Here is a 72,089-nt window from a genome sequence, read left to right as displayed (position 1 = left end):
AGAAAGGTGAAGGAGGACTCCTAGAGCCCTGGCTGGCTTTGTCAGGCTTTTTTTGGGTTTACCAGGTACATGCCAGCAGGGGCGCCCCAGGGACCAGGTGGCTCTCAGGCCTCCTGGCCCCAGGCGAATCTTTCAGGGCTCTCTGGCATTCTCTGGTGGCCTCTGCTTCTCTGCTGCTCCTCTACCTATCTCTCACTTCTTGTTGTTCTGGTTGTTCTGTACTGCTCTCTGGCTTGCTTCTGGTTCGGTTCCTCTCTTAAAGTCTCAGCCCAGGTGTACCCACCTACGTATGCCCACACCCCACTCCAGATGCCCACCATCAGGCATGCATTCAGGACCCCAAGGGTCCATTATCAACCCTAATGGGGGGAGGGCAGAAAAGCCTAACAATCATCCACCCCACAGATGTTAACCAGATTTATACTGGTGAGCATTTTTAAACGTATACCAATACGAAATCCTTCTGCTGTATACCTAAAATTAATATGCCAGTCATAGCTAAAAAAAAATTGAAAATAGCACTTCAGTTAAAGTCTAGCCTTATTTTTACCTCAGGTCCATATATAATTCTGCTATATCTGAAGACAGATGTGCTTTCAGTCTTTGTTATGACATTAAAAGGAAGTATAAATGCCCATATATTCTGTATTATACAGATTATAATTTTGTCAATTACTCTTTTGAGTTAGTGATAATGTGAAAGATGTGTGCACAAGCAAATGAAGCATAAAGCTAACGAAGCCATGAATGCTGAGAGTTTCTTGTAGTGATAAAGTGGTCTCAAAAAAGGCATACTATGCTAGGAAACATTATTATTTGTCTCTCTGGTAAAATGCCACGAGAGGTTTCAGAAGAAAGGGACTAGTATTTCTATGTCTTTGGTAACCTGTTGTGACATTTTTTCTATTCTAAATACATATCCCTTTTTATACTTAAAACAATAAAAATTAAAAATGCATTTATTCTTGGAACAAAATTGCATTTCAAAAGCAATGTTATTTAAAATAGCAAAATTATAAAATGGAAACCAGATTAGTGAAGGAATAGGGTTGTGTCCTAAGGGATAGAAAAGTGAGTGCGTCTATAATATGGAAACATAAGTGGTACTTGTAGTGATAAAAATCTTCTGTATCTTGAATATACCAATGTTGATCTCTTGTTGATATCTGGTAAGGTATTATAAATTAAGCATATATGGTATGTGTTTTTTAGAACTACATGTACATCCCTATGATCTCAAAGATCAATTTCTAAGAAAAAAGGTGAGGGCCTCCACTGGTGGCACATCGGTTGAGCACTGTGCTGTGAAGCTGCCGCAGCCTCTGCGGCGCCAGTTCGATCCCCGGGTGGACTTCTGACTGTACCCAGTGCTTGTATAAATACATGAATAAATCTTTAAAAAGAAAGAAAGAAAGAAAGAGAGAGAGAGAGAGAAAAAAAGAGAAAGAGAAAGAGAGAAAGAGAAGAGAGAGAGAGAAAGAAAGAAAGAAAAGGAAGGAAGGAAGGAAGGAAGGAAGGAAGGAAGGAAGGAAGGAAGGAAGGAAGGAAGGAAGGAAGGAAGGAAGGAAGGAAGGAAGGAAGGAAGGAAGGAAGGAAGGAAGGAAGGAAGGAAGGAAAAGTGAATGGGAGGGCTATAAGGACATGCTACATATCTTGGTTGTGACAATTTTATTATCAAAGGCATTATGTTGTGCACTTAAATATGTGCTGCTTTTTGCATATCAATTATGCCTCAAGAAAGAAGGGTAGGAAGATTTCTCTTTTCCCTTTCTGAATAATTCAGGGTTATCCCTACTAGGTAAACCAAGGGAAAGAAGCATCCACATCTCAAAGAAATGTAGAAGAGCAGTTAGAGAGGTGATGCAGGGTCCTAGAACAGTGTGTCAGAGCCAAACCAGGGTGAAGAGGAGTTTGTCATAGAATGGTTACCTGGTGCAGGGTGTGGGTATCTACATGACACAGCTGCTTGGTCCACTGAGTCCAAGTGCAAGTGGGGAAAGAGGACACTGTACATGGAGGGGACAGTTGTGATGACATGTGGTTTTTATACAGATGGAGTAAATGAACAAGTAAATGTATTAAGAATAACGATATTCAGATTTCTCCTTAGAGGAGAAAGAAGTCACAAACATGGAGAGTGAAAAGAAGGAAACTAAAATGATCTCTGTGATAGCAGATTGCAGCTGAAGGTATTGGTGCGAACCCACAGCTGTCAAAATAGATAGACACGCAGAGAAATAAAGATGTACATGCATGCATATGTTGCGTTTCTGTCACACACACACATATATCCCTAACCTAGTCCACTGTGTGGGCTTAGAAGCAGCAACATCCTAACACTATGGAGCCCATCTAATACACTGACCCTGGCTTCCAAATGTCATTCTTCATTAACAGAACTGGGATTACTTGGACACATGGCCGAACCTACAGCTGATGTAGGAAAAGTATATGATAAGCCTGAAGCAAAACTTCCCTGAAATCAATATTCTAAAATAGTAAGCATTGTCATGCAAAGAAATGGCTATAACTTCTCAGCATATATGTAAACTTATCTAAATGATTTCAGGTATATGAGACTTCTTAAAACCTAATATATTCTGGAATAATATTATTGATCCAATTATAAAACAAGGGGACCACAAAATTGAGCAAGCATCCTTTGTTTATTGCTTTATGCTCAGTTTTTAAAAATGTTTATTTTTAAGCCTTTTGCTACATACAGGGATTACTTACTAAACTTTGTAATCAGAAAAATTCATTGAAAAATGAACTGACAGTATTCTGGAATAGAAGCTTGCCATCTTGTCTTGGAACTGAGAAAAACTGCAAAGCATAATGAAAAACTGAACTCCTAAAAATTACTAACAAAAGAGTGACACTTACTACATGGGACTGAATATTCTGAATAGAACTAATATAATCGATAGTGGATTTTTGCTAATACTGGTTTTCAATGTTTTGCCTTTTAGGTCCAGAAAGCTTCTATTTGAAAATTGCTATGATCTGCATCAATGGTAAGTTGCATGTTTTCATAAGTAAGCTGGGATATTTGCTTTTCTCTCTCTCTCACCCCAAATATAAAAACTTAAAGTATTGGTACTTACCATGGCAATTTGTTTATCTGAATAAATCCAATAAGACTCTCCTTTTTCCTCTATAGGAAAATGAATAAATCTTTGACTGAAAACCAGAATGCTCTTAGAAATCGACTGACTTCAGAACCTTTGAGGACAGCCTAATACCTTGCTTTCAGAGATCTATGTCTACCAGGAAGATTAAATAATGTCACTCTCTCTGGAGACCTGGAGAGCCAAGTGCGTTTTGGAACCGCAAGGACAGGAACTTACCCCAAAAGGCAGGTATTTACAGGAAAGATCTGGGGATGACACCATGGATGCTCTCTTACCCTGAGAAGCAAAGAAATAAGAGCTCAGTATGAGATTCCTTGTGGAGAGTCTAGTGCAGTCAAGCTTAAAAACAGTACAGTTATATTTTGTCCTGTTGTACTTACTCAAAAGAACTGACCATTTGTTTCTATGCAGGCATCACTCTTTTTCTCTTTTCCTTATCAACTTGACATGTGGCACTGAAAAAAAAAATTATAACATTTATTTGAAACTACAAAAGAAACCAAATAAGTAAAATATTCCTAAACAAACAAAAAAAAAACCCTAAAAAACAAAAATGGAGTAATCATACTCTCCAATTTCAGCTTACATCAGCAAGGTATTATACTCAAAATAGCAAGGCATTAGAATAAAAGTAGACACACCCATTAATGAAAAAGAAATGAGGACCAGAAATACCCATACACATATAGGGACAACAAATTTATGTCAAAAAAACTAAGTGCATAAATTAGAGTAAGGCAAGTCTCTTCAGTATATTATGTAGAGAGGCTAGAGTATTATATGCAAAAGAATAAAACAAGAACATTGCTGCATACCATGCGCAAAAGCACTTTATTTTTTTAATTAATGATTTATTTTATATAATTCTTATATCATTTTTCATTTTTGCATAATGTATGCATTATCATTTTGGTTATATTCCCCATACAATTGCACCCCCCCTTATATTGACCCAAGTCTTTCCTCTCCCCTGGGCCCCCCCCTCCCATGGTATGTCCTAGTTTGTAGTGCTTGTTGATTTTGATTTTTACTTTGTATTAATTTGTCTTTTTGCTGGTCCCTTATTGAGGTTTTCTAAATTCCTGCTATGAGTGAGACCATCCGGTGTTTTTCTTTTTCTTTCTGACTTATTTCGCTGAGCATGATCCCGTCTAGCTCCATCCATGTTGCTACAAACTGCACGTGTTTATCTTTTTTGATTGCTGAGTAATATTCCATGGTGTATATGTACCATGTTGATCCAGTCATCTATTTTTGGGCATTTGGGTTGCTTCCATTGACCTACTTCCATATGATCCCGCAATTCCACTCCCAGGTGTTTACCCAAAGACACAAAAACATTAATTCCAAAGGGCACCTGCATCCCTATGTTTATAGCAGCGCTATTTACAAAAGCTACTTCAAATGGATTAAAGACTAACACACTTAAGATCTGAAACCATAAAATAATAGAAGAAAACCTAAGAGATAAAAATCTAAAAGTTGTTTTTTAGTGATGGCTTTGTGGCTGTGTCTCCAACAGACAGGGAAATAAAGATAAACAACAGAGTTTTATCAAATTAAGAAGTTTCTATACAGCAAAAGAAACCATTATTAAAACAAAAACAAACTACTGAATGGGAAAAGATACCTGTAAAATGTCGATCTGAGAAGAGTTTAATATCCAAAATACAGAAGAACACACAAAAATCAACAACAACAAAGGCCAACCCAATTTTTAAAAATGACGAGAGGATATGAATAGACACTTCAACCAAAAAGACAAAAAGATGGCCAACAGGTCACATACCATGAAAACATGTTCACCATCTCTTAGTGTTAGGAAAACGCAAATCCAAACAATGATGTCATATTGTGCTCCTTCACACAGTGACATCTTGCTGAGAACGGCTATATCCAAATGACATCATACAAGTGTTAGTGAGGATGAGAAGAAAAGGACCCCTATACACTGTTGGCAGGAATGCTCTTTGCTGCTGCCAATATGGAACAGTATGAAGAACCCTCAAAATATTAAGGATAGAAATGTCCTATGATCCAGCTGTCCCACTTCTGGGTATTTTTGCAAAGTAGGAAAACACTAATCCAAAGAAATATGAAGCCCATATTCACACAACAGTGCACAATAACCAAGAGTTGGAAACATCCTGCCCAGAAGAGTGGATAAATGCGTGGTAACTATACCCAATGAAATACTACTCAGGTATTGGGGGAAATTATGAAATTCTGCCATTGACAATAACTTCAATAGAACCGGATGGTATTGAGCTAATTGAAATGAGTCATCAATAAAGACAAATAGTATATGACGTCACTCATATCTAGTTGATAAAGAAAACAAAATATAAGAGTATGCAACAAATTAGCAGCTGCCACAATGAAGGGGTAAGGGATCCAGTAAGTGAGACATGGAAATCACTTTTGGTGATGAACACAATGTAGTATATATAGATGTTGGGATATGTCTGTATATCTATATAATGTCATAAACCAAACTTAGCACAAATAAGACAAAAATGCCTACAGACAGATCTCTAGTAAACCTCACATCCTGCTGTCCTGGAAATTCAGAGCATGAAAAACAGCTCTGCCCCTTCCCGCAATCCACCAATGCCAGTGCCTTTATTGGCCTTCTCCTGCGGTTTCCACCAACAGTTCTTACTAGACTCACTGCCAGATCCACTGGAAGTTAAAGCTAATATTGGTGCTTCTGAAAACAGCCAGCACAGGGTCGGTATTAAATCAAAGATGAGGACTCTATGATTTAGTGCACGACTTGCACTTTGACTTGTCTAGGCACTGGCAGGGCCCCACGCAGTAACTGCAGTGGCGGCTACAGCCTCCAGACTTGTTCACTCCGATCCTCACAGTCACCATATTAGTAAATACCAGCATCTCTACATAGAATAGACGAGATGTGCTGCAATGCAAGCCATTGGCCACACAGCCAACACAAGGCGAAGCCTTCACAGGCCTCAATATTGTTACTCTATTGATTCCTATGATCACCTCTGGAATTGGGTGGGCTGCCCACGGCAGAGGGGGCTCAAGTACCAGCACTGCAGACACGGTCCAGACCCAAGGTCTCGCAGAGTGTCTTCGGAGGCTGCAGCCAGGCTTGGCAGGATGGGGGACAGCGAGGAGAGGCTGTGAACAGCCAGGACCCCAACCTGGGATGGAAATGGCAGACAACGGAGGACAGCATCAGGGCAGGGAGAGAGGCTCGGGCTTCCAGAAACCGCGCAGAATCTCATCTTGGAAGTTGGTGTCACCTCTTGCCACAGAAACGATGGACACAGAACCCAGAAGCCAAAAGCCAGGAAGCCACTAAGCTGCGGGGCCCCGCCAAGAAGCCAAACACGCCCCCGCGTCAGGCCCCGCCCCGCGTCAGGCCCCGCCCCCGGTGACCCCGCCCCGGGCGCGCTGGGCGGGGCCTCGCCTGCGCCTCCTTCCGTTGCTCCCGGCTCCTCGCAGCGCCTGCTGCGCGCCGGGCTCAGGGCCCTGGGCCTGGGCCTCACGGAAGGTAAATGGCTGCGCTACACTGCAAGGCGGTGTCCAAAGTCTGGGGTCTGGGAAGCCAGGACGGAGGCGGCGCGGGAGCTCTGGGCACCGCAGCCGAGGACACTTCTCCGTGCAACGGGAGGAAAGAGAAAGGACCGGAGGCCCCGCTGTGGTTTGGGTTTTGCTGTTGTTTTCCAGTCGCTTTGATGAGGCAGCCCCACGTGCCGTCTCCGTCCCTCTGGTTGTCCAGGACTCATGTGTTCAAATGAATAGAAGGAGTGTGACGAGCTGTGGCGTCGAACTGGTCCGCGGAAAAAGGGAATTCAACAAGAAACTAACAGCCGGACTCTCTCTGCCTCGGGGCAGGTGCCTGAGAGAGCCTGACATGCATGGGGGAGCCTCTGAGCAATTCCTCGCTCTCCCATGGCCCGTCCTGGGTGCCCTCCCACCGCTGTCCCCTCCGGGGCCCTCCCCCGAATGGGTGTTTCCTACAGCTCTAAGCTTCGGTCAACAGCCTGATTCTGGACGCGAACCAGAAATGGGAGCAAGCATTCATTCGGCTTCTGGAAATAGTCCCTCTGTTGTCCTTGAGCGCACTATTACCCCATTCTCAGTCCCTGCGCAGTGGTCCTCGTTCCCCAACACTCCCCTGAGAAGAGTAAGTATGTGACTCAGATGTGACAGAAAAATATCATATAATTAATTTGGCCAGGAATGGGCCCAATTAGGAATGGGCATGTGACTGAACTGGAGATTGTAAGACAAGAGGGGTCTTTTAGTGGGAGGGACACGTGTTGTAGCTGCATCTGAGCCTTGGGGGATCAGGCTATGAATCGACCAGACAGAATATCTTACAATGAAGTCAGCCCAGATCTTAGAGCCAGGATAGAGAGAAACTGAATCATGATGACATCAGCTGAACCCTAACATGAACCCTGAACCCTAATTGTGAACCCTCTACTTGATACCACCTTTAGTACCAGATTTTCTCAGATACCTGAGAGAAAAATCTCTTTCACGATTAAGACCATTGCATATGCTGTTATCCAAATATTACACACAATGTAAGGGAACTTTCCATCCCTGGCTTCCTCTTCCATGCAAGGACACTAAATCTATCTATAACCTTCTCTGTTGTTCACGTCACCCTTCTACAAGAGAAATAAAGAAACCTAGTGAGTGGAAAGCATTGGGAAGATTAAAAGAGGCTCAGAACCCCCATTTTGAAAGGGTAAAGAGATAGCCAATAATAGCCACTACTGGGCGCCTTTTTCTATTTAGTTCAGTCTTCAACGCCAACCAAATATGCAGACAGAGAGAAAGAGCCTCTGTTACTGAGTCCATTATGGCTGGACATCATGGGATGTTCATTACCCATGCCCACTGGGCACATTAAAAGACCAGTGACTGCATAGCCTCTTGCCACGTGTGAGGAAAATACTGTTTTCCTAAATCTCACCAAATAATGGAGGTCTATATTTGTTATGTGAGCAAACATCATTTCATCCCTCAAGAAGTTGTGCTGTCTCCCAGGTGCTTACACATATAAACCATCTACTACTTAAGAAAATCATCTTTACATCCTTTCTCAGATCAGTGGAGGCCCTGACCTCCACTTAAGCAACTCTCCCTCTTTCAATCTAACGTCTTCATCATCGCCCCGACTCTCTGCTTTCCTCGGAATATCCAGCTAAATATTCTCCCACTTGGGAGTCAGGGTAGAACTGTACCTCACAATTTCTTGGGGTTCAGGGCATGTGAAAGCCATTAATAACCCCATGGTACCAAAAGCCCAGAATATCCTATTAAAGAAAAGAGGAAAATTACCTTTCATTCCTTCTGAAGCCCCATTGGCAGGGAGTAGAAACAGCAATGTATAGCTTGATAACTTACACTGCTTCAGATGAAGTTTGCCTAAAGCAAGGCCAGAATTCCACAGAGGAAAAAATACCCATTCTTGTCGTTGTTATTACCCCAACCCCTCCCAGAGTGAAGCACCTGCTAAACTTACAGTGATCAATTCTTTCCCTGTATCTCACCTACGTGAAAGAAGGAAAAGAAGCCAAGTCTTCTGGGATAGTTAAGGGGACAACTTCTACAAGTCTGTGAACTGCCACTTGGCCTTCCTAATGAAGACCAAATGTGTCCTTTTGACCTCAGGAAACTAGCAGCCTAATTTTTACTTTGATTCAGGGTCAATAACGTTCTAGAAGAAAAGTCTCAAAAGAGAGTAGCCACTTACCATTGCCTGTGCCCCTTCTTTGCAATTGTGGGTTAGGCCAAAAATCTCATTATTAGCCCTTTGAAAACTGCCTCATGAAATCTGATACCCTTAGGCAGTGGAGAAATCCACAATGTGTGACAGTGGCATCTGGGGTGTACTCACCTAGTCTGCATCGAGGTAACAGTCAGTTCTTGCCTGACTGACATTAGGATCAGAGTGTGAGTTTGCAGTTGTATACATTCAGGTAGCCCTTTCCCATTACATCCTATGTGTGGGCCCTTGCCACAAAATTGCAGAGCACCGGACACTATCACCCATGGGTTTTGAGCATAAGGTACTTGTTTTTACAGGAAATGAACTTAATGATTCTAATAATTGTTTATCAGTACACTTTCCTGCTTTACATGACAGTTCTGTTTTTCTCATAGAAAAGCAGGACTCTGGGAGAAAGGAAAATATTCCTAGGAGGACAAAAATGTTTGGGATAAGTCTAGGCTGGTGCTGCTACCTGATTTCGACAGTTGACTTTCTAGAAGTTCTCAGGTTGCACATTCAGTATCTGAATTAGCTCTGAATCATTTTGCTCTGAATATACTGACCCCGGCTCAGTATCTTATCCCATTTATACTACCATATCTGTCTTGGTTACAAGTCCTCAGGTATATGGAAAACCTCCTGAAAGTGGGTTTCCTAGTTCTGCTTTTTCTATCTGTGGTTGACTGATTTACTACAAAATTCCAGTTGTGAGAATTAACTTTGAATTGATGAATGATCTATATGAAATGTATTAACTAGAGCAGAAATTAAGCCTTTGTATCCATAGATTTGTTTCCTTTTTATGTCCAGTTGTCTGTACAGGAGCTTCTTGAGGCCTGTCGTCTAGATTTCGGAGAGAGTGAAGAGTCTGTTGTGGAGCCAGGATCAGTCATTTTGTGGGGAGCTTTTCTTCCAAATAAATGTGACCACTAGCAGTGGGGAGTCAGGTGGGGCTCAGAGTTCTTTCTCATTACCATTCTTGGTAACTCCCCACTGCCTTTAACTCCATGCCACTTTTCTCTCCTTTGGATGCTACATACTTTTTGATGTTTTTTCTTACCAGCTGCACCTCCATGCAGCCCCAAAGAGTTTTCACTTGAAGACAGGGATATGGGTAAACCCAAGGATCTGCTTGTCACCTTAACTCTACTTTTACTCCTGTGTATTGAATGGAGGGACCTAAAAAAAGCCTTGCGTTAGGAAGACTTCAAAGTTTCAATAATCTCCACCTTTTATTACAAATATTCACCACCTCATGGAAATAACCTTTAGTGTAGGTCGAACTCATGATTTAGTTCTAAACTAAGGGAAAGGAGATGGGTGTCATTCCATTTATCCATTACTAAAGATTGTAACTTCTGTCTTACCAGCAGACTCCCAGCTTTCCGGAAGCAAGCTGCCATATTGGAGTGACCCATCTGACATGGACATGGAACTCTGGTCTGTAGCTCACTCTGGCCAATAGAAAACAAGGATTTGAGGGCCTCAGTCCATCATGTCTTGAGGAAATGAACCCTTCCAACAACGACAAGAGTGATCACAGAAGTGGATCCTTGATCCTTCCCCATTCAAAACTGCAGATGAGACCCAAGACCCAGCCGACATCTTGACAGCCTTGTAAGAGACCCTAAAGCTGAGAACCCAGGTAAGCTTTGCCTGGATTCCTGACCCACAAAAACTGAGATAAAAATATTTCTTTTAAGACACTAAATTTTGAGGTATTCATTCCACAGCAGTAGATTATGAATATACCCTAAATTACTGTTCCATTGGTGTAAGGTGTAGCATGGCTTTAGTACAGGACCCAAAGAGGGAAGCAAGCTCCTTGGCCAATTCCTGTACATGATATCTTCACACTCAAGACTTTCTCACACTTTCTTATTCTGGGATATATTGCTGTGTTCCACAAAGCCCTGAATAGTCTACAGCAGCAGGATCTAAGTCAGGTAGAGATATGGAGTGAGTGCCCAGTGTGGAGTCATGAGTAGGGATGATGGTGTCATTCTTGCCCTCTGATTTTCATCCTTTCCCACTTACTCCACTATTATAGTTTCCTTATTCTTTGATTCCTTTCCCCTACGTTCTGAGTGACTCTGTTGAAAATCTCTACAAGCGATGGCCACGTGATCACCTGACCTTGCAATATTGCCATCAAACTAGACATCCTGGAGATATTCCCCAAGGAAGATCTCTTCACATTCATTCCCATTGAGAGATTTTCACAAGCATGGAGACCTTGCTGTGGAACTCAAAATGTACCTTTCACAAACGTAACACACCACACATCACAGATTTTGCACCCAGCACCCAACTATGCTCTAGATTCTGCCCGCACAAACCCAGTTTCTCAACAGCAGAACGTATTCATACACAACTTCTCAGTGACAACCCACCCGTCAGATACTCTGGAATCAGCCACATTTTCTAAATGAAAGTATGCTGCTATTTGTCAGAAAAGAAACGTACACCTCTGATCCTTTTCACTGATGCACGTTCCATACTGCTTTATTAGGGTAAAGTAAAGGGAGAAGATGAACTGTTCTCCATTCTATTAGGGTAAGGTAAGAAGTAAGGAACTTGGCCTAAATCACATATTTCCTAAAGGAGAGAAGGTCTCTCAGGAGTCGATGACATTTATTCTTCACTAGGAAGCTCAAAGAGAAGATTTTTCTCTATCACAAACCTCAAGTCCTACTCCCCCACACACATCCATTCCCCGGCATTTTGGAGGCAACAAGGGAGATCTCTGACTATATTATGCTAGAGAAACCCACCCCATAAATATTTATGGTAAAGGAGCTGATGAAAATATAGTTTATGCACATTCTTCTGGACTTTTAAAGGATTTTCTCACTTTGGAAGGCCTGAAAGAGTTTATTCTTTCCATTAAAGTATCAAGACCCTACCATACAAAATATCTGCACAGAGTCTACTAAAGGACCCCAGGATCACACTAAGAATGCCACTGTCTGTCTCCCTATAATGGAATAATTACTTTTCAGAAGACAAAGAGAAATGTCGTGGAGCACTGAACTCACCCCATCCTCTCCCTGTACACAAGTCCTGAAACCCAAAACTCACGCCCTCATGAACGACACAGAGAATATCCCAAGTATAGAGTTCAACTTCATCTCTTCAAATTATTTATTCCCTGTTACTCAGATATTATCTGAGGCCCTTGACCTCACATAATCTTTAAAAGTCTGATATGCCCAAGATTTACAGCCCCAAGATCTATTCTGTCCTAAACTACTACTTCCTTCATGTGTTTTTAATTGTATGAAACCAGAACTATAATGAACAGCATCCCTGTCCTCCTCATCTCTTCTCATGAGAATCCCTGTTCACCCATTATTGATAGGATGAGAGAGCAGTACCAGTGATCAGAAAGGAATACAGTGAGGGAGGTAAGGATATAGGATACCCCTGAAATCATGATAAAAAATTTAAAAATCTTTTAGCAATATTCTTTTGCTAAAATCCCTTTAGGGCTATTCGGCCCCTAAGTTTTCTCATTCTCCTCCCTTCCAGCCACACAGTGTCTCACCCTGCTGCTCCCTCTTTCTTTTCTCAACCAATTCCCCTCCCTCTCTTGATAATTATTAAGTCTTTATTTTACCAACATAAAATTCAGTTGTGCTGTTTTGTACTTGCAGACCAAACTCTTCTGATTTTGGGGGCAGGCTTCCCTTTAGCATAACTTCTATTGAGCACAAGTCTAGAAAGCAATCTGTGCAGGAATGGTTTTTCTTTTTTTTGAGTCACATGTCTAGTTGCACCTTTCATAAAATGTTTTCTATTTTCCCATGTACGCTGTGCCTTTTCCTCCAAGTTCTAAGATCTCTATGGGTTTTTTAAAAAAGATTTATTTATTTACGCATACAGGAACTTGCCTACAGGCCAGAGGTGGCTGGCGGGCAGGGAGGGGAGGTTGATCCACCAGAGACAGAGTGTAGAAATGAACAGGCCGATTGACTGAAATACACTGCTGAGGGGAGCAGCAGAGTCAGGAGAGATTTGCTGTACCATGTGAGTAGCCCCTTGCCCGGGGATTGAACTTGTGCTGCCTTGACTGGGGAGAGCGTCATAGGTTGCATCTTAATCCCTTGCACCATCAGGGAGGCCCTTTGTAGTTTTTAAAACACTACATGATAATGGTATAAATGGATCGATTTCATCCTCCCATGCGTGGTCATCATTTTATGGTTGTAAGTCTTGCAACTTTGTATTTAGACTATCACCTGCTGTCTGTCATTTTCTTTGTTTGCTTCCCTGTATTCTCAGCCTGAGTCTGACAAATCAGTCTTGGCCACAGCCATCTAATCATTTCCCTTCCACTTGGGAGGGCTTGTCAGTAATGATAGATTCTTTCTGCGCTGCCCTTTGAGGCCACAGCTTTACCAGACTCTACCAGAAGAAAGCTACATGTCAAGCACAGGCCTTCTTTCATTCCCCACCTTGATCGAAGGAGGAAAAGAGGAATCTGTTCAGAAAAATCTTTCCCACATAAGTTTGCATGTCTAGTGTGTTCTCTTATTATTTTTTTTTTTTTAGACCACATTGGTCCTGACTGTTCCTACATTAGTGGAACTTAGAACAATAAAAATTTTCTTTAAAGTTTGAACAAGATAAATGCCACCAAAAGAGGAACAAGTGAGAAAGGTCTTATAAAAATGGTACATCAAATATATTCTTTAAAAATCATGCGTGTGGGGTAAGGATAAATGACAGGCTTTTCTGCCGTCCCGCCATCAGGATAGATGATGGAGACTTGCGGTGCTGATGTCATGCCTGATGGCGGGCACCTGAAATAAGGTGTGGGCATAGGTAGATGGGATTCACCTGGGGTGAGAGTGGGCTTCTAAGGGCAGCGTCACGGGGACGCCAGCAGAAGCCAAGAAGCCGAGAATAAACAGAAGCCCAAGAGAAGCAGAGAAGGACGGAGAGCCCAGATAGAGTGAAGACTTGGTAGGGGCTGGGAGGCCTGCCAGCCTCCCCGCCACCCAGCACCCCTGCCTGTTGTGTACCTGGTAATTCCAATAAAAGACCTGCAAAAAACCACTAAGAACTCTGACTCCTCCTTTACCCGATCTGGTGGATCCTAGAAAACCTGCTGAGTGCCCTGTCCTGCCTTTGTAATTGGCGTAAGTCGGCAAGATGATCCATGCAGACGGGTATGGAGCCCTCCGAAGACCTGGAGGGACTAAGTAATAACACTGCTTCCCTGTGACGACGCTGGAGCATCATGGTGGCACAGGAGTTGACGAGGCCCAGGAGCTGCAGGATGAGACCTTGTGTGGAGGAGCGGCCCGAGAAGACCAGCCAATGACCCCTGAGGCATCCAGAATCATCGGCGAAGAGAGGACCATGACTCGGAGCTCGCCAGTGCTGATTCAGGGAGAAGCCAATGAACTTGGCCTAATGGACTTGGATGATGGACTCAGACTGATGAACTTGGACTGACAATCCGTCCAGAAGGCAGAGGACTTTGGCAGGTTATGTTTTCTTTTTAAGAATCTGAGGGTGGCCGTTGGGATGGCCAAAAGCAGCCTGTGTATGCCCAGCAGCCAGGCAGAGGAGAAAAGCCAACTGAGAAGGCAAAAGCTGGTGCTGATGCTAAGTTTGGGAAGCCTTGAGCGGCTGTTAAGCAGCCTAAGTATGCTGAAGACCTGTGAGTCTCATAAAATCACCTGTGGGTGATGCCCTGCTCCTTGTCGAGTGAGGGTGAGGAGCTGAGGAACCCGTCCTTGGGGGATGGGTGGGGAACGTGGCTTGGGGTGGAGCCCAAGCCGAATGTAAAGTTTGGATCCCCGGCCCAGGTGCTTGTGCAGTGGGTTGGCCTGAGTGCAGGGGTCTGCGAGTCGCATTGGTGGCTATGAAAGCTGATTGTTGGAGCGACAGCAGACAGAAACCCTGAGGGTTGGCGATTACCCCCAACAGAATAGAATCGTCATTCAGAGAGCTAGTGCATCCTGGGGGTGGATGCGGTGTGTGGCTTGTAGCCGAGACTACAGCCAGAGAAGGCCAGGAAGCCTGACGGCAGTAGATGCCGTGAGTAGTTCCCCTCCCTCGTATGAGCAGTGCCTTCGACAGCAGATGTGGTGGCTCATCTGCTGGTACCAGTAATTGTCTTTTGCACTAGGTTGGGGCCCTGCCTGGACTTATTTGTGTTCTGTTGTATTTTGTTGTTATATTGTGATGTATTTGCTTTTGTGGGCCATGGCTGCATTGCTATGTTTGCTAAGAAAATTGTATATATGAAGACTGGATGGCAGAAAACCCTGAGAGGGTGGACTGTAAATTAAGGAAAAAAGTGTCAGGATTTTCTGCCCTCCCGCCATCAGGATAGATGATGGATCATTGAGGTCCTGAATGCATGCCTGATGGTGGGCACCTGGAGTAGGGGGTGGGCATAGGTAGATCGGATTCACCTGGGCCAAGACTGGGCTTTTAAGGGCGGCGTCACGGGGACGCCAGCAGAAGCCAAGAATCCGAGAACAAACAGAAGCCGAGAGAGAAGCAGAGAAGGCCGGAGAGCCCAGACAGAGTGAAGACTTGCTAGGGGCTGGGAGGCCTGCAGCCTCCCGGCCCCCAAGCACCCCTGCCTGCTGTGTACCTGGTGATTCCAATAAAAGACCTGCAAAAAACCACTGAGGACTCTGACTCCTCCTTTACCCAGTCTGCTGGATCCTAGAAAACCTGCTCAGTGGTCATTCCTGCCACAACAGGCAGCGCCACGGGGATGCCAGTAGAAGCCAAAAGAGAAGCCGAGAGAGAAGCAAGAGAAGCAGTAGCTGAGAGAAGGCCGGAGAGCCCAGAGTGAAGACCTGCTGGGGGCTGGAAGGCCTGCCAGCCTCCTGGCCCCCCAGAACCCCTGCCTGCCATATGCCTGGTGAAGCCCAATAAAATACCTGCAAAACCCCTGAGGGCTCCAGAACTCCTCCTTTACCCATTCTTCATGGGATCCTAGAAAACCTGCCCTGTGCCCATTCCTGCCCCTACAATGTGGTCATGGGCCTCCCTGGTGGGGCAGTGGGTTGAGCACAGAACGTTGAGCACAGCGCTGTGAAGCTGTCCGCAGTGTCTGCAGCTCGGGTTCGAATCCTGGCCAGCCAGAGAGATTCCCACAAGGCGTGGTGTAGGGTAAGGTAAATGTATTAGGCTTTTTGCCCTCCCACCATCAGGATAGATGATGGATCCTTGAGGTCCTCAATGCATGCCTGATGGCGGGCACCTGGAGTAGGGTGTGGGCATCGGTAGATGGGATTCTCTGGGGCTAAGACCGGGCTTCTCAGGGCAGTGTCGCGGGGTCACCAGCAGAAACCGAGAGAAGAAGAAGAGAAGCAGAGAGAAGGCCAGAGAGCCCAGATAGAGTGAGGATTTGCTGGGGGCTGGAAGGACTGCCAGCCTCCCGGCCCCCCAGCACCCCTGCCTGCCGTATGCCTGATACATCTAAAGAAAACACCTGCAAAAGCCACTGAGGGTTCCAGGACTCCTCCTTTACCCGGTCTGCCGGATCAGAAAACCTACACTGTGTCCATTCCTGCCCCTGCACGTGGCCAACCTCTCCTGTCATGCCGGCTGCTCCCCTCAGCAGTGTATTTTGGGCAGTCTGCCTGTTCCAGCCTCCGCTCTGTCTCCGGTGAGTCCTCTCACCCTACTGTGCCTCTGGCCTGTACCCCAGCTCTTGGATAAAAATAAATAAATCTTAAAAAAAATAAAATTGTATCTTTTTAAAAAAAAAATCATCTGGTCATTAACAAGAAAGGAGAGACACTGATCCTGGCAAATGGAAACCAAAGACCCATGACAATGAATGTAGATGTGATTATGGACTGATGCATGATGGAGGTTGAGGAAAAGGGCCACAATGAAACATTTGGAACACTTTGAAAACTTACAAGAAATAAAAATTACAGAGGACATTCATTCCTCAATAAATTGGCAAACATGGAATATGAAAGAGAGATTAAGGTTTTTTACTGAGAGTACCAAATGGATACTTTTATTACGGAATACACAGATATTCAAGAATAATGTACAAAATTCATGAAATGTATTTCTCAAGCATTTGGGAGAAGATAAAGGGAAAAAAGGATGGTAGGGAAGGAGAATAAACTGAAATGGGAGTTGGTTTTTCTTTTGTTAATATTTTATATAATTCTTACATCATTTTTCATTTTTGTACAATGTATGCATTTTCATTTTGGTTATATTCCCCATACAATTGCATCCCCCCCCCTTATTTTGACCCTAATCCTTCTTCAACTCTCCCCTACACCCCCCCCCACAGTGTTTCTCTAGTCCATAGTTGCTTGTTGATTTTGAATTTTACTTTGTATTGATTAGTCTTTTTCCAAGTCCCTTATTTAGGTTTTCTAAATTCCTGCTATGAGTGAGACCATCTGAAATGGGAGATTTTTAAAAATGGATTAGATATTATTTGGTCAGTCTGAATAAAGAGTAATTGTTTACCAACCATGTCCCTTTTCAACACATTTGTCAAATATGTTCTTTACATTATTGTTCTGAATGTTACCTATCCTTTGAGATTTCTGCAATTAATACCAACAGCTCGCATCACCTCCCTACCCAGGTCCCTGAGGTGTGCAGTGCCACCTCCAAAGCTGTTGTCTCAGGTTCTGTCTCAGGTTCTGTCTCAGGTGAGAAACTTGGGACCTTTTGTACATATAAGGCATGCTGACATTGCAACAGGGTTTCAGAAAGTACTGGAAAAAACTAGTGCCCCCCCCATTAAAAATATTTAATGATACACACTGTAAAAAAGAAAAAATTCAACATGTTTTCAGCATGTAAATCCTAATTATCTGGTGTCTCCAAAAAAAGAAGTCATTCATTTCCTGGGGTTATGTGGTTTGAATTGGTTTGCCATCTCTGCTGGTTAATTACCACTCCTCATGGGTTTCCATCTTCCAAAATGTAATGACATCATTGTTGTAGCTTCTCTCTTCTTGTCAGCAAGGGCTTAAATTTTTTAAATGATTGTAAATGGTTTTATTGAAATAGAGTGCACATCCCATATGTTTCATCCATAAAGTATATAATTCCATAACTTTTAGTATATTCACAGACACATATAAACATCACCATGGTCAATTTTAAATCATTTTCGTGAAAACGGAAAGAAACCCCGTAAACGAGTTGTCACCCTTCTTTTTTCTCATCTCCCCACTGCATGCAACCGCTAATCTACTCTGTCTTTCTGGGTTTCCATATTCTGGATATGTCACCAGTAGAATGATGTGTGTGGTCATTTGTCACTGGATTCTCTACTTACCATGTTTTGAATATTCATTCATATCACAGCAATATTAGCAGTTTTTATTGCCAAGCATGTTACAATGATTCTATGGAATCAGTATATTTCATTTATCCATTCTTCAATAGATGAATGTTTGTATTGTTTCCCACTTTTTACTATTGTGAGTAGTAGTGCTAGGAGAGTTCATTTCCAAGTTTCTGTGTGGAAAGATATTTTCCTATTCCTTGAGTATATACCTACAAGTAGAATTTCTGGGTTATAGCCTAAGTCTATGTTTGACATATTGAGGAACTTCCAAACTGCTTTCCAGAACAACTACACCATTTTCCCTTCCCGCCAGCAGTGTGAGGGTTCCAATTTCTCTACCTTCTCGCCAATGTTATTATCTGATTTTTTTAGTTTAGCCATCCTTGTATGACACGCTATCTCATAGTGGTTTTGATTTTAATTTCTCTGCTGAATGATGATTTTTTGTACCTTTTTATTTAATCTTTTACTCTGATGGCATTTTGGAAAGGAGAGTAACAAGTGCTTGATCTGCGTGTGTTTTCTCTGTAAGATTACTTTCCAAATGGTGTTGAGGGAAGAAATCACTTAAATGAGTTAGTGGACTCAAAGAGCAGAAGGGTGTGCCAACCCTTCTAAGGCTCAGTGCTTTTTCACCAACAATGCTGTTTGTGGATACGTTCATTGCAAAATATCAAAGAAGTGGGGGAGCTTCTATGTTGGCAAAGAACTTATGTGTAAGAGTTGAGTTTTAAGATATTTAAACTGACGTTCATACCTTCAGCATAGTATAAAAGATGTGATGTGTCACACTTACTGGTTCATAATCCTGGAAGTTGTGCAAAGGATACTTGGGGAGTTATTGTGTTCCGTGTATCTTGTGTTATGTTTAAACATTACTGTGATGGAAACTGAAAATTAAAAAAATAAAAGAGATCAAGTGCCTCATAAGGAGAGGGAAGCACAAAAAAATAACCTGTCAAGGGTGGCCTGTGTCCATCAAGATTAGAGTGTAGCTGTGTCTCAACAAGGAAATTGCAGAAACTATATATAACTCCTTTGCTGATGGGTGGAAACCATTATATGTAACAGAAGAAAAGTGGAATAGGAATGTGTTTTGGAAAGTTTGTTGATGAAAAAGTGACTAAAAGCCCTCCCATGGTTTCTCTGTGAATGGTGCTCCGGCACATCTTTGAGCAAATGAGATAAGTGTGAGGGAAGTGAAGGAGGTGTTGAGTGGCACCAAAGAGAATACACTAGAGACACTGAAATGAGTTCCATTGCTTGTGTTCCCATTTTACTACACATGAGATAATTCCTTGTGGAACGCCTGGCCTCCAAAACCCACTTGTAAGTTGAGTCAAACAGAAGAGGTGTATGCCAACCCTTGTAAGTCTGTGTATGTGCAGTGTGACCCAAAGAGCATTGTCTGGAGGTCTTTGGTTAGTCCCCAAGAGAAAATGTAGCTCTGGCGCAAAGTCTTAGACTCACCGCTGGCTCATGAATTGAAAGTGTGGTGAGCGAGATCTACCATGACTCCCGCAGGGACATGTGCATTGAAGGTGCTACCTCCATCCTCATAGGTGAACTCTACACACTAACAGTGGGATCTTGTCATCAAGTTTGGGTAGATGCCCTTCCCAAAGAAGAGGTTGTCATGGCTGATGACATCCCTACAGATACAACTGCATTAGTACCGAAAGAACCCTGAACTCTATGACCAAAAGTCATCAGGATGCTGCACGGTACCCGGCCCAGACCCACTCAGGTGGTGCCTGGATCACACTGAGTAGTGGAAGCAGGACGGATCATGACATGGTGATGATGGGGTATATTGAGGCATAAACCTGTTTCACCAGCAGAATCCTGTTTTGCCCTCTTTTTCTTACTACCCTCTTCATTTAAAGCATCTTTTTTTTAGCTTTCATTTTCAGTTCACCCTGGGAGGGAAAGGGGCTGACTTGTCAACAGCCCACTGACACTTACATGATGCTTGCACGTGGCATAAAATGTCATGACTCCTGGCAGGCTGAAGAAATACCAGGGGGAGAAAACGACTACTTCAAGGTCCCTTCTCCACAGAGAAGCCTCAGTGGCAGGTTTAACGGTGCTGAACATGAGCCTTCTCAAACAGCATCTGCACTGTTTCTAGATCCTACCCCAGCTAGTTCAACAAAATGCGCCCTCCTGATCCAGGTCCTTGGTCCACACTAGAAACATCCACCTGCAAACACTCCCACTTTCAGCATTCACCCACCACCCGTGGGAACCTCTGGTCACTGACTGTAAACATAATTAAGGTGTTCTTTCTTCTTTCCTGTGGATTTGCTTGCAAACACACTTGTTGTTAGGTCTCTGCATCTGGAAGACCGCTCTTCCACAATCCCTAAACACTAGAGAGCATACAATGAAGGAGAAGGTGTGGGATGCTATGTACTTGCATCAGGGCTATGCAGAGCACATGTCCTCAGACTTAGGTGGAGAGTGAGGTTGGGGCTGAAACACATTCTAATTTCTCAGCCAGGGTTCCAAGGGAGTGGTCATCATTGAGAAACCAAAGGAGGCCATTTGTGAGAACTGAACTAACTCCTTGCTTTCAGCACAGCCCCGATTTACCCAAAACCCAAGTCCCAGAAACATAAGACTTTGCTACTAAAGAAGAATTTATTGGGGATAATCAATCTGATAAACAATAATTATTTTGGGTACAAAATTTTCCTCGCTGGAAAATTTCAGAAGAATTTTCTGTTTATGTAGTTGACACAGCTCTCTGATCACCGTCCCTTCCACAGTGGTGAGAGACGTTGGAGAAGCGTGGCCCACGTGAGGCCTGCAGTTGGCATTTAGATGGTATACAGATACCATGTGGGGGTGGGGGACGCTTCCGACACAATAGCTGTTCCCCAAGTGCCACAGCTTTCTGTGGATGTCCGCCCATGTCTCTGACCCATCGAATATTTGTAGGATGAGTCTGGCCAGCAATGACAGCAGCGTGGGGGCAGAACTTGGCGTGTGTCACTTTACGGCAGGGACCCCTATAGTTAAGAGGATGTCGCTGAATAGGCTCAGTGCAGGTCTGCACTTTTGGGTTCTGATGCGTTCTCCCACACATCACTGGTGAATGAACGGTCTCATGATAGCCCAGCCTCTCCTGGGACTTTCCAGTGCCTGTCTTGATGTTCTGAGCTCCCGACATCCCAGTAAAGGAAGCTCCACTTTTAAGCGGACAGCTTGATATGGAGCTGCCCTTCTCCTGGGAATTTTCTTCCCTTTTCCCAGGACGAATCCATTGCAAAAAGTGCTTCACTTTTTGCCTGAATATGTTCTCAGCAGGAGGTTGCCCCTCTTTGCTGAAAACCTGGGCAGTCTGCCTCCAGTGTGCCTCATGTAATGCCATGTTCCGAGTGGGAACGCTGTGCCTTCTGGGTTGGGGTGTCCCCGGCCTGGCGTCCCCTCCACCCAGCTCATCTGTGTTGGTCCCCCGAAGACTCACTCTCTTGGCAGCTGGAGGGAAATTCTTATCCTGCCACCTCTTGAACACATGCTGACAAATCCCATTCCCCAGCCGCCGCCTCGGGCTGAACCCACTGTCCACCAAGTGGGCCTGCAGCACCTGGGAGGCCTCCATGTCCCCAATGGAGATGCCCTGAGCATGAGTCAGTGAGGACTTGACGGTCAAGTTATCCGAAGAAAGCGGTGCTGGTGGAGGGCTCCCTGGCTTGCTCGTTATCAAAATGTCACTAGATTTTGATCGAGGAGCATCAAGTTCCTCAGCCCTGAATATCTCCCTGGACATAGCGGCTTTGGAAAGCATCTCTAAGTTCTGGCGCCTCTCTTTGCCCTGCAGCATTTCTGCCCTACTACCGAAACTCATTCTGTCAGCCTCTGGCTCGTGTGTGGCCACAGCCTGCCTTGCAGGCGGCATGGGGGGGCACCTCGTGCCTCGGGGACACTGAGTCTGCCTTGACTTGCCCGGGAGACTGTGTTTGACAGACAGAAGACTGGGTCTGCCACCCTTCATCCTCTGCGCACCCTCTGCTGGCTCCTGGGTGACGGCAGGGATTGGTTCTCTCACGCTCCCTTCTCTGTCCCTGCCCGGGTGTGAGGTAGCAGGGACAGGGTGAGCTCGCACAGGACCTACACCTGTTAGCCCCACCTTCTCTTCCCCATTCGATTTTCTTCTAATGGACGTGAAGCCCCCTGATTTGGAGTCCTCCTGAGTAGTCATGTTGGTTGAGGAGGGATGGTTGGGAAGGGAAGAGGTTTCTGCCTCTTTGAAGATGTCTAAGGATTGACGGACTCTAGAGGGAGGTCCCAATCGCATCCCCAGACGAAACCTCTTCATATGGTCTTCCAGCAAATTCTGCGCGCTGGACTTCATGAAGGAGAGCTGCTGGGAGGTGTTGAGGGAGTAGTCCTGACACACCGATGAACACAAATCGTCCTGCCCTACTTGGTTGTGCAGTTTCGCAGAGACTTTTTCTGGGCTATGTCCCTCATACCTCCCTGCATCCTTCTTACACTGAGACATTACCGAGCTCTTCCTCTCACGGACACTTCCCGATTGGCTCAGTCCAACATTTATAGTTTTGCAACTCCAACCCTGAAGCACAGTGCTTCCCGAAGGTGCACTGTAGCCCCCCAATTCATTTGCCTCTGACAGCCATTCTGGAGGCATCTGTAATGACATGGAATGTACTATCCTTTGGGGCAAGCCACAACAGTGTTGGATAAGCCTCTTTCGAAGGTGATGTTCTAGTTTTCTCCGCAGTTTATCACTAATGGGGAAATCTCCCGGAAGGATGGAGATGGATTTAGAGACAAGAGAGTGCCGGCGTTGAGGAAAATCGGGAGGTGAAGCGCTAAAGTCTTTGTAAGAACTTTGGACAACAGCGGGTAAACCCCACACATCTGCTAGTTGCTTCTGCAACACATGCCATTCCAGGAATTCAGTATCAGCAGGTTGGAGACAATCTGGGTCATTCTCGGGTCTATTGAAAAACACGCCACAGATCTTAATTTGGTGTGAAGGGCCAGATGGTTGGGCTGGGATTGGGCAAGGCAGGTCGGCTGGCAGCTGGGATTGTGGCATGGACGGGGACTGTGGCGGAGTTTGAGGCAACGTTGGAGTCTGGATTTCGGGTGAGGACAGAGCGAGGGGCTGGGGAAGCTCTGGGGCTTCTTGATTGGTGGAGGCATTTGATATTCTATTGAAAAAAGAGACAGGGGGAGCGCCCCCCGCGAGAGAGACGGCAGAGCGCAAGGACTCGCTGTGTAGGGATGGGAGACCCCAGAAGAACTGGATGCGTTTTTGCTGTAAATGGTCCCCCAAAGATTTAAGATGTGGGGGCAGTTCATGCATCTGCAGCTCCTGTGGTTTGCCTTTGGGGCTCCCTTGGGGAGGGGAGACTGCTGAGTCATCCTTATCAGCAGGGGACCCTAACATTCCCCCTGAAGATTTCGGTTGGTACCCTGGTCCCTGTGGTTTTGGAAAGGAATAACTATTCTTTTCCTTGTCCTTCCACATCAGGAAATCACTCCGCTTTTGCACTTGCCTCTCTAGGAGTTCCAAGACGTCTGCACTGAGAAATGGCAGGTTCACAGAGGTCTCGAAAGACGGAAGGGCAAGCCATTCGTGAGTGAAGTCCCCACGTGGTGCCCAGGTAGAGGCTAACCAGTCTGAAACAGAAAGCCCTGGTGGGCTGCAAGAAGTGGTGTTCTCTGGGACCGTCTTGAATGAGACGGAAATTGCTTTAGATTGAGTCCGAGTTACCGTAGTGTCTTGAGGTGATGAAACAGACAGTGTTGGTGGTGGATGATGATAACCATACGGATCATCAGGATTCATTGGTTGTGGCAAATTAGGTAAGGCTTTGATACCTTGACAGAGGGTGGGGTCCCCTGAGAAGATGTTATTTAGAGACAAAGGGGTGTGTGCTGGGAGCACAGCGTCCACTCTCTGGTTGTGATATTGGGGGACTGGGCAAAAAGCACGGTGTTGTGGTGAAGAATGGCCTGCTGGGTATTCAGGACCCAGTGAAGGAAAAGGCTCTGGTGACAGATTGTATCCCGGTGAGGGTGCAAGAAACTCATCTGAACAGGTCAGTGGATTAGGTGAGTGAAGAGGGGTGGAGAGGGGTGGTGGGGAAGGTTGAAGCAAAGAAACTGGTATTTGGTCTCCAGCGGGAGCTGCTGGGAAGGCAGAGGACATTGTGAAGGAGGACTCAGCCATGGGAGCTGTGGAAGCCAAAGAAGAGACAGAGGGAGCATCTTCCAGGGCTTCTGAGAACAGCAGTTGGTTGATCTCAGCAGTTGCTCTGTTACACACTTCACAGAAGGGGTCTGGACACAATAGTTGGCGAAAGCGGGTGGTAGCATGTTTCCGGCCCAGGGGACTGCAGGAGACACGGGGTGTTCAAATTGCAGCCAGGGCCAGAACCATAAAAGGATGACCCGTTGGCCTGGCAGGGATGGGACATCTAACTCTGCTTCTTCACATTGCCCCGCTCTGTGACCTCACAATACCCTCCTTCCCGTGGCTACCCCTCCCATGACTACAGCGGGTAACACTAAATCCCTAGGTCATGCTACAGTGGCCTAGGTCATGCTACAGTGAGGTCAGGGCAAGGACAAGTCACCTTTCCACAATAGCAGTCAGCTTCCTCTTCTCTTCTGTGTCACTCTGGCAATAGCTCCAACCTGGGAAACAAGAAGAAGGTGTCCTATGTGCTGAAAAGAGAAGCGTAGGTCTAATGCAGGAGTCCCTTAGGAGCCACCTTGGGGCTATCTGGCACTGAAATGCTCAACAATCACTAGAGGAAGACAGATGGCAGTGATACTATCAAGCAGGGTCGTGTGTGTGTGTGTGTGTGTGTTTGTGTGTTGCTTCACGACTAGAAGACTTTGATGCACATGATCTCCTGTGATGCCCTAAACCACCCTGGAAGGAATGCAGGTCGGTGGTTCCCTCAAAACGGAATGGATCATCCATGAAGTCAGAGAACTTTTAGAAAGTCAGGCCACTGAAGCTCTGACTCTCAGTATACCCCATGGGCCTGTCAGGCAACGGCCATTACCCCGGCCCATCACTGCTTCCTGTCCCGGGGCGGCAGAGCAGGGTACCTGACATACCCCATCCCATCAGCCGCTCCTCGAGGGCCTGTTTCTGAGAGAGACTACTATCCGCAGAAACCACAGATTTGGTAGGGAAAGAAGAAGTCAAACTATCACTATTTGCAGATGATGTGATAATATACATAGAGAACCCCAAAAACTCCACAGAAAAACTAATTCAACTCATCAGTCAGTTCAGTAAAGTGGCAGGATACAAAATCAACACGCAAAAGTCAGTAGCCTTCCTATACACAAACAATAAATCTGAAGAAGAAGAAATAAAAAAAACCATCCCTTTTATTATCGAAACAAAAAAAAATCAGGGACCAGGAAAATGAATAACTATAAGAAAGCGAAAATGAAAATCAACAAAAAACTATGAACCAGAGACACTCTATGGGGGGTAGGGAGCGGGAGGGGAGGGATTGGGGTCAAAATAAGGGGGTTGCAATTGTATGGGGAATATAAAACTAAAATATTTATTAAAAAAAATTTTGAAAGGATAAATAAACATTACAAGTAAAAGCAGGATTACACAAAATATTTGACTGCTTATTTGGAAAAAAAAAAAAACACTTCTAAAAAAAAAAAAAAGGAAATCACAGATTTGGGGCTTCCTGCAAGAGAGGGAAGGGCGGCCTCGGAGAGCGCGGGTGGAACGGGCAGAACCTTACCTGTCAGTGTCCCCCCTTTCCGCCTCCTCTTGGCTCCGCACTGAAAACAAAAAGAATGAATGATTGATTCTCTGTTCACTCCTCCTCTGTGGAGAAAACTCAGACAAGACTCTGTTCTCATTGACTGAACGTCGTATTCCTTCTTAAAAATAACTTCTAAACGTGCTAAGGGCCTCCCTGGTGGTGCAGCGGGTTGAGCACAGCACTGTGAGAATCCCCAGCCTCTGTGTCGCCAGTTCGATCCCAGCCGGCCAGGGAGATTCCCACAGGGTGCAGCAGACCTCTCCTTTCTCGCCCGCGGCTCCCCTCAGCAGTGTATTTCCGTCATTTTGCCTGTTCTGCTCCCTCTTCTGTCTCTGTGGATTCTCTCTCCCTTCTGCGCCTCTGGCCTGAACCCCAGTGCTTGTGGAAATAAATAAATCTTCGAAAAAATAAAGGAGTTTAAGAAAATAAAAATCTAAAATTACTAAAATATTTTCGGGGTTGCCATCTGGAAAAAGGCGGGGATTTTGTCTATGAGGTGCACATTGCTATTCTCAGTCAGCAGCCTATAGTCTGTTGGGATGGGAGCTTGTATCTTGGCTCGAGATCCCAGGCTACAGCCTCTGCTCAGGGGACTGCGCTCCTGATCAGCTCAACATTCAGGAAGACTTGATGGAGTGACACCTACCAGGGAATGTGACTCATGACCCAGTGTTGGGGCCTGTGTGTCCCGCAGAGATCTCAGACACTGTCCTGATCAGGAACGCAGGGGCACGGTGCTTACTTCCACCACACCCAGCTGGTCCGTGAGTACCTCGTGAGCCTAGTCCTACCTAGTCTATTCCCGAGGAGCATGAAGTTGTATTCTTTGTCACACTTCCCTTTCCCACACTTCCCAGAATCAAGCAAACTTATTTCAAAATGTGGAAACAGACATGGAAATGGCAATACAGAACCTCTACTGGGGAATTGCCCAGTGTTCCTTACCTTTCTGCCCTCTGTGGTTTTCCAGCCAGTGAATAGAGATGGAATCCCCACCAGGTAGCACAGGAACAGAAAGACCAAACAATACGCACATAGGTAAATGAGGTCAGGGTCAATATCCAAGGATATTGAGCCAAAGCTCAGCCTGGACTCATCAATATGGCATTTCAGAAATGAAAGAGCATCCCATTTACTGATTTCCATATTGTGAATCACACGCTTGCCTGAGGCAACTGAGCCTGAGAAGGCTAGCACTGGCCTTTATTTAGTCCCTTGCTTACATCACAGAGCTCTGAAGTGTCACAAGGGAAACCTGGGAGCAGGGGCGGGGCTACCACAGACTGTGCCCATAGCCCATCCCCCAACTCTGGTCCAGGTCCAGCAGGTTCCTCTATTCTCCATAGCCCACGAGGTTTCTCCACCCTAAACTATCATCCAGTTTTCCAGTTCCACCCTCCATCATATATTTGCTTCGAGTATATATGCTTCTTGTATCTGTCACGCAGATGGAAACTGAGCTCCTCTTTACCGTTCGAAAACCCTGGCTTGAGTCTCACCAATTCAACTGCCTTGAAAGTCTGTAATACTGCTGGGAATGTTTGCACATTGACACTCAACATCCTATGTGTCCTCAAATCCATCTTCCCCGTAGGATGTTTTTGCCTATTCAAACTCAGATAAAGATCTACAGTGCTTTTTACGCTGACTTTTTTTATGAATGCCAAATAGTGAATTTTAGTATTGTGTTTCTGTCATTTTCAATCATCTTTATTCAGCGGGGCTGATTAAAGTTAAAGTGGACAGTTCATGACGAAACTTCAGGAGACAAAAAAAAAAATGTGTAAAATAAATGTAAATAATTAACTTCAAATGTCCTTGGACAACCTCATAACATTTTTCTTTTTAAGGTTTTCTTTTTATTTATTTATGCATACAAGAAATGGGGTATAGGCCAGAGGTACAGGCTTCACCAGAGACCCTGTGGGGAGCAGAACAGTGGGTCGACTGAAATACACTGCTGAGGGGAGTAGTGAGCCAGACAGGAGAGGTCTGCTGTACCATGTGGGTTAGCTCCCAGGCCATGCATGAAACTCAGTCCTCAGTGGCTGGCAATAGCTTGAGAGCACAGAGACTTAACTCCTGCACCACCTGGGAGGGCCCTCTTAACACTTATTTTTCTAAAGTTAGCAAAGCTTAAACTGTACCAAAACTTTTAGTAGATGCCACACACATACACACCCACACACATCCCCTTTGACAATCAAAATCCAGTACCAGAATGAGACATTTGTTGTAATGAACCAACAATTGACCCATTACTATCAACCCTGGGCCATATTTTACATTGGGGTTTAAACGTAGTGTCCTACATCTCTATTAAATATTGCAGTAGCACAGTAGTTCCACTGTCCTGAACATTCTCTGTCATCTCCCCTTCATTCAATTATCTCTTTTCCCTTCGCAACCGCTGATCTTTCCACTGTCTTCAGAGTTGTGCCTTTTCCAGAATATCATGCAGTTAGAATCATATGGCACGTAGTCCATTCAGATTGACTACTTTGACTTAGCAATGTGCATTTAAATTTTCTGGGCCTCCCCAGTGGTGCAGCGGTAGAGCGCTGGGTTGCGAAGCTGCCCGCGGCCTCTGCGGCGCCGTTTCAATCCCCAGCTGCTCCCCGGCCACCGGAGGAGGGTCCCACATGGCGCGCAGACCTCTCCTGCCGCCCGCTGCTCCCCTCAGCAGTGTACTTCGGTCCTTCTGCCTGCTCTGCTCCCTGTTCTGGCTCTGGTGAATTCTCTCACTCTCCCGCACTTCTGACTGTACCCAGTGCATGTATAAACAAAACAAGCAAAGAAACAAATAAATAAATAAATAAAACATGCCTCTATTTAAAAAAAATAAAAATAAAAATGAATTTTCTTCATGGCTTTTCCTCACTGCATAACTCATCAGGTTTGCATTGTCTAGATGTACCACTGTTGATCTCTCCAGTTACCTTGGACGTCTTTGTTACATCCCAGTTTTGGCAACTGTAAAAAAAATGATATATCACTATATAGCACTTCATTAAAATGTCTTTTGTGTACCTTACAATTCATTCATTAAAAGCTTATAATTCAGAGCTCTCCTACCTACCTGTGATTATGCAGGTGTCTTTCTTTCTCTTTCTCCTGCTCCTAATAAACCTGTCCTTTTAAAATATAAAATGGGCGCGGGGGGGGGAGATTTTATAATTCAGTGACTCAGTATGCTCACAATTTTGCATCCATCACTACAATCAATTTCAGAAATTTTTCATCATTCTGAAAAAAAAGTCTGTTCTTCTTGGCCCTCATGCTCCAATCTTCTCATAGGTCCTCACCTAGATGACCACTAATCTACCTTCTGCTATATATGTGTGTATACATACACGTCTGAGTATTTCCCGTGTAGCGAATACTACAATATGTGGTCTTTTGTATGTGGTTTCTTAGTATGATTTCAAGATTCGTCCATGTAGTAACATATGCCAGAAGTTCATTTCTATTAATGGCAAATAACATTCCATTTTATGGATATCCCACATTTATTTGTATATTGATCAGCAAAAAGTTGGATTATTTCTATTCTTGGAATGCTAAGAAGAAAACTTTAATGGACAATTGTGGACCTGTTTTGGAACACAATTTCTTGATCACTCATTTTAGGAGTAACTTAAGTTTACATCTTGTCTAAGCTTGTTGCTTTCTGAGATTGTGGTAGTATCACCATATTAGACTCCCTATGAAATAAGGTCTTTGGGATCTAAATACAGTTTCTCTCAGGGGTCATGGTGCATTGAATTTGCCCTCCTGCCGTACTCTCAAAATTAGACCTTGAGTCAGCAAGAATGAAGGTGATGTATAATGCTTACACTTTAAGAATAAGGGACCCCTAATACTGTGATAAATAGAAAATGGTCGAGAGCTCATGGATAATATGCAAATTAATCACTTCAGAACACAGGACTTTTCTCTTACAGGTGACAGATAAACAGGATTCTAGTTTAAGCAAAAAATTTTAATGACTTGCCTTATAGTAATCCATAATGTAGGAGTCCATCCAGCTTCTGATTCCCCATGACTTGGTTCTATTTTCTCAAGGTTGATTCATTCTCATGTACACAAAATGGCATCCAGTGAATAGAAAAAGAGAATTGTAGTCACAGTGTTCTCAACTAAAGTTGCAACATTCAGTAAATAGGAGGAGCTCAGGTCAGAGGAACACTCCTGAAAAGGATACTAGAAACCAGAGAATACCATTGACCTAGTTGAAGTCTGATCATAGTAGAACCAAATCGAAAATAAGCCACAAAGAAAGCAGGAAAAACGTCTCATATATGAAGACTGAACAGCATACAGCTGAATGATCATGGGCTAACAAAGAAATACAAAACCAAAGGAGGATTTACAAATACCTGGAAATGAATGAAAATGAAGACACACCCTACCAGTAACTGTGGGCTGCACCAATTACTGTATTACACTGCGCATACACAACCATATAGGTCTCCTGCACAATCAAGACAGAAGTCAAATAAAGAATCTAAACCTACATCCTAATGAACTCCAAAAAGAGGAACAAATGAAACCAAAAGTCAGCAGAAGAAAGGAAGTAATAAAAATAGAGTTGAAATAAATGAAATAGACGTCAAGAAGAGAGCTCAAAATATCAGCGAAGCCAAAGCTGGGTTCCTTAAAATGATAAAATCGACAAACCAGCACTAAGATTAATGAATAAAAAAGGGCGAAAACCCTGACAAATAGAATCAGAAATGGAAGAGAACCTACAACACGCATCTCAGAAACAGAGGATCATATGAGAGGACTATGAAGATCTTGGCACCAATAAATTGAATAACCCAGAAGAACTGGACGAGTTCTTCAGAATACAACTTCTGAAACTGAATCAGGAAGAAATAGAAAACGTAGGCAGGCCAATTACAAGCAAGGAAATTGAAATAGTAGTCAAAAGCCTCCCAACACTGAAAGCCCAAAACTACAGGGCTTCCCAAGTGAGTTCTACCAAGCCTTCAAAGACAAAATAATAACTATTCTTCAAACTGTTCCCCCAAAACGGGAGAAAATGAAATGCTTTCAATAAAATTTTATGAGACCAACATTACCCTGATAACAAAATCAGAAAGAGAAAGATACATGCCAATATCCTTGATAGACATAGATGGCAATAATTCTCAACAAACCTAGTTCTACCTCACAAACCAAATTTAACAATATGCAAAAGGATTTGTTCTGGCAATTCAAGGGTGGATCTACAACCACGAACTGATCAGTCTCATTCACCATTATGAAAAAGGAAATATCAAAATCATATCGTCATCTAAGGATGCAGAGAAAGCATTTCACAAGATTCAACATCCACTTCTTATTAAAAACTCTTCCAAAATGGGCAAAGAAAAACCATGCCCTTACATAATAAATATCTAGGCCAATAACAAAGCTAACTAACATCATTCTCAAACGAAAGTTTTCCTCTAAGATCAGATACAAGACAAGGATGTCTGCTGTCCCCACTACAACAAAATACAGTCAGGACAGTTAGTAACAATAAATCCTAGGGATGGAAAGGAATCTAATGGACAGAATTATAACATCCCAATGACAAAAATGCTCAATTTTGAATAAAATAGTCTGTAGCTTGCAGACAAGCAACCACATGATCCAGCAATTTGACTTGTAGATATTTAACGAAAAGAGACAAAAACTAACTGGAAAAGATATCTGCAGCTACATATTCATTGCAGTATTATTGCAATAGCCACGACATGGAAACAAGACCATCAATGGATGAGTGACTAAAGGAAATCGGATTGTAAGGAAATCTTGCCATCTGTGACGACATAGGTGGTCCTTGGAGGCATTATATGAAGTAAAATAACTGAGAAGAAGAAAAATCTCTATGATCTCACTTATCTGTGGAATCTTTGAGGGGAAAAAACAGGCTCATAAATACAGAAAACTCAGATTGGTGGGCACAAGGAAAGTACGGAGAAAAATGGATAAAAAAGACCAAAAAATACAAATTTCAGTTAAAAAAGGTCACTGGATTGTAACATGGAGCCTGGTGTCTATAGTTAATACTGCATTGCGTATTTGAAATTTGGCAACACAATACATTTGCAAAGTTCTCATCACAAGGAAAAAAACAAATTTTTGTTACTCTGTATCATAATGGGTGACTCTTCATGATCAGAGCAGAAAGGTGAAGGAGGACTCCTAGAGCCCTGGCTGGCTTTGTCAGGCTTTTTTTGGGTTTACCAGGTACATGCCAGCAGGGGCGCCCCAGGGACCAGGTGGCTCTCAGGCCTCCTGGCCCCAGGCGAATCTTTCAGGGCTCTCTGGCATTCTCTGGTGGCCTCTGCTTCTCTGCTGCTCCTCTACCTATCTCTCACTTCTTGTTGTTCTGGTTGTTCTGTACTGCTCTCTGGCTTGCTTCTGGTTCGGTTCCTCTCTTAAAGGCCCAGTCTCAGCCCAGGTGTACCCACCTACGTATGCCCACACCCCACTCCAGATGCCCACCATCAGGCATGCATTCAGGACCCCAAGGGTCCATTATCAACCCTAATGGGGGGAGGGCAGAAAAGCCTAACAATCATCCACCCCACAGATGTTAACCAGATTTATACTGGTGAGCATTTTTAAACGTATACCAATACGAAATCCTTCTGCTGTATACCTAAAATTAATATGCCAGTCATAGCTAAAAAAAAATTGAAAATAGCACTTCAGTTAAAGTCTAGCCTTATTTTTACCTCAGGTCCATATATAATTCTGCTATATCTGAAGACAGATGTGCTTTCAGTCTTTGTTATGACATTAAAAGGAAGTATAAATGCCCATATATTCTGTATTATACAGATTATAATTTTGTCAATTACTCTTTTGAGTTAGTGATAATGTGAAAGATGTGTGCACAAGCAAATGAAGCATAAAGCTAACGAAGCCATGAATGCTGAGAGTTTCTTGTAGTGATAAAGTGGTCTCAAAAAAGGCATACTATGCTAGGAAACATTATTATTTGTCTCTCTGGTAAAATGCCACGAGAGGTTTCAGAAGAAAGGGACTAGTATTTCTATGTCTTTGGTAACCTGTTGTGACATTTTTTCTATTCTAAATACATATCCCTTTTTATACTTAAAACAATAAAAATTAAAAATGCATTTATTCTTGGAACAAAATTGCATTTCAAAAGCAATGTTATTTAAAATAGCAAAATTATAACATGGAAACCAGATTAGTGAAGGAATACGATTGTTTCCTAAGGGATAGGAAAGTGAGTGTGTCTATAATATGGAAACATGAATGGTACTTGTAGTGATAAAAATATTCTGTATCTTGAATATACCAATGTTGATCTCTTGTTGATATCTGGTAAGATATTATAAATTAAGCATATATGGTATGTGTTTTTTAGAACTACATGTACATCCATATAATCTCAAAGCTAAATTTTTAAGAAAAAAGTTGAGGGCCTCCCCTGGAGGCGCAGCGGTTGAGCACTGGGCTGCGAAGCTGCCTGCAGCCTCAACGGTGCCAGTTCGATCCCCGGCCATGAGCGAGGGTCGCACATGGCACGACAGACCTCTTCTGTCTCACCCGCTCCACCATCAGCAGTGTATTTAATCGGTCGGCCTGTTCTGTTCCCCACTCTGGCTCTGGTGAATTCTCTCACCCTCCAGCACTTCTGACTGTACCCAGTGCTTGTATAAATACATGAATAAATCTTTAAAAAAAAAAAAAGAAAGAAAGAAAGAAAAAAGGTGAATGGGAGGGCTATAAGGACATGCTAAGGATCTTGGTTGTGACAATTTTATTATCAAAGGCATTATGTTGTGCACTTAAATAGGTGCGGCTTTTTGCATATCAATTATGCCTCAAGAAAGAAGGGTAGAAAGATTTCTCTGTTCCCTTTCTGAATAATTCAGGGTTATCAGCCACTAGGTAAACCAAGGAAAAGAAGCATCCACATCTCAAAGAAATGTAGAAGAGCAGTTAGAGAGGTGATGAAGGGTCCTAGAACACTGTGTCAGAGCCAAACCAGGGTGAAGAGGAGTTTGTCATAGAATGGTTACCTGGTGCAGGGTGTGGGTATCTACATGACACAGCTGCTTGGTCCACTGAGTCCAAGTGCAAGTGGGGAAAGAGGACACTGTACATGGAGGGGACAGTTGTGATGAGATGTTGTTTTTATACAGATGGAGTAAATGAACAAGTAAATGTATTAAGAATAACGATATTCAGATTTCTCCTTATAGGAGAAAGAGGTCACAAACATGGAGAGTGAAAAGAAGGAAACTAAAATGATCTCTGTGATAGCAGATTGCACCTGAAGGTACTGGTGAAACCAATAGCTGTCAAAATAGATAGACACGCAGACAAATAAAGATGTAGATGCATGGATATGTTGTGTTTCTGTCGCGCACACACATATATCCCTAACCTAGTCCACTGAGCGGGCTTAGAAGCAGCAACATCCTAACCCTATGGAGCCCATCTAATACACTGACCCTGGCTTCCAAATGTCATTCTTCATTAACAAAACAGGGGTTACTTGGACACATGGCCGAACCTACAGCTGATGTAGGAAAAGTATATGATAAGCCTAAAGCAAAACTTCCCTGAAATCAATATTCTAAAATAGTAAGCATTGTCATGCAAAGAACTGGCTATAACTTTTCAGCATATAAGTAAACTTATCTAAATGATTTCAGGTATATGAAACTTCTTAAAACCTATATATTCTGGGAAAGACCAAGATCATAAGCTTCAATGGTGAAAAGGTGGTAGCAATAAATTTCTACATGGTCAGGTCAGAAAAAAAAAAAACAAAAAAAAAACCTAATATATTCTGGTATAATATTATTGATCCAATTATAAAACAAGGGGACCACAAAATTGAGCAAGCATCCTTTGTTTATTGCTTTATGCTCAGTTTTTAAAAATGTTTATTTTTAAGCCTTTTGCTACATACAGAGATTACTTACTAAACTTTGTAATCAGAAAAATTCATAGAAAAATGAACTGACAGTATTCTGGAATAGAAGCTTGTCATTTTGATTGGAACTGAGAAAAACTGCAAAGCATAATGAAAAACTGAACTCCTAAAAATTACTAACAAAAGAGTGACACTTACTACATGGGACTGAATATTCTGAATAGAACTAATATAATCGATAGTGGATTTTTGCTAATACTGGTTTTTAACGTTTTGCCTTTTATGTCCAGAAAGCTTCTATTTGAAAATTGCTATGATCTGCATCAATGGTAAGTTGCATGTTTTCATAAGTAAGCTGGGCTATTTGCTTTTCTCTCTCTCTCACCCCAAATATAAAAACTTAAAGTATTGGTACTTACCATGGCAATTTGTTTATCTGAATAAATCCAATAAGACTCTCCTTTTTCCTCTATAGGAAAATGAATAAATCTTTGACTGAAAACCAGAATGCTCTTAGAAATCGACTGACTTCAGAACCTTTGAGGACAGCCTAATACCTTGCTTTCAGAGATCTATGTCTACCAGGAAGATTAAATAATGTCACTCTCTCTGGAGACCTGGAGAGCCAAGTGCGTTTTGGAACCGCAAGGACAGGAACTTACCCCAAAAGGCAGGTATTTACAGGAAAGATCTGGGGATGACACCATGGATGCTCTCTTACCCTGAGAAGCAAAGAAATAAGAGCTCAGTATGAGATTCCTTGTGGAGAGTCTAGTGCAGTCCAGCTTAAAAACAGTACAGTTATATTTTGTCCTGTTGTACTTACTCAAAAGAACTGACCATTTGTTTCTATGCAGGCATCACTCTTTTTCTCTTTTCCTTATCAACTTGACATGTGGCACTGAAAAAAAAAATTATAACATTTATTTGAAACTACAAAAGAAACCAAATAAGTAAAATATTCCTAAACAAACAAAAAAAAAACCCTAAAAAACAAAAATGGAGTAATCATACTCTCCAATTTCAGCTTACATCAGAAAGGTATTATACTCAAAATAGCAAGGCATTAGAATAAAAGTAGACACACCCATTAATGAAAAAGAAATGAGGACCAGAAATACCCATACACATATAGGGACAACGAATTTATGTCAAAAAAACTAAGTGCATAAATTAGAGTAAGGCAAGTCTCTTCAGTATATTATGTAGAGAGGCTAGAGTATTATATGCAAAAGAATAAAACAAGAACACTGCTGCATACCATGCGCAAAAGCACTTTATTTTTTTAATTAATGATTTATTTTATATAATTCTTACATCATTTTTCATTTTTGCATAATTTATGCATTATCATTTTGGTTATATTCCCCATACAATTGCACCCCCCCTTATATTGACCCAAGTCTTTCCTCTCCCCTGGGCCCCCCCTCCCATGGTATGTCCTAGTTTGTAGTGCTTGTTGATTTTGATTTTTACTTTGTATTAATTAGTCTTTTTGCTGGTCCCTTATTGAGGTTTTCTAAATTCCTGCTATGAGTGAGACCATCCGGTGTTTTTCTTTTTCTTTCTGACTTATTTCGCTGAGCATGATCCCATCTAGCTCCATCCATGTTGCTACAAACTGCACGTGTTTATCTTTTTTGATTGCTGAGTAATATTCCATGGTGTATATGTACCATGTTGATCCAGTCATCTATTTTTGGGCATTTGGGTTGCTTCCATTGACCTACTTCCATATGATCCCGCAATTCCACTCCCAGGTGTTTACCCAAAGACACAAAAACATTAATTCCAAAGGGCACCTGCATCCCTATGTTTATAGCAGCGCTATTTACAAAAGCTACTTCAAATGGATTAAAGACTAACACACTTAAGATCTGAAACCATAAAATAATAGAAGAAAACCTAAGAGATAAAAATCTAAAAGTTGTTTTTTAGTGATGGCTTTGTGGCTGTGTCTCCAACAGACAGGGAAATAAAGATAAACAACAGAGTTTTATCAAATTAAGAAGTTTCTATACAGCAAAAGAAACCATTATTAAAACAAAAACAAACTACTGAATGGGAAAAGATATCTGTAAAATGTCGATCTGAGAAGAGTTTAATATCCAAAATACAGAAGAACTCATAAAAATCAACAACAAAGGCCAACCCAATTTTTAAAAATGACGAGAGGATATGAATAGACACTTCAACCAAAAAGACAAAAAGATGGCCAACAGGTCACATACCATGAAAACATGTTCACCATCTCTTAGTGTTAGGAAAACGCAAATCCAAACAATGATGTCATATTGTGCTCCTTCACACAGTGACATCTTGCTGAGAACGGCTATATCCAAATGACATAATACAAGTGTTAGTGAGGATGAGAAGAAAGGACCCCTCATACACTTTTGGCAGGAATGCTCTTTGCTGCTGCCAATATGGAACAGTATGGAGAACCCTCAAAATATTAAGGATAGAAATGTCCTATGATCCAGCTGTCCCACTTCTGGGTATTTTTGCAAAGTAGGAAAACACTAATCCAAAGAAATATGAAGCCCATATTCACACAACAGTGCACAATAACCAAGAGTTGGAAACAGCCTGCCCAAAAGAGTGGATAAATGCATGGTAACTATACCCAATGAAATACTACTCAGGTATTGGGGGAAATTATGAAATTCTGCCATTGACAATAACTTTAATAGAACCGGATGGTATTGAGTTAATTGAAATGAGTCATCAATAAAGACAAATAGTATATGACGTCACTCAATCTAGTTGATAAAGAAAACAAAATATAAGAGTATGCAACAAATTAGCAGCTGCCACAATGAAGGGGTAAGGGATCCAGTAAGTGAGACATGGAAATCACTTTTGGTGATGAACACAATGTAGTATATATAGATGTTGGGATATATCTGTATATCTATATAATGTCATAAACCAAACTTAGCACAAATAAGACAAAAATGCCTACAGACAGATCTCTAGTAAACCTCACATTCTGCTGTCCTGGAAATTGCAGAGCATGAAAAACAGCTCTGCCCCTTCCCTCAACCCACCAATGCCAGTGCCTTTATTGGCCTGCACCTGCGGTTTCCACCAACAGTTCTTACTAGACTCACTGCCAGATTCACTGGAAGTTAAAGCTAATATTGGTGCTTCTGAAAACAGCTAGCACAGGGTCGGTATTAAATCAAAGATGAGGACTCTGTGATTTCTTGCATGACTTGCACTTTGACTTGTCTAGGCACTGGCAGGGCCCCATGCAGTAACTGCATTGGAGGCCACAGCCTCCAGACTTGTTCACTCCGATCCTCACAGTCACCATATTAGTAAATACTAGCATCTCTGCACAGAATAGAGGAGATCTGCTGCAATGCAAGCCATTGGCCACACAGCCAACACAAGGCGAAGCCTTCACAGGCCTCAATATTGTTACGCTATTGATTCCTGTGCTCACCTCTGGAATTGGGTGGGCTGCCCACGGCAGAGGGGGCTCAAGTACCAGCACTGCAGACACGGTCCAGACCCAAGGTCTCGGAGAGTGTCTTCGGAGGCTGCAGCCAGGCTTGGCAGGATGGGGGACAGCGAGGAGAGGCTGTGAACAGCCAGGACCCCAACCTGGGATGGAAATGGCAGACAACGGAGGACAGCATCAGGGCAGGGAGAGAGGCTCGGGCTTCCAGAAACCGCGCAGAATCTCATCTTGGAAGTTGGTGTCACCTCTTGCCACAGAAACGATGGACACAGAACCCAGAAGCCAAAAGCCAGGAAGCCACTAAGCTGCGGGGCCCCGCCAAGAAGCCAAACACCGCCGCGCTCAGGCCCCGCCCCCGCGTCAGGCCCCGCCCCCGCGTCAGGCCCCGCCCCCGGTGACCCCGCCCCGGACGCGCTGGGCGGGGCCTCGCCTGCGCCTCCTTCCGTTGCTCCCGGCTCCTCGCAGCACCTGCTGAGCGCCGGGCTCAGGGCCCTGGGCCTGGGCCTCACGGAAGGTAAATGGCTGCGCTACACTGCAAGGCGGTGTCCAAAGTCTGGGGTCTGGGAAGCCAGGACGGAGGCGGCGCGGGAGCTCTGGACACCGCAGCCGAGGACACTTTTCCGTGCAACGGGAGGAAAGAGAAAGGACCGGAGGCCCCGCTGTGGTTTGGGTTTTGCTGTTGTTTTCCAGTCGCTTTGATGAGGCAGCCCCATGTGCCGTCTCCGTCCCTCTGGTTGTCCAGGACTCATGTGTTCAAATGAATAGAAGGAGTGTGACGAGCTGTGGCGTCGAACTGGTCCGCGGAAAAAGGGAATTCAACAAGAAACTAACAGCCGGACTCTCTCTGCCTCGGGGCAGGTGCCTGAGAGAGCCTGACATGCATGGGGGAGCCTCTGAGCAATTCCTCGCTCTCCCATGGCCCGTCCTGGGTGCCCTCCCACCGCTGTCCCCTCCGGGGCCCTCCCCCGAATGGGTGTTTCCTACAGCTCTAAGCTTCGGTCAACAGCCTGATTCTGGACGCGAACCAGAAATGGGAGCAAGCATTCATTCGGCTTCTGGAAATAGTCCCTCTGTTGTCCTTGAGCGCACTATTACCCCATTCTCAGTCCCTGCGCAGTGGTCCTCGTTCCCCAACACTCCCCTGAGAAGAGTAAGTATGTGACTCAGATGTGACAGAAAAATATCATATAATTAATTTGGCCAGGAATGGGCCCAATTAGGAATGGGCATGTGACTGAACTGGAGATTGTAAGACAAGAGGGGTCTTTTAGTGGGAGGGACACGTGTTGTAGCTGCATCTGAGCCTTGGGGGATCAGGCTATGAATCGACCAGACAGAATATCTTACAATGAAGTCAGCCCAGATCTTAGAGCCAGGATAGAGAGAAACTGAATCATGATGGCATCAGCTGAACCCTAACATGAACCCTGAACCCTAATTGTGAACCCTCTACTTGATACCACCTTTAGTACCAGATTTTCTCAGATACCTGAGAGAAAAATCTCTTTCACGATTAAGACCATTGCATATGCTGTTATCCAAATATTACACACAATGTAAGGGAACTTTCCATCCCTGGCTTCCTCTTCCATGCAAGGACACTAAATCTATCTATAACCTTCTCTGTCTTTCAGGTCACCTTTCTACAAGAGGAATAAAGAAACCTCATAGAAAGAATTGGAAAGATTAAAAGAGGCTCAGAGCCCCAGTTTTGAAAGGGTAAAAAGATAGCCAACAATAGTCACTACTGGGCGCCTTTTTCTATTTAGTTCAGTCTTCAACGCCAACCAAATATGTAGACAGAGAGAAAGAGCCTCTGTTACTGACTCTATTATGGCTGGACATAATGCAATATTCACTACCCATGCCCATTGGGCACATTAAAAGACCAGTGACTGCATAGCCTCTTGCTACGTGTGAGGAAAATACTGTTTTCCTAAAGCTCCCCAAATAATGGAGGCTGATTATTTGTCATGTGAGCAAACATCATTTTATCCCTTAAAAAATTGTGTGTCTCCCAGGTGCTTACACACATAAACCATCTACTACTTAAGAAAATTATCCATACATGCTTTCTCAGATCAGTGGAGGCCCTGCTACCTTAAGCAACTCTCCCTCTTTCAATGTCACGTTTTCATTAGTGCCCTGACTCTCTGCTTTCTTTGGAATATCCAGCTAAATATTCTCCCATTTGGGAGGACTATACCTCACAGTTTCTTTGGGGTTCAGGATATGTGAAAGCCATTAATAACCCCATGGTACCAAAAACCGAGAATTTCCTATTAAAAAAAAAGGAAAATTAACTTTAATTCCTGCTGGAGTCCACATTGGCAGGGAGTTGAAACAGCAATCAACAGCTTGATAACTTACACTGCTTCAGATGAAGTTTGCCTAAAGCAAGGCCATAATTTCACAGAGGAAAAATACCCATTCTTGTCAGTTAGCCATCCCCTCCCCACAACAGTGAAGCACCTGCTAATCTTGCAATGATCAGTTCCTTGCCTGTATCTCACCCACATGAAAGAAGGAAAAGAAGCCAAGTCTACTGGGATAGTAAGGGGACAACTTCTACAAGGCTGTGAACTGTCACTTGGCCTCCCTAATGAGACCAAATGTGTCCTTTTGACCTCAGGAAAATAGCAGCCTAATTTTGACATTGATCCAGGGTCAATGGATGTTCTAGTAGAAAAGTCTCAAGAAAGAGTAGCCCCTTGATTGATTGCCTGAGCCCCTTCCTTGCAACTTCGGATTAGGCCAATATTCTCATTATTAGCCCTTTGGAGACTGCCTCATGAAATTTGATACCCTTAGGCAGTAGAGAAATCCACAGTTCTTGAAACTGGCATCTGGGGTGGACATACCCAGTCTGTATCAAGGTAAAAGTCAATTCATTCATTTTGTTTTCGCTGACATTAGGATCAGTGTGAGTTTGTGGTTGTATACATTCAGGTAGCCCATTCCCATTACATCCTATGTGTGGGCTCGTGTCCCAAAATTGCAAAGCACTGTACACTATGACCCATGACTTTGAGCATGAGGTACTTGAAATTTTTTACAGAATGAGCCTGATCTCTGTATTAATTGTTCATAAGTACACTTTTCCCCTTTAAATGACGGTTCTGTTTATTCCTTTGCTACCTGTTTTGACAGTTCACTTGGTAATTGTTCTCAGGATGCAAATTCAGTGTCTGAATTAGCTCTGAATCGTTCTTGCTCTGAATATAAGCATTGGGAGCCAGGCATATATTGTCTGTGACCCCAGCCCAGTATCTTATCCCATTTATACTACCGTACCTGTCTTGGTTAGAAGTCCTAGGGTATATGGAAATCCTCCTGAAAGTGTGTTATGTACTCTGAGTTTCCTAGTTCTGCCTTTTATTTCAGTGGTTGACTGATTCACTATCATATTCAAGTTGTGAGAATTTAATTGAATTGATGAATGGTCTATATTAAATATATTAACAAAAGCAGAAACTAAGCCTTTGTAGCCCATAGGATTTGTTTCCTCTTTATGTCCAATTATCTGTACAGGAGCTTCTTGAAATCTATAGTCCAGATTTAGGAGAGAGTGAAGAGTCTATTGTGGAGCCAGAATGAGTCATTTTGTGGGTAGCTTTTCTTCCAAATAAATGTGACCACTAGCAATGGTGAGTTAGGTGGTGCTCAGAGTTTTTTCTCATTACCATTCTTGGTAACTCCCCACTGCCTTTAACTCCATGCCACTTTTCTCTCCTTTGGATCTACACACTTTTTGATGTTTTTCTTACCAGCTGCACCTCCATGCAGCCCCAAAGAGTTTTCACTTGATGACAGGGATATGGGTAAGACAAAGGTTCTGCTTGTCACCTTAACTTTACTTTTATGACTGTGTACTGAATGGAGTGACTTAAAAAACCCTTGTGTTAGGAAGACTTCAAAGACTTCAGTAATCCCCACCTTTTAATACAAATATTCACAACCTCATGGAAATAACCTTTAGTGTAGGTTGAGCTCATGATTTAGTTCTAAAATAAGGGAAAGGAGATGGGTGTCATTCCATTTATTCATTACTAAAGATTGTAACTTCTGTCTTGCTAGCAGACTCCCAGTTTTCCAGAAGCAAGCTGCCATATTGGAGTGACCCACCTGACATGGACATGGCACTGAGGTCTCCAGCTAACTCCAGCCCATAGAAAACAAGAGATTGAGGGTCTCAGCCCATCATGCCTTGAGGAAATGAACCCTTCCAAGAATTATTGAAGTGAACACAGAAGTGGAAACTGATCCTTCCCCATTTAAACATGCAGATGAGACCCACGACCCAGTTTACATCTTGACAGCCTTGTAAGAGACCCTAAAGCAGAGAACCCAGGTAAGCTTTGCCTGGATTCCTGATGCACAAAAACTGAGATAACATTATGTTCTTTAAGACACTAAATTTTGAGGTATTCGTTCCACAGCAGTAGATTATGAATATACCCTAAATTTCTATTCCATTGATTTAAGGTGTATCATGGCTTTAGATAGGCAACAAAGAGAAGCAAGCTCCTTTGACAAGTTCCTGCACTTGGTGTCTTCACACGCAAGACTGTCTCACACTTTCTTATTCTGGAATATGTTACTGTGTTTCACAAAACCCTGAGTAGTCTCCAGAAGCAGGATGTAAGTCAGATATTGTTGGATGGAATGAGTGCCCAGAGATGGTGGTGTCATTCTTGCCCTCTGATTTTCATCTTTTCCCACTTACTCCACTATTATAGTTTCCTTATTCTTTGAATCCTTTCCCCCACGTTCAGAGTGACCCTCTGTTGAAAATCTCTACAAGCGATGGCCACGTGATAACTTGACCTTGCAATATTGCTATAAGACTAGACCTCCTGAAGATAATCCCCAAGGAAGATCTCTTCACATTCATTCCCAATGCTTGAGGGATTTTCACAAGCATGGAGACCTTGCTGTGGAAATCAAATGTACCTTTCAGAAATTTAAAACCCCCACACATCACAGATTTTGTACCCAGCACCCATCTATTTTCTAGATTCTGCCCTCACCAACCCAGTTGCACAACAGCAAAACTTATTCATACACAACTTCTCAGTGACCACCCACCTGTCAGATACTCTGGAATCAGCAACATTTTCTAAATGAAAGTATGCTGCTATTTCTCAGAAAAGAAAATGTACACCCCTGATCCTTTTCAGCGATGCAGGTTCCATACTGCTTTATTAAGGTAAAGTAAAGGGAGAGGATGAACTGTTCTCCATTCTATTAGGGTAAGGTAAGTAGTAGGGAACTTGGCCTAAATCACATATAACCTAAAGGAGAGAAGGGCTCTCAGGAGTCAATGACATTTATTCTTCACTGGGAAGCTCTAAGCGAAGATTTTTCTTTATCCCTAACCTCAAGGCCTACACACCCACACACATCCAATTCCACAACATTCTGGAGGCAACAAGGGAGATCTTTGACTATATTATGCTAGAATAACCCTCCCTATAAATATTTATGGTGAAGAAGCAGATGAAAATACAATTTAGGGCATGTTCTTTGGACTTTTAAAGGTTTTTCTCACTTTGGAAAGGCCTGAAAGTTTTTATTCTTTCCATTGAAGTATTAATACCCAAAAATACAAAATATCTGCACAAAATCTAATAAAAGACTCCAGGATCACACTAAGAATGCCACTGTATGTCTCTCTACAATGGACTAATTACCTTTCCGAAGCCAAAGAGAAAAATCATTGAGAACTGAACTAACCCCATCCTCTCCTAATACATAAGTCCTGAAACCCAAACTCACAGAGAATATCCCTAGCATAGTGTTCAGCTTCATCCCTTCAAGTTTATTTATCCCCCGTTAGTCGGATATTATCGAGGCCCTTGACCAACATAATCTTTGAAAGTCTAGTATGCCCAGGATTTATAGCCCCAAGATCTATTCTGTCCTAAACTACTACTTCCTTCATGTGTTTTTAATTGTATGAAACCAGTACTATAACAAACAGCATCCCTGTCCTCCTCGTCTCTTCTCATGAGATACCCTGTTCACCAAATATTAATAGGATGAGAGAGCAGTACCAGTGATCAGAAAGGATGATAAAGAGGGAGACAAGGACATAAGTTACCCCTGGAATCACGATAAATAATTTAAAAATCTTTTAGCAATTTTCTTTTGCCAAAATCCCTTTAGGGCTATTCAGCCCCTAAGTATTCTCATTCTCCTCCCTTCCAGCCACACAGTGTCTCACCCTGCTGCTCCCTCTTTCTTCTCTCAACCAATTCCCCTCTCTCCCTTGAAAATAAGTAAGTCTTTATTTTACCAACATGAAATTCAGTTGTGCTGTTTTGTACTTGCAGACCAAACTCATCTGATTTAGGGAGCAGGCTTCTCCTTACATAACTTCTAATGAGCACAAGTCTACAAAGATATCTGTGCAGAGTTGGTATTGAATCACATGTCTAATGGCATCTTTCATGAAATGTTTTATTTTTTTCCCGTCTGCTCTGTGACTTTTACACAAGTTCTTTTAAGATCTCCATAGTTTTTATTTTAAAAAAAAATTATTTATTTATGCATACAAGAACTGCGGTACATGCCAGAGGGGCAGGAGGTGAGAGAATTCACCACAGACAGAGTGGGGAACAGAACAGGCATATTGACTGAAATATACTGCGGAGTGGAGCAGCAGGCGAGTCAGAAGAGGTCTGCTGTGCCGTGTGGGTAGCTCCCTGGCCGGGGATCAAACTTGTGCTGCAGTTGCTGGGGATAGATTCATAGGTTGTGTCTTACCCCTGTGCCACCAGGGAGGCCCTCTATAGTTTTTAAAATACTATCAAGATAGTGGTATAAATGTATCTGATTTCTTCATCCCATGCTAGCTAATCATTTAATGGTTATAACCTTTACAACTTTGTTATTTAGATTATAAACTGCTGAAATGAAGCCCTCTGTCATTTTATTGGTTTGCTTCTCTGTGTTCTCAGCCTGAGTCTTATAGATTAGTGTTGGCCACACCCACCCAATCATTTCCCTCCCACCTAGAAGGGCTTATCAGTAATGATAGTTTCTTTCTGTGCTGCCCTTTAAATCCACCTCTTCACCAGACCACCGAAAAGAAAGCTACACGTCAAGCACAACCCTTCTCTTGTTCCCTACCTTGACTGAAGGAGGAATCTGTTCAAAAAATCTTTCCCACGTCAGTTTGCATCTCTGGTACATTTTTTTGACCACATTGGTCCTGCCTGTACCTACGGTCTGTAGGACTCACAACAATAAAAGCATCCTTTAAAGTTTGAACAAGATAAATACCACCAAAAGATGTCCAAGAAAGAAGGGTCTTATAAAAATGGTACATCAAATTTATTCTTGAAAATCATCTGGTCATCAGCAAGAAAGGCAGAGAACCTGATCCTGGCAAATGGAAACCAAAGACACATGACGATGAATGTAAATGTGATTATGGACTGATGCATGATGGAGGTTAAATAAAAGGGCCACAATGAAACACTTGGAACACTTTGAAAAATTACAAGAAAAAAAAATCACAAAGGACACTCATTCCTCAATAAATTGGCAAAAATGGAATATGAAAGAGATTAAAATTTTATGACAATTGTAACTGTACTATGAGTGCAGAATGGATATTTTTATTAAGGAATACACAGATATTCAAGAATAATGTGCAAAATTCATGAGATGTATTTCTCAACATTTGGAAATGGATACAGAGAAAAAAGGATGCTAGGGAAGGAGAATAAACTGAAATAGCAGAGATTTTTTTTAAATGGATCAAATATTAATTGGTAATCTGAATAGAGTATGTAATTGTTTACCATCCATGCCCCTTTTCCACACATTTGTCAGATATGTTCTTTACATTGCAATTTCTGCGTTTGATACCCACAGCTGCCATCACCACCCTACCCAGACCCCAGAAATGTGCAATGCCGACTCTAAAGCAGTTGACTCGGGTTCTGTGTCAGGCAGAACTTGGGACATCTTGTACATGAGTCATGCGGACATTGCAACAGGGTTTTACAAAATACTGGAAATACTAGTCTCCCTCCCATTAAAAAAAATTTAATATACACACTGTAAAAAACAAAAAATTCCACATGTTTTCAGCATATAACCCTAATTTCTTATCTGGTATCTCCAGGAAAGATCTCATTCATTTCCTGGGGTTACATGGTTTGAATGGGTTTGCCACCTCTGCTGGTAATTACCACTCCTCGTGGGTTTCCATCTCCCAAAATGTATTGACATCATTGTTGTAGCTTCTCTCTTCTTGTCATCAAGCGCTTCAACTTTTTAAATCACTGTTAATGGTTTTATTGAAATAGAGTTCACATACCTTATGTTTCATCCATCTAAAGTATATAATTCCATAACTTTTAGTATATATCACAGACACATATAACCATCATCATGGCCAAATTTAAATAATTTTCATGAAAATGAAAAGAAACCCAGTAAACTAGCTTTCATCCCTCTTTTTTTCTCATTTCCCCACTGCAATGCAACAGCTAATCTACTTTGTCTTTCTGGATTTCCATATTCTGGATATTTCACCAGGTAAATAATGTGTGTGGTCAGTTGTCACTGGGTTCTCTCACTTAACATGTTTTCAGTGTCCGTTCACATCACAGCAATATCAGTAGTTTTTCTTGCCAAGCATGTTACCCTGATTCTGTGGAAATAGAGCATTATATTTACCTATTCTTCAGTGGATAAATGTTAGTGTTGTTTCTATCTTTTTACTATTATGAGTAGTAGTACTATGAGCATTCATTTACAAGTTTGTGTGTGGAAAGATGTTTTCATTTTTCTTGAGTATATATCTAGAAGTAGAGCTTCTAGGTCATAGCCTAAGTCTATGTTTGACATTTTGAGGAACTTCCAAACTGTTTTCCAGAACAACTACACCCTTTTCCCTTCCCACGAGCAGTATAAGGGTTCCACTTTCTCTACCTTCTCACAAACATGTTATTATCTGATTTTTTTAGTCTAGCCATCCTTGTGTATATGACATATCATCTCATAGAGGTTTTGATTTTCATTATCTGCTGAATGATGATTTTCAATATATTATCTAATCTTTTACTATGATAGCATTTTGGAAAGGAGAGTAACAAGTGCTTGATCTGTGTTTAACTGAAAATATAATGACTCATTTAAATATGACAAGTATCATTTTCTTCTAAAAATTTGAAACCATTTACATAGAATATCTTTGTCAACATGTATAGTTTTGTACTTCTGAGCATTTGCATGATATAGGAACAACAATCCTGTGTGAATTTTCTCTGTGAAATTACTTTCTGCATGGGGTTGAGGGAAGAATTCACTTAAATGAGTTCTCAGTTGACTCAAAGAGCAGAAGTGTGTGCCAACCATTCTAAGGCTCAGTGCTCTTTCCCCAATAATGCTGTTTATTTTGGGGATATGTTCATTGCAAAATATCAAAGAAATGGGAGAGCTTCTATATTGGCAGAGAGCATATGTGCAAGAGTCGAGTTTTAAGATATTAGAGCTGGCTTTCATACATTCAGCATAGTAAAAAAGATGAGCTGCATCACACTTTCTAGTTCCTAATTGTGGAAGTTGTGCGAAGGTTACTTGGGAAGTTATTTTGTTCTATGTATCTTGTATATGTTTAAATATTGCTGTGATGGAAACTGAAAATTAAAAAATTAAGATACTAAGTGCCTCATAAGGGAGAAGGATAACACAAAAGAATACCTGTCAAGGGTGGCCTCTGTCCATCCAGATTAGAGTGTAGCTGTGCCTCAACAAAGAAATTTTGAAACTATAACTCCTTTGCTGGTGGGTTGGAAACCATTAAATATAACAGAAGAAAAGTGGAATAGGAATGTGTTTTGGAAAGTTTGTTGATGAAAAAGTGGCTAAAAGCCCTCTCGTGGTTTCTCTGTGAATGGTGCTCCAGCATATCTTTGAGCAAATGAGATAAGTGTGAGGGAAGTGAAGGAGGTGTTGAGTGGCACCAAAGAGAATGCACTAAAGAGACACTGAACTGAGTTGCATTGGTTGTGTTCCCATTTTACTACACATGAGATCATTCCTTGTGGTATGCCTGTCCTCCAAAACCCTCTTGTATGTTGAGTCAAAGAGAAGTGTATGCCAACCCTTGTAAGGCTGTGTATGTGCAGTTTGACCAACAGAGCATTGTCTGGAGGTCCTTGGTGAGTCCCCACAGAGAAACTGTAACTCTGGTGCACAGTCTTAGACTCACTGCTGGCTCATGAGCAGCAAGTGTTGTGAGCGAGAACTACCATGACTCCCCCAGGGACATGTGCATTGAAGGTGCTACCTCCATCCTAATAGGTGAACTCTACACACTAATGGTGGATTCTTGTCATCAAGTTTGAATAGAAAGAAGGCACCAAGACACCTTCCCCAAGGAAGAGGATGCCATGCCTGATGATGTGCCTGCAGATACTGCATTAGTACTAAAAGTACCCATGAAATCTGTGGCCAAAAGGCATCAGGATGATGTGCAGTACCGGCCCAGCCTCAGGGAGTGCTGCCTGTATCAACTGAGTAGAGGGAACAGGACAGGATCATGACATAGTGATGATGGGGTATATTGGGGCATTAACCTGTTTCACCAGCAGAATCCACTTTTTGGATTCTGCCTTACCCACTTTTTCTTATTCCCCACTAAATTTAAAGCATCTTTTTTAGCATTCAGTTTTAGTTTACCCGGGAGGGAAGGGGCTGCCTTGTCAACACTCCACTGACAATTAGGTGATGCTTTCACTCAGCAGAAAATGTCATTATTCCTGGCAGCTCGAAGAACTACCTGGGCTAGAGAACTACTACTTCAAGGTCTCTTTGCCATAGAGAGGCCTCAGTGTCAGATTTAACTGCGCTGAACATGAGCCTTCTTAAACACCATCAGCACTGTTTCTAGATCCTACCCCAGCTAGTTCAACAAAATGAGCCCTCCAGATCCATAACCTCAGGATCCACAGTAGAAATATCCACCTCCAAACACTCCCAATTTCAGGATACGCCCAACACCTGTGGGAACCTCCAGTCATTGACTATAAATGTGATTAAGGTGTTGTTTTTCTTCTTTCCTGTAATTGTATTTGAAAATACGCTTATCCTTGCCTCTTTGCATCTAAAAGACCTCTCTTCCATAATCCCTAAAGAGTAGAGACCATACAATGAAGGAGGAGGTGTGCGCTACTATCTATTTCCAACAAGGCTGTGCAGAGCATATCTCCTCAGACTTAGGTGAAGAGAGCGTTTAGGGAGAAAACCACATACTTATATCTCAGCAAGAGTTCCAAGGGAGTGATCATTATTGAGAAACCAAAGAAGGCCTGTAGGGTAAAGAAAATATCAGGCTTTTCTGCCCTTCCGCCATCAGGATAGATGATGGATCCTTGTCCTGAATGCATGCCTGATGGCGGGCACCTGAAATAGGGTGTGGGCATAGGTAGATGGGATTCAGCTGAGCTAAGACTGTGCTTTTAAGGGCAGCGTCACGGGGGACGCCAGCAGCAGCAGTAGAAGCCAAAGCAGCAGCAGTAGAAGCCAAAGCAGAAGCCGAAAGAGAAGCCGAGAAGCAGCAGAACGAACGCTAGAGAGCCCAGACAGAGTGAAGACTTGCTGGGGGCTGGGAGGCTGGCAGGCCTCCCAGCCCCCCAGCCCCCCAGCCAGCGCCCCTAACTGCCATATGCCTGGTGAACCCCAATAAAAGACCTGCAAAACTACTGAGGACTCTGACTCCTCCTTTACCCGGTCTGCATGGGATTAGAAAACCTGCACTGTGCCCGTTCCTGCCTCTACAAGGCCATTTTTAAGAATTGAACTAAATCCTTCTATTCAGCACAGCCGTGATTTATGCAAAACCCATGTCCCAAAAACATAAGACTTTGCTATTAAAGAAGAATTTATTGGGGATAATCAATCTGATAAACAATAAAGGAATTATTTTGGGTACAAAATTTTCCTCTCTGGAAAATTTGCAGAAGAATTTTCTGTTTACGTAGTTGACACAGCTCTCTGATTACAGTCCCTTCCACAGTGGTGAGAGACATTGGAGAAGCGTGGCCCACGTGAGGCCTGCAGTTGGCATTTAGATGGTATACAGATACCATGTGGGGGTGGGGAACGCTTCCGACATAATAGCTGTTCCCCAAGTTCCACAGCTTTCTGTGGATGTCCGCCCATGTCTCTGACCCATCGAATATTTGTAGGATGAGTCTGGCCATCAATGACAGCAGCTTGGGGGCAGAACTTGGCATGTGGCGCTTTACGGCAGGGACCCCTATAGTTAAGAGGATGTCGCTGAATAGGCTCAGTGCAGGTCTGCACTTTTGCGTTCTGATGCGTTCTCCCACACATCACTGGTGAATGAACGGCCTCATGATAGCCCAGCCTCTCCTGGGACTTTCCAGTGCCTGTCTTGATGTTCTGAGCTTCCAGCATCCCAGAAAAGGAAACTCTACTTTTAAGCTGACCGCTGCTCTGCAAGCTTGATATGGAGCTGCCCTTCTCCTGGGAATTTTCTTGACTTTTCCCAGGACGAATCCATTGCAAAAAGTGCTTCACTTTTTTCCTGACAATGTTTTCAGCAGGAGGTTGCCCCTCTTTGCTGAAAACCTGGGCAGTCTGCCTCCAGTGTGCCTCAAGTAATGTCATGTTCCGAGTGGGAACGCTGTGCCTTCTAGGTTGGGGTGTCCCCAGCCTGGCGTCCCCCTCCACCCAGCTCATCTGTGTTGGTCCCTCGAAGACTCACTCTCTTGGCAGCTGGAGGGAAATTCTTATCCTGCCACCTCTTGAACGCATGTTCACAAATCCCATTCCCCAACCGCCGCCTCAGGCTGAACCCACTGTCCACCAAGTGGGCCTGCAGCACCTGGGAGGCCTCCATGTCCCCAATGGAGATGCCCTGAGCATGAGTCAGTGAGGACTTGACGGTCAAGTTATCCGAAGAAAGCGGTGCTGGTGGAGGGCTCCCTGGCTTGCTCGTTATCAAAATGTCACTAGATTTTGATCGAGGAGCATCAAGTTCCTCAGCCCTGAATATCTCCCTGGACATAGCGGCTTTGGAAAGCATCTCTAAGTTCTGGCGCCTCTCTTTGCCCTGAGCATTTCTGCCCTACTACCGAAACTCATTCTGTCAGCCTCTGGCTCGTGTGTGGCCACAGCCTGCCTTGCAGGCGGCATGGGGGGGCACCTCGTGCCTCGGGGACACGGAGTCTGCCATGATTTGCCCGGGAGACTGTTTGTCAGGCAGAAGACTGGGTCTGCCACCCTTCATCCTCTGCGCACCCTCTGCTGGCTCCTGGGTGACGGCAGGGATTGGTTCTCTCATGCTCCCTTCTCTGTCCCTACCCAGGTGTGAGGTAGCAGGGACAGGGTGAGCTTGCACAGGACCTACACCTGTTAGCCCCACATTCACTTCCCCATTCAATTTTCTTCTAATGGACGTGAAGCCCCATGATTTGGAGTCCTCCTGAGTAGTCATGTTGGTTGAGGAGGGATGGGTTGGGAAGGGAAGAGGTTTCTTTCTCTTTGAAGATGTCTAAGGATTGACGGACTCTAGAGGGAGGTCCCAATCGCATCCCCAGACGAAACCTCTTCATATGGTCTTCCAGTAAATTCTGCGTGCTGGACTGCATGAAAGAGAGCTGCTGGAGGTGTTGAGGGAGTAGTCCTGAGGCACCGCTGAACACAAATTGTCCTGCCTACTTGGTTGTGCAGTTTCGCAGAACGCTGCAGTGACTGCTTATCACTGTACACTGGACTTCACCCAGTGTTAGGGAGCTGACTCTCATTAATTTGCTCAAATTCCTTACTCAAATATCCTCCCAGGGCATTTTCCAGTTCAATGTCATGTAGACTCCCCTCTGAGGCCCTTGAATCTTTCCCTGAAAAACTGATAATGTGACCATGGTTGTTCTCCCAGTCATGCCTCTGTTGCTGCTCTGAAGAGCTCAAAAGGTTATTATCTTTTGAGACTTTTTCTGGGCTATGTCTGTCGTACCTCCCTGCATCCTTCTTAAACTGAGACATTACTGAGCTCTTCCTCTCATGGACACTTCCCGATTGGCTCAGTCCAACATTTAGAGTTTTGCAACTCCGCCCCTGAAGCACAGTGCTTCCCGAGGTGCGCTGTAGCCCCCCAACTCATTTGCCTCTGACAGCCATTCTGGAGGCATCTGTAATGACATGGAATGTACGGTCCTTTGGGGCAAGCCACAACAGTGTTGGATAAGCCTCTTTCGAAGGTGATGTTCTAGTTTTCTCCGAAGTTTATCACTAAAGGGAAAATCTCCCGGAAGGATGGAGATGCATTCAGAGACAAGGGAGTCCCGGCGTTGAGGAAAATTGGGAGGTGAAGCGCTAAAGTCTTTGTAAGAACTTTGGACAACAGCGGGTAAACCCCACACATTTGCTAGTTGTTTCTGCACACGTGCCATCCCAGGAATTCAGTATCAGCAGGTTGGAGACAATCTGGGTCATTCTCGGGTCTATTGAAAAACACTCCATAGATCTTAATTTGGTATGAAGGGCCAGATGATTGGGCTGGGATTGGGCAAGGCAGGTCGGCTGGCGGCTGGGATTGTGGCATGGACGGGGACTGTGGCAGAGTTTTAGGCAACGCTGGAGTCTGGATTACGGGTGAGGACAGAGGGAGGGGCTGGGAAAGCTCTGGGGCTTCTTGATTGGTGGAGGCATTAGATATTCTATTGAAAAAAGAGACAGGGGGAGCGCCCCCCCAAGAGAGAGACGGCAGAGCGCAAGGACTCGCTGTGTAGGGATGGGAGACCCCAGAAGAGCTGGATGCATTTTTGCTGTAAATGGTCCCCCAAAGATTTAAGATGTGGGGGCAGTTCATGCATCTGCAGCTCCTGTGGTTTGCCTTTGGGGCTCCCTTGGGGAAGGGAGACTGCTGAGTCATCCTTATCAGCAGGGGACCCTAACATTTCCCCTGAAGATTTCGGTTGGTACCCTGGTCCCTGTGGTTTTGGAAAGGAATAACTATTCTTTTCCTTGTCCTTCCACATCAGGAAATCACTCCGCTTTTGCACTTGCCTCTCTAGGAGTTCCAAGACGTCTGCACTGAGAAATGGCAGGTTCACAGAGGTCTCGAAAGACGGAAGGGCAAGCCATTCGTGAGTGAAGTCCCCACGTGGTGCCCAGGTAGAGGCTAACCAGTCTGAAACAGAAAGCCCTGGTGGGCTGCAAGAAGTGGTGTTCTCTGGGACCGTCTTGAATGAGACGGAAATTGCTTTAGATTGAGTCCGAGTTACCGTAGTGTCTTGAGGTGATGAAACAGACAGTGTTGGTGGTGGATGATGATAACCATACGGATCATCAGGATTCATTGGTTGTGGCAAATTAGGTAAGGCTTTGATACCTTGACAGAGGGTGGGGTCCCCTGAGAAGATGTTATTTAGAGACAAAGGGGTGTGTGCTGGGAGCACAGCGTCCACTCTCTGGTTGTGATATTGGGGGACTGGGCAAAAAGCACGGTGTTGTGGTGAAGAATGGCCTGCTGGGTATTCAGGACCCAGTGAAGGAAAAGGCTCTGGTGACAGATTGTATCCCGGTGAGGGTGCAAGAAACTCATCTGAACAGGTCAGTGGATTAGGTGAGTGAAGAGGGGTGGAGAGGGGTGGTGGGGAAGGTTGAAGCAAAGAAACTGGTATTTGGTCTCCAGCGGGAGCTGCTGGGAAGGCAGAGGACATTGTGAAGGAGGACTCAGCCATGGGAGCTGTGGAAGCCAAAGAAGAGACAGAGGGAGCATCTTCCAGGGCTTCTGAGAACAGCAGTTGGTTGATCTCAGCAGTTGCTCTGTTACACACTTCACAGAAGGGGTCTGGACACAATAGTTGGCGAAAGCGGGTGGTAGCATGTTTCCGGCCCAGGGGACTGCAGGAGACACGGGGTGTTCAAATTGCAGCCAGGGCCAGAACCATGAAAGGATGACCCGTTGGCCTGGCAGGGATGGGACATCTAACTCTGCTTCTTCACATTGCCCCGAGCTGTGACCTCACAATACCCTCCTTCCCGTGGCTACCCCTCCCACGACTATCCCCTCCCATGACTATAGCGGGTAACACTAAATCCCTAGGTCATGCTACAGTGGCCTAGGTCATGCTATAGCGAGGTCAGGGCAATGACAATTCACCTTTCCACAATAGCAGTCAGCTTCCTCTTCTGTGTCACTCTGGCAATAGCTCCAACCTGGGAAACAAGAAGGTGGTATATGTGATGAAAATAGAAGTGTAGGTCTAATGCAGGAGTCCCTTAGGAGCGACCTTGGGGCTATCTGGCACTGAAATGCTCAACAATCACTAGAGGAAGACAGATGGCAGTGATACTATCAACCAGTGTCTCGCCTGCTGCTCCCCTAAGCAGTGTATTTCGGTCCTTCTGCCTGTTCTGCTCCCTTTTCTATCTCTTGTGGATTCTCTCTCCCTCCATGCCTCTGGCCTGAACCCCAGTGTTTTTATTAGGGTCGTGTGTATGTTGCTTCATGTCTAAAGACTTTGATGTACATGATCTCCTGTGATGCCCTAAACCACCCTGGAAGGAATGCAGGTCGGTGGTTCCCTCAAAACAGAATGGATCATCCATGAAGTCAGAGAACTTTTAGAACGTCAGGCCACTGAAGCTCTGACTCTCAGTATACCCCATGGGCCTGTCAGGCAGCGGCCATTACCCTGGCCCATCACTGCTTCCTGTCCCGGGGGCGGCAGAGCAGGGTACCTGACATACCCCATCCCATCAGCCGCTCCTCGAGGGCCTGTTTCTGAGAGAGAATACTATCCGCAGAAATCACAGATTTGGGGCTTCCTGCAAGAGAGGGAAGGGCGGCCTCGGAGAGCGCGGGTGGAACGGGCAGACCCTTACCTGTCAGTGTTTCCCCCTTTCCGCCTCCTCTTGGCGCTGCACTGAAAACAAAAAGAATAAATGATTGATTCTCAGTTCACTCCTCTGTGGAGAAAACTCAGACATGCATTATCTAGAATGAGAAGACTCTGCTTTCATTAACTGAACTTTGTATTACTTTTTAAAAATACCTTTTTAAAGTGCTAAAGTATTTTCCGGTTTTCCTTCTGGAAAAAGTCAGGGATTTTGTCTATGAGATACACATTGCTATTCTCAGTCAACATCCTGTATATAATCTGTTGGGATGGGAGCCTGTATCTTGGATTGCGATCTCGGGCTACAGCCTCTCCTCAGGGGACTGTGCTCCTGATCATCTCAACATTCAGGAAGATTTGATGGAGTGACACCTACCAGGGTTGTGACTCATGACCCAGTGTGGGGCCTGTGCGTCCTGCAGAGATCAGACACTGACTGCCCTGATCAGGAACACAGGGGCATGGTGCTTACTTCCACCACACCCAGATGGTCTATGAGCATTTCATGAGCCTAGTCCTACCTAGTCTATTCCCTAGGAGCATGATAGTGTATCCTGGTCACACATCCCATCTTAGGTGTCTCCCAGAACCAAGCAAACCTATTTTAAAATGTTGAAACAAACATGGAAATGGCAATACAGAATCTCTATTAGGGAATTGCCCAGTGTTCCTTACCTTTCTCCTCTCTGTGGTTTTCCAGCCAGTGAATAGAGATCCTTACCTTTCTCCTCTCTGTGGTTTTCCAGCCAGTGAATAGAGATGGAATCCCCACCAGGTAGCACAGGAACAGAAAGACCAAACAATACCCACATAGGCAAATGAGGTCAGGGTCAATATCCAAGGATATTGAGCCAAAGCTCAGCCTGGACTCATCAATATGGCATTTCAGAAATGAAAGAGCATCCCATTTACTGATTTCCATATTCTGAATCACACGCTTGCCTGAGGCAACTGAGCCTGAGAAGGCTAGCACTGGACTTTATTTAGTCCCTTGCTTATATCACAGAGCTCTGAAGTGTCTCAAAGGAAACCTGGGAGCAGGGGCGGGGCTACCACAGACTGTGCCCATAGCCCCTCCCCCAACTCCAGTCCAGCAGGTTCCTCTATTCTCCACAACCCACGAGGTTTCTCTACCCTAAACTATCATCCAGTTTTCCAGTTCCACCCTCCATCATATATTTGCTTCGAGGATATATGCTTCTTGAGTCTATAGCACAGATAGAAACTGAGTTTCTCTTTACCGTTTGAAAACCCTGGCTTGAGTCTCACCAATTAACTGCCTTGAAAGTCTGTAATACTGCTAGTAATGTTTGCAGACATTGACACTCAACATCCTATGTGTCCTCAAATCCATCTTCCCCGTAGGATGTTTTTGCCTATTCAAACTCAGATACAGACCTACAGTTCTTTTACACTGACTTTTATTATGAATGCCAAATAGTGAATTTTAGTTTTGTGATTCTGTCAGTTTCAATCATCTTTAATCAGCAGGGCTGATACAGTTAAAGTGGACAGTTCATGATTCAGTTTCAGGACACAAAAAAAAATGTGTAAAATAAATGTGAATAATTAACTTCAAATGATCTTGGATAAGTCTGCAACAGTTATCTTTCTGAAATTAATGGTTTAAATTATAAAATCTTGTGGGACATGCTATATACACATGTGCGGATACACACACATGCACACACGCATCCTTTGACAAGGTAATTTGTTATATTCAAAACCAAAAATAAACCATTTTCCTTTTTCTTTCAATATTTCATTTTTAATTTTGTCCCTACTCCTTCCTACTTTACCTAACATACAGATAATCCCTGCCATCTATATCGGTTTCCTAACTGATATACATAGTCCTGTCTTAGTTTGAGTTTCTATGATAAAGATACCATAGACTGGGTGGCTTAAACAACAAACATTTATTTCTCATAGTTTGGGAGGCTGGGAAGTTCAACATCAAGTTACCAGCAGATTCCATGTCTGCCGAGGCCTGCTTCCTGGTTCTTAGATAGAAAGCTTCTCCCTGCAACCTCCTGTTATGCAAAAAGGGAATGAGAGTTTTCTGGCATCCCTTTTATGAAGGCACTAATCCCTTTCATGAAGGCTCCACTCATAAGATCTAACCATGTCTGAGAGGCCCTATCAACCATTACCATCACTCTGGGATGACAATTTCAACCTGGGAATTTGGGAGTGGGTCAAGGGATGGGATGACACACACATTTAGTCCTTCACCCTCGCTGGCTGGGAGATGCAAAACTATTGACCTCCTCCATCATCTCAGGGCATGGTTGGACCTACCACTGTCAAAGTCCTAGAGCAAAATCTGGTCTTGAGAAGCCTTCCCTGATTATCCTTGAGGAACTTGTAAATATAATCATTTTTCCCTAAGCGTTCCTTGTGGAAAAAAGTTCTTCACTAAATAGTCACACCCACATAGATTCGAAAACCTGTCACTTTTTTCAGGCTCCTCTTGTCAGATTTAAATGATGCCAACACCTCCCTCCCCTCTATCTACATCTACTATTCTAAACTCTTTATTTTCATGACAGCTGTCCTCTGTCCTCTGAACTTCTTTACATTATAATGCCCTTTATTTGACACCCATGGCCTCACATTGTCACTTGACAGGCAGAGTTTCCTTTCAGTTATGCAGGAACAGGTAACCTGCCTTGAGGATAAAATCTGCCAAGCAGCCTCACTTCCTCCTCACCTTGATATGCAGCCCAGCCAAGTTTTCACTTAATAAACATTTACTGCTGGAAACTAGGAAATGCAAGTACCTATCAGTCATGGTCTTTGTCCTTAAGGACCTCAGGGTACTTAAAGCAAAACCCTACAGCAGTCAAGAGTTACACTCTGCACAGAACAGGTTTCCCCCAGATTTGTGAATTGTCAAGCCATCCCTGGAATAGATTCAAGAAGTGTGAGAGACTGGGTCTTAACTGTGCAAACATATGGGACTCCTAAGGAAGGCACCCCTGGCTGCCCACCCTCTCCATTTACTGATATAAATGAGCAGTTCTTTGAGAAGATAGTCAAAGAACAGCTTTTCTTTTTTAAAAGGGCATGGGTTGGCTAGATATCCTTACTTACATATGCATGCCTTAAGTTAAAACCTAAAGAAGTTTTAATAAGGCTTTTCCCCAAATGCAAATAAGATTCCTTTTCATAACCTGGTAGTAGCTCCTTCAAAATTTAAAGGGACAAGATATAAAAGATACAAATATTTTTCTTTTTGTGCCACCAAAAAATAAACTCCATTGATATTTAGTAGGAGAGGTTCTTAGCACATATCCTTTTACAATAACATCAACTATAAATAACTAATTTGTCTTATTTGTAAAGTATTTAACTTTTAGTGATCTCAGTGGACTTTACAACCACTCTGTGATATAAGCAAGAAAGGTATTATCATGCCTTTTTCATTGAGGAAAAATACTGAAGCTCTGTCATATGTGGGTTAGCTCCCTAGCAAGGGATTGAACTAAGTCTGCAGTGATCATAGCATGATAGAGCTGAGACTTAACCCCTCCACCATCAGGGAGGCCCCCCACTTCTGGCCTACGCCCAGTTCTTCTATGCATAAATAAATAAAATTAAATCTTAAAAAAAAAAAAAAACTGAAGCTCAAAGAGGATAAGCAACTTCCCTAGATCGTTCAGCTAATAATATTTATAACAATATTAATAAGTGAGTTCTTAAATTGCATCCCCTAGTCCTAAAATTAAAGCAGCAGTGTGGCTAAGATATTCATGTTGTCCATGCAATGCTGGCAAATTTGGGAAGTAAGAGAAAGGTATCCTATCAGCTCTTAGGTAACTTTTCCTTTGCATTCTATGTAGGTTTTATTCTCTTGCCCTCTTCAAATCTGCTTTCAAGAACTATATTACATATAACTTCCAGCAAGGTATAAATGAATAATAAAAGTTTATTGTCATCTCTCTCAGAAATACATCTCATTTTACATATATCCAGCCCCAGAGCCATATAATAAAGCTCTCACCAGAACACTTCAGGCAGCCCTCAGGAGGTGACAGAGATGACTTTTGGTGGAGGGAGATCTTCTCACACCCCCATGACTTTTTTCCAGTTGACTAAGTAACCATACAGAAATCTGGTCCAGATTTCATGCTGCAATTGTTTTTACAGGTCTTCCTTGTTTTATGGTGTCATTATGTAGTTCATCATAATTTGAAAATATCAAAGCTTAAAATGCATTTAATAAACTGAACTTCCTACTAAACATCATAGCTTAACTAGTCTACCTTAAATGTGTTCAAGACATGTTAGCCTATAATTGGCCCAAATCACTGAACACCTCTTTTATAAAAGAGTAATGAATAGCTCATATAATTTACTGAAGATGCCCTGAAAGTGAATAGCAGACATGATGGTATGTGAAAACACAAAAGGCGGTATCTGAAAAGCACTGGCAGCACAGTGAACTGTAATGTATCAGTTCTTTACCCTCCTGATCTCATGGCTGACTGGGAGCAGAGTTTGCTGCCTCTGCCCAGTACCATGAGAGAATATTGCTCCACTTGTCACTCGTTAAGGAAAAGATCAGAATTAGATGTAAAGTTTCTACTGAATGTGTATCCCTTTCACACCATTGCTAAGGCCAAAAAATCGTAAGTCAGACCATCATAATTCTGGCACCATCCGCATTGTCTCTTAGGAAGAATACATTCCGCTGCTTTGCTCAATGAATCCAGTCGATATGGTGAGACTCAGAATAGATAAATGATTAGTTTAGGATTCTCATATCTTATTTTTCAATTTTCTAGGAACAGTCCTCAATGCTCTCTCACTCACACACTGATCACTGTCCCTGGGCTAAGCCACATAGCCTATGTTCGGGACAACGAAAATTCTGAAGAACAGTATTTAGGACAAAGTTCTTCAAAACTGTTTTTAAAGGACTAATTTGCCTGTCGTTCAGTCAAACAACAGTTTCTTTATTGCATTCCACTCTGTATTCTAGTATAAATATCAGTAAGATAAGGCATTACCTCTGTCCCTGGGGAAGGTCATACCTGCACACAACTACAATGTGATTTAAACTTAAAGGAACAGGAAAAAGGACACAAAGAAAACACAGATAAAGGAGCAATTGAGCAATTAATTCTGCCAAGACATTGATGGAGCTGGAAGGAATTATGCTGAGTGAAATAAGTCAGAAGGAAAAAGATAAATATCAGATGGTTTCACTTATATGTGGAATATAGAGAAACCAAACAAAGGATCAGGAAAAAGACAAACTTGCAGCTGACCACGGATCTAAGGCACAGAGCAGGGGAGGCGGAGGGAGAGGGGCCAAAAGGTGGAGGGGGGGACGAGGACAAGGGGCAGTGGAGAGGGATCACAGGTGCTGTGGTGTGGGAGAATTACAGGGAGGGTAGAAATCAAATCCTGCCCAGAAATTAACAACAATGTAAGAAAATAAGTTTAAAAACTCTTCTGCCAAGGAGGGAGATGGGAGAGGGTAATCTTCAGAATTGGCGCCAACTAAGATGGACCTTGTAAGGTCCATGTCCATCTCCTCCCCTGCCCACCTCCTTCCTTCTCCTCCTCTTTGCTTAGACTTGTTTTTAAGAGCAGTGCTAGGTTCACAGTAAAGATGAGCGGAAAGTACAAAGGTCTGGGTTTCCCCTGATACACACACACACACACACACACATCTTTGACAGTCTAAATCCAGTGCCAGAATGAGACATTTGTTGCAATGAACCAACAGTTGACACACTACTATCACTCAAGACCATAGTTCACATTAGGGTTTACTCATGGTGTCCTACATTCTGTGTTTAAACAAATGTATAACAGCATTACCGTTGTAGCACATTGTAGTTCCACTGTCCTAAGACTTCTCTGAGCTCTTCCCATTCATCCCATCTTCCCCTTTCCTTAGCAACCACTGATCTTTCCAGTGTCTTCAGAGTTTTGCCATTTCCAGAATGTCATATAGTTGGAATCATATATGTAGTTTTTTCAGGTTGACTTCTTTCACTTAGGAATGTGCATTTAAATTTTCTCCCTGTAAGTCCATGGCTTAATATCTCATATCTCTTTAGGACTGAGTAATATTCCCTTGTCTGGATATACCACAGGTGACATAGCCATTCATTTTGCACATCTTGGCTACTTCCCATTTTTGGAAGCTTTAAATAAAGCTCCTATAAATTTTCTTTTTAAAAAATACTTTATTGAAATATCATTCACATACCCTACAATTAATTCATTAAAAATGTTATAATTCAGTGGCTCTTAGTATATTCACAATGTTGTATCCATCAGTACAATCAATTTTAGAACATTTTCATCATTCCAAAGAGAAACTCTATTTTTCTTAGCCTTCGCCTTCCAATCTCATTTCCTCTAGCCCTAGGTTACCATTACTCTATTCTGCTATATATGTATGTGTATTTAATGTGTAGGGAGTAATACAATATGTGTCCTTTTGTATGTGGTTTCTTCTCTTAGCATGTTTTCTAATAGGTTGCCCATGTTTTAACATATACCGGTAGTTCATTTCTATTTATGGCAAATAGCATTCCATTTTATGGATATACCTTATTTTGTTTGTATATTGATCAGCAGACAAACATTTGGGTTGTCTCTATTCTTGAAATACTATGAATAAACCTGTAATGGACACTTGGGGACCTGTTTTGGTGTGGAAGTATGTTTCCATTTCTTGCTCACTCATTTTAGGAGTCACTTAAGTTTACATCTTGTCTAAGCTTGCTGCTTTCTGAGATTTTGGTAGTAAAACCATATGAGACTCCCTATGAAATAAGGTCTTTGGGATCTAAATACAGTTTGTATCAAAGGCCATGGTGCATTGATTTGCCCTCCTGCCATACTCTCAAAATCAGCCCTTGAGTCAGCATGAGTGATGGTGATGTGTAATGCTTAAACTTTAAGAATAAGGAACACTTTATGCTCTTAAGTTCTATTCTTACAAAGTCAGAAAAGGCTGTGAGAAGAGGAAGTACAATCCAGCCAGAGGGAGTATGAACAAACCTGTGTGACATATATAAAATACATGGTAAATCATAAGGTGTGCCTGAGTATGAGAGAAGAAGAAACTTCAGCTGGAAAAATTTAGATTGAGAAAAAATTAGAAGAGGACTCAATTGTGAAAGACTTTGAATGACAGTTTAAGAACTTTGAATCTTGTACTAAAGAGTGGGAAGCGAAAATTTTTAAAACCCAGAACCTAGCATACCCAGATCTCTATTTTGGAAAGATTTCTGATAAATAGAAACTGGTTGAGAGTTCATGGGTAAATATGCAAATTAATCACTGTATCACATAGGATTTTTCTCTTGCAGATGACAGAAAACGAGAATTCTTATTTAAGCAAAACTTTTAATTTATTGGCCCATAATGCAGGAATACATCCAGCCTCTGATTCCCCATGACTTTGTTCTACTTTCTGAGGGTTGACTCATTCTCATGCCTCTTCTTTTGGTTCCAAGATGGCATCAGTGAAGCGAAACAGAGAATTGTAGTCACAGCATTCTCAACTAAAGTCCCAACATTCAGGTAAAGAGGAGGAGCTCAGGTCATAGGAACAACCATGAAAGGATTATTGAAACCAGAGAATACTCTTAGCCTAATTTAAGTCAGTGCTACCCAAGTATACTTCATGGACTAGTGCCTGCCTCTTTGCATATTTTTGTTGTCATCTGCAGCCTAATAATCATAGAAATTGAAATTGAGCATGCTTAGAAATGTTTGTTGCAATTTGATGAAGTAATTGGATCTAATAATAAAAATGATTGAGGCTTGTATTTTGATTATCTTTATGTTTTATGTTTCCAGTGATTGATTTGTAGTTTATTTTGTACAAGTATCAATTCACAGAAGATGCAGGTATGGTGGGGAAGCACACTGGTTTTCTACTACAGAGAGTTTGAGAAACATGATGTAATATTAGGTGAGAGACAATATTCTAGAAACACACAGGAAAACTTGGGAGTTTCCCTCTCACCATGAAATGGTGCAAAAACAAATACCCTCTATAATTGTGGGACTTAATTTGGAGAGAAGATGTTAGCTCTCTTATTTTCTCATGCTTTCTTCCATGTTGACCTCTTATTCAGAACCCCTCTAAGAATTTACTCTGTGTAAGCTTTTGATATGTCCGTTTTAATAGGCTAAGTATCACCTGGTATTCATCTATCCTCTCCACTGGAACTTATAGAATCAAAGCATTGTTTAAAATAAAGTGTCTAGAATCAAACATCAGATGTTTAGAATTAAAGCATTCATATGGCTCTTCTAAGCCATGAAGAGAAAAATAACTTTGAGGTAGACTAACGCAAGGTAATTACTAAACTAAGCCGAATTTCTTTGCCATGCTCTTGACACTGAGATATAGACACTCCAGAGCCCTATTAAGAGGGCTAAAGAAAAGAATGTTTAAGACAAATTTCAAGAATCTAAGTTTCTCATTAAAAACACATTTAAAAATTTGTTTTAGGTTAACTTGCTAGGGCATTTGTAGAGCAAGGAAATGTGTGACAATTTGGCAAATTGTAGCTTTCATTCCTCCTCTAAAATAAAATGGAAACAATAAAAACACAATTAAAAATAAAATTTAAAAAACATAATCTGAAAGAGTATTTTGATTCTTTGTTCTAATCAAAACTCTGCAATTCAAGTTTTGCTGGAGAGCAACCAGTATCTTCAAACTCACTGTCCACGAAGGGCTAGTGCAGGCACAGGATTTAGAACTCTTTTCTGCCCTTACAGCTGGAAGTGACCTTCAAGAACTGTCTTGTCTGGCTTTCTCATTTACCTTTTGGAAACTGAGACTCAGACAGCTTTAATCTTTTCTCCTTTATCCTGTCTTTTGTGTTTTGTGTTCGCGCACGTGTGTGTGTGTGTGTGTCTGTGTGTTCTCTTAGAGAACTTGAAACCTGTTATCTGCCTAGTCATAACCTAATTTAGACAGACATCATGGGACTTATTTCTCTTGGGGCCCTAAATCACCTGCTGGTATAATGGTAAGGACTCAACAAACACCAAATTTTATCCAGTACTATTTGAAATCTGCAGCTTTTGCCTAAGAGAACCTTACAAACAATTGATTCAGTAATACATTTCTATGAAAATCTAAGGGAACTATACATCTTCATACCCTCTGCAGTAAATAAGCTGAGAGTAACCTTTCAGCTGAAGACCCAAACTTTGTCTGATAACACTTGGCAAAAAAATAAAAAAACAATTGCAGTAGTCCAGAGGAGCAGATGTTAACAGTCTGAGACACACATGCACACATGCTTCAGCAATGGCCCCCAAACCTGACATCATTAAAAATAAGCCCTCTTGTATTTTAGCAGTTTATCTCTTCTTCATATAAACACAATGATTGTTTATCATATACACCAAGTACAAAATTGGCCTATAATAGAACTGCCTTTAGCAGGATTACCCTTCAGTTTGAATATAGTTTAGATCACTTTTGGCCTCCCGGGGGATGAGGGAACCCAGAAGGGAAATGGAATAGAGCTAATGTTTGATGGGTACTTAACGCATGTCCCAAATTTTCACTCATCTCATTTCTTATATATCTTGTGCGGGAAGAAATATTTTTGTTATTTTACCTATAAAAAGAAGCCCAGAAATATAAAATAATTTGCAAGGCTACAGAGCTAAGAAGCAGCAACCAAGCTCACTCTGATCTTTGGGTTTTTTTTTAAGATTTATTTATACATACAAGAACTGGGGTACAGGCCAAAGTTGTGGGGGGTGAAAGGATTCACAGAGAGTGAGGAACAGAACAGGCAGATCAACTGAAATACACTGCTGAGGGGAGCAGAGGGAGAGTCAGGAGAGGTCTGCTGCGCTATGTGGGTTGCTCCCTGGCCGGGGATCGAATTCATGCTTCAGTGACTGTGGCAAGCTTCATAGTGCTGCATCTTAACCCCTTGTGCCACCAGGGAGGCCCAGTCTCTGTGATCTTGGCCTATACTTCTCTGTCGCAGATGGTAGAGTCACTTAATCTTGACCCTTGACTCTGTTTCTCTTATCACACAGGCAGTTATTTTATTTACTTATAATTCTGCAGTATGTGCCAAGGTCAGATGGGTGATTCTTCTATCATCAGTAGTCATTCATGTAACTTCATCCAGCAGGGGCCTGGGCTGAGCTGGAGCACTCGGATGGTTGTGTTTTTCTCTCAGGGACTCTTCCTCTATGTGATTTCTCCTATGGGCTTTTTAGCGTAGCTCCCACAGGATAACAATATTCTTACAAGGCAAATCAGGTTTCCTAACAGCACAAAAGCAGAACTTCATAGGGGTTACTGTTATAGGGTTACTCTGCCACTAGGCTTAGTTAGAATAAGTCAGAGTCCCACATCAAATTAAAGAGCTTCTGCACAGCAAAAGAGACAATAACCAAAACAAAGAGAAACCCTACCGACCGGGAGAAAATTTTTGCACACAACACTAATGATAAAGGACTGATCACAAAAATCTGCAAAGAGCTGATGAGACTCAACAAAAACAAGGAAAATAATCCAGTCAAAAAATGGGCAGAAGAGCTAAAAAGAAACTTCTCTGAAGAGGAAATGCAAATGGCCAACAGGCATATGAAAAAATGTTCAACATCACTTATAATCAGGGAAATGCAAATCAAAACTACCATGAGATACCATCTTACACCAGTTAAGAATGGCACATATTAAAAAAACTAGCAACAACAAATGTTGGCGAGGGTGTGGAGAAAAAGGAACTCTCCTGCACTGCTGGTGGGAGTGCAAACTGGTCCAACCACTATGGAGAGCTATGTGGAGATTTCTTGAACTACTAAACATAGAGCTTCCATATGATCCAGCAATTCCACGCCTAGGTAATTACCCAAATGACACAGAAACAGTAATTCCAAAGGGCACCTGCACCCCTATGTTTATAGCAGCACTATTTACAATAGCTAAGCTATGGAAACAACCCAAATGCCCAAAAATAGATGACTGGATCAAGAAGATGTGGTACATATACACCATGGAATATTACACAGCAATCAAAAAAGATAAACACATGCAATTTGCAGCAACATGGATGGAGCTGGAAGGGATCAGATTCAGCGAAATAAACCAGAAAAAAAAGGAAAAATACCGGATGGTCTCACTCGTAGCAGGAATTTAGAAAACCTAAGTAAGAGAGCAGGAAAAAGACTAATCAATACAAAGTAAAAATCAAAATCAACAAGCAACTATAAACCAGAGACACACTGGGGTCGGGGGAGGGGCGGGGAAAAGAAGGACTAGAGTCAAAATAAGGGGGAGGTGCAATTGTATGGGGAATATAATCAAAATGAAAATGCATACATTGTGCAAAGATGAAAAAAGATGTAAGAATTACATAAAATAAAATATTTAAATAAAAAAAGAATAAGTCAAAGTCCCAACTCAGATTCAGATGGAGGCAACTACACAAGGCAAATACTGGGGGAAGTGACCAGCAGTCTCAGTGGCCACCCTAATTTTCTACGACTCTTGTACCATGAGATCTCAACTTTACTATTTCTTCTGTTTATTGGACTTCCCTTGTATTTAATTTTCCCCTCTTTGGTTTGTTCCTCCACTTTCTTCTGCTATGTGTCAACTTTTCTATATTGTAACTTCCTTAGCCAGCACAAATAGATGTTTCCTTCAGGTGAGTGAACTGACCAGTCACATCATGTCATCTCCATTCTTCAGATCATCAGTCTTTGCAGCTAAAATGTTCTACTGACATGGATTCCTTTGTTTTGGCTGTACTGGTTTGTTTTGCTTGTATATCTCGATTCAAAGCTGAAAGTCTAGTTGAAAGGAGAATAGTCTCTTTCTCTCTCCCAACCTAGTGATCTCAGTGAAAAAGAAGAAAAAGGAGAGCACTATCCCTTTAACAGATTTTTTTGACTGAAGATGAGCAAACTGATGGAAGAAGTACCCATGTTCCCAAACCAATCAGCTGGGCTGTGAAACAGATGACCTTGAAGAAGAGGTTTCAACCCCTTGCACAATAATGGCAATGATGTGAATGGGGCACCTCCAATGGTCCTGAAGCAGGACCGTTCCTTCTGCTTCATAGGCTGCTGGGGTACCCAATATTGACTGAAGCCACCTTCCTAACTTGACAACCATCACTTCTTTCCTAGGGACACTACCATATGATGTGATAAAGACTCCATTAGGAATTCTTTACAGGATTAAATATCAACAGAGTGTATTTACCATATGATCCCAGCAATCCAGAGAGGAGGAAGCTTTTATTTGTTTACACTGATTTTGAGGACCTGGAATCCTTGCACAGTGCTCTGAGCCTCAATGATGAATTTCTGGGTAACAGGAGAATTCAAGTGAGTTCACTGACCAAGCACAGGATAAAGATGGATGATGGTTCTTTTGGCTGAGATAGAAATCAGGATCTTGTCAAAACAGATAGACTGAAGGGCCAGTCCTTCCACGGCTTTGATTACTACCCACCTAGAAAAAGTGATTGGGTGGATGAGCAAAAAATTACAACGACTGCTGTGAGAGACACCCAAGGCGGCAAGGTGAAGAAAGTCAGGAATGGGAACATGGAGGACAAGAAGTGTGTCTTCACAGACTGGGGCCTCAGACACATCTGGCTGAAATGCACAAAGGATAGTGAGAAGTGTCTAGAAAATGAAACACTCAGTAAGGAGGAAGACTGTCACTCTCCAATGAAATCTCCCAAACCTAAACAGCATCTAAAGGTAATAGCAGTTCTTCCACCAAAGGAGAATCCTTAAGTGAAATGAGGCACTAGCCCTCCTGCTCGGTCTCAGGGCTCAGACACAGAGCAGCAGTCCCCTACAAATGGTGGGGAGAAAATACTTCCAGCTCAACCTTCTGATGAATGACCAGTAAGGAAAGATGAAAATAAACTGGTTGAGGTGAGTGTCCCAAAAGAACAAAGTGGGAACTCAAGCCATCATCCAGGAGCTGGAGGGAAACAAAGATCACAGGGAGTGTTCAGATAGAAAAGGTGGCATAAAGAATCAAAACTCCTGATCTGCCTCTGAACCAAAGAAGCCTGAAGGAAATCCTGCTTCCAAATTCTGTGCTGCAAGCAAGTATGTTGTTCTCTCCATTGATGGCAAAGATGAAAACACTATATAGACCTATACATCATATGCTTTCTCCCAGTCTCTCTCCACCCTGGAACATTTGAGAGCAAATCAAACCTCTATCCAAACAAAATCAAACTCACCATCTCCTGAAAAAAAAAATAAAGGAAAATAAAACATTGTTGCGTGTCTGATGTGAAAAAGCACCTTAGGTAAATACACTTACATGCCTTGACTTTGTAAATAAAATGTAGAATCTGTGATGCCCCTCTTTAGTTTGACCAGCAAGAAGGCAATATGTTCAGTTCAATGACCAAGTCAACAAATCAACAGTTTCCATGTTTTGCATGCTTTAGATTCCCTTAGCAGTCATTCACCAGGACAGAGGAGGACGAGAGGCCTGCAGGAATCAGATAATTCCAGGCATTACAATTCTAGTGCACAGCAGGCTCTTCTTACACATGGCTAAAATGAGATCAGATTAAATATCCATTGAATCTTTCAACCTGTCTGATCACTGCTTTCTGCTGTCAGGAGAGATTCAAGAGTAAAAGAATTAGCCAGAGAACTACCACCAGCATGAGGACAGCAGAGAAAATAAGGGGGGGGGGGGCGGGAAAGGAGGGGGGAAGTGAACACTCAGACAAGGATCCTTGCAGGAAGGAATCATGGGTTTCATTTGAAATACTAAGGAATTAAAATGAGAGTTAAGTAGATACATTGCGCAGATCATTTTGCATTCCATATAAATGTCTAATCATGTTTTACACCTGAAACTAATCTGGTATGTCCATTATATGTCAATAAAAAGTAAAAGTTGAAATGGAAATTTCCCTTCAGGTATTTCTAAATCCATCCACTAAGAATGTTTATCATTGTTTCTCTTATTCTTCTCCAACTGAGGCCAGTCACTGGATCCTTCATTGTTGCATTATATTGTAAACAGATACTTAGGTGCACAAATGAAAGAGAATTAAATTTTGTTTAGCTATTTATACATTTGAATTGCTCAAATGAGAAAGGCGACAGAGACAAAATGTCTTTTTTGTTATTTTACGTGAATTCATTGGCACCTGTGCTCTAGTTACAAACCTCAAGTTGACTGAAAATGTGCATAAATTCAGAAATGTATTACACATAAATTCATTGCAACCCTCAATTAGATTTACACAAAATCTAATTAACATTCTATGAAAATTATAGGGAATCTGACTAAATTCTTATATTCTCGGGAAAAACAAGTTTATCAATGTAAATTTTGAATGAAGAATAGGAAGTAGAACTTAACACACTAGATATCTAAATTTTTAATAAGGCTATGATAATTAAAGTAAGACATTACTGAAAAAGGGAAATGTATATAGCTATATAAGACACAGTAGATAGGCTAGAAATTGATTTTGTTTCATATAAGAATTTGCTAGAAAATAAAAGTGACATCAGCAGAAAGGAAGACTTCACATTTATTTATTTCACATTTATTATCTGTCCGTGGCTTCTGCTCAGGGCAGCAGTATTAATCTTTCTAACCCTCATTTCCTTATGACATTTCCTTGTTACCAGAGTATAGAGATTCTCTGTCACTTATCCTCTAATCTCGATGGTTTCGGTACAACCTTCATATACCATCTGTACCCAACAGTTATTTAATAATCTTCTTTAAATCAAATCTGTTTTACTTAAATAAACTTACTTTGCTCTAACCAATCATTTCTGTGAAACCAAAAGTGTTATGTAAATGAATTTAAAATATAAAATCTGTCACAAATGAAATTTAGCATGTAAAAAATCTATCACAAATCTGTCTCCCACTGGAAAGTACCTATACTGACTGTGATGGTTAATTTTTTTAAATAGATTTTTTAATTATTTTTTTTATTTTTTACATCACTGTTCGTTTTTAAACAATATTTGCTTCCCCCCACCCCTTCAGGTGTAGTCCCCATAGAGTTTCTGTCACCAGTGCACCTGTGCACCATGTAATGGTTAATTTTAATGTGTCAACTTGCCATGGCTGTAGTGTCCTGTTATTTGGTCAAACACCTGTCTATGTGTTGCTGGTATGATATTTTTTAGAGATGATTACCATTTAAATGAGTAGACTTTGAGTAAAACAGATAACCTTCAGTAAGTGTGTGGGCTTCATCTATCAGTTGAAGGACTTGAGAGAAAGACTGATAACCTCTAAAGAGAAAGGAATTCTGCCGCCAGACTGCCTTCACATTCAAGCATGCAGTATCAATTCCTGCTGGAATTTCTAGCCAGCAGGGGCAGATTTTGAACTCATCAGCTTGTACAGTCAAATGAACCAATTCCTTAAAATAAGTCCCCATCCCTCCTTCTCTTCTGTTTCTCCTTTCACCTCTCTCTAGGATGCCAATGCCCACCTTTACCTGGCTGCTCCCTCCTATTCCAAATTTCTTCTAGGTGACTTTCCAGTACTCATTCTGCTTCACTCCATCTGCGCTGTACTCTGCTGAGAATGCCTTGCCTTGCCAGGCTTCCCCAGTTCCTGCCCTCAAGGCCAAGATCATTTATCAGTTAGGAATGTAGGAGGAAACAAAAGGTGAAATGCAGTAAGTTTTTCAGATTTAGAAATATATAAAACCAGCAATTGTAAGTAAATGTTAATCTTGTGTCAATACTAATTGGTGGTGGTTATTTTAAGGATTCTGAGGTTCTGTCTCACAGGACACAGAACTTTCAGTGATGTCTGACAGTAGAAGAGTGAGAAGGGTCAGTATGTTAAGCTTCAGACATATTTTCCACCTCTGGTTTGATTACTATAGAAACTAAGTAAGAGTATTTTATTGAGTATTTTCCAGTGCCTACTTAAACAAGGCATTTGGTTTATGAATTAAAAATAAAAACTAAATTATATTCTAGTCATTTCCAGGTTTACATATGTAGGGGAAGTCAACCAAGGGCATTCAAACGAAGGAAGGAAGATCTATACAGAAAACTGGCTACATTTACTTCCCCAATACCTCCTTATTTCATGTGATACCAAATGTCAAAACAGAATTTGCCCGCTGGGATGAATGAGTGGAGAATACAGCTTAGCTCTTTCTTGGCCATGCTGCCCAGGCCCTGACACCAGGACATCCTTATAAATACTTTGGGGAAATTCTCATGGAGCAGCAAAAAGTCACATTAGTCCTTCCCCCACATCCCTGCCTTCTTATACCTGGATTGCTGGAATGAGAACAGAACCTTTGCAACATACCAAGAGCAGAGATGGCCGTATTGATAAAGATTTCCAGAAAATCAACTCAAATTTTTCCTGATAGGGAATCACCCTACACCTAGTTTTTAGTGGATCTTTCCCATATTCCTTAAGGTTAGAGGAGTTTGTACATGATTATATTGTTGGATTAGGGTTCCTTTCATTCATTTAAAACTTGAATGTTTCTTTACAACAAATCAGTGTGATAAGCACCAGAAATACAAAGAAAAATAGCATTTAAGATGTATTTTCAAGGAACTCGTAGCTTAATTGATAACCAAATAATACATAGAAACATGACATAGATGAGGATAAGCAAACTTCTGTAGCAGGCTGGATAGTAAATGTTTTCAGCTCTGTGGGCCGAGTGTTTTCCATTGCAACTTCTATTTCTGCTCAGCAGCCAGATGGTATCAGGTAGATAAGTGTGGCTATGTGTCAATAAAAATTTATTTATAGAAAAAGACTGCTAGCCAGATAGGTCCTAGAGTTTGC

General features: G+C 42.6%; 1 protein-coding gene across 1 annotated transcript; it reads right to left on the bottom strand.

The window, feature by feature from the left end:
• Positions 1-20,933: 20,933 nt before the first annotated feature.
• Positions 20,934-39,094, bottom strand: LOC311173696 (spermatogenesis-associated protein 31D1-like; the record flags this gene model as incomplete). Its single annotated transcript, XM_084237787.1, has 4 exons — positions 20,934-24,579; positions 24,823-24,883; positions 38,409-38,524; positions 38,913-39,094. 4 exons carry the CDS (start codon positions 39,092-39,094, stop codon positions 20,934-20,936), a joined length of 4,005 nt encoding a protein of 1,334 aa, XP_084093913.1.
• Positions 39,095-72,089: the final 32,995 nt, after the last annotated feature.

The sequence above is a fragment of the Talpa europaea genome (genome assembly GCF_964194135.1).
Source record: "Talpa europaea genome assembly, chromosome: 7".
In the NCBI taxonomy this organism is placed as follows: domain Eukaryota; kingdom Metazoa; phylum Chordata; class Mammalia; order Eulipotyphla; family Talpidae; genus Talpa; species Talpa europaea.
Note: the sequence above shows the minus strand (reverse complement) of the source record. Positions and strands in the feature narration are given on the sequence as shown.